General features: G+C 39.4%; 3 protein-coding genes and 2 long non-coding RNA genes across 11 annotated transcripts in view; 4 read left to right on the plus strand and 1 right to left on the minus strand.

Annotated features, from left to right (window-relative positions):
* Positions 1 to 3,325, plus strand: part of LOC113744179 (uncharacterized) — a 4,037-nt gene extending 712 nt beyond the window's left edge. Inside the window, exons 2-3 of the long non-coding RNA XR_003461324.1 lie at positions 2,713 to 2,921; positions 3,233 to 3,325. This is a non-coding gene — a long non-coding RNA (uncharacterized LOC113744179). The remainder of the gene's footprint in view (positions 1 to 2,712; positions 2,922 to 3,232) is intronic.
* Positions 3,326 to 22,871: 19,546 nt separating this feature from the next.
* On the plus strand, positions 22,872 to 24,927 carry LOC109140556 (uncharacterized). Its single transcript, XR_002042490.2, has 3 exons — positions 22,872 to 23,660; positions 23,757 to 23,922; positions 24,261 to 24,927. It is a non-coding gene; the product is annotated as an uncharacterized LOC109140556 (long non-coding RNA).
* Positions 24,928 to 31,787: 6,860 nt separating this feature from the next.
* zgc:172145 (Ferritin light chain, oocyte isoform-like) lies at positions 31,788 to 36,708 on the plus strand. Its single transcript, XM_010745477.3, has 3 exons — positions 31,788 to 32,142; positions 33,873 to 34,019; positions 36,108 to 36,708. The coding sequence occupies exons 1-3, from the start codon at positions 31,975 to 31,977 to the stop codon at positions 36,396 to 36,398; spliced, it is 606 nt and encodes a 201-aa protein (XP_010743779.2). The 5' UTR covers positions 31,788 to 31,974; the 3' UTR covers positions 36,399 to 36,708.
* A 4,365-nt stretch (positions 36,709 to 41,073) lies between these two features.
* Positions 41,074 to 44,406, plus strand: myod1 (myogenic differentiation 1). Its single transcript, XM_010745476.3, has 3 exons — positions 41,074 to 41,833; positions 42,803 to 42,884; positions 43,408 to 44,406. The coding sequence occupies exons 1-3, from the start codon at positions 41,240 to 41,242 to the stop codon at positions 43,626 to 43,628; spliced, it is 897 nt and encodes a 298-aa protein (XP_010743778.1). The 5' UTR covers positions 41,074 to 41,239; the 3' UTR covers positions 43,629 to 44,406.
* Positions 44,407 to 46,901: 2,495 nt separating this feature from the next.
* Positions 46,902 to 58,621, minus strand: tnnt3a (troponin T type 3a (skeletal, fast)). 7 transcript variants are annotated; one of them, XM_027272915.1, is made up of 15 exons: positions 58,520 to 58,621; positions 56,514 to 56,556; positions 56,266 to 56,279; positions 55,664 to 55,672; positions 54,990 to 55,160; positions 53,365 to 53,382; positions 52,488 to 52,506; positions 52,305 to 52,350; positions 52,094 to 52,210; positions 51,881 to 51,958; positions 51,330 to 51,443; positions 51,045 to 51,157; positions 50,748 to 50,838; positions 48,933 to 48,973; positions 46,902 to 47,284 (listed from the first exon to the last, which is right to left on the minus strand). In XM_027272915.1, the coding sequence occupies exons 2-15, from the start codon at positions 56,531 to 56,533 to the stop codon at positions 47,248 to 47,250; spliced, it is 888 nt and encodes a 295-aa protein (XP_027128716.1). In that variant the 5' UTR covers positions 56,534 to 56,556; positions 58,520 to 58,621; the 3' UTR covers positions 46,902 to 47,247. The 7 variants fall into 7 exon arrangements, with proteins under 7 accessions (XP_027128716.1, XP_027128715.1, XP_027128717.1 ...); XM_027272914.1 differs by lacking the exon at positions 48,933 to 48,973 and adding an exon at positions 50,079 to 50,119; XM_027272916.1 differs by lacking the exons at positions 48,933 to 48,973; positions 55,664 to 55,672 and adding an exon at positions 50,079 to 50,119.
* Between the last annotated feature and the right edge of the window lie 2,938 nt (positions 58,622 to 61,559).

Here is a 61,559-nt window from a genome sequence, read left to right on the forward strand (position 1 = left end):
CCCAGAGAGGCGCTGTTTCACTCGCTGCTTTTTTTTTACAGTGTACTGTACAGTATGAACGCGCACTGTGCTCGGCGTCCTGATTGGCTAAGGGAGTACTGTACAAAGACTAGACAAAGAGGCACCGTCAGAGGAACTGTGAAATACGGTTTTAATTTACTAATACAGTATTATTGTACTTATTATTGTTAAATCTGCGAAAGTTTGAACTTTAAAAGTGTTTTAAATGAGGGAAATGTGAGAAAATGTTAATGCGAGAAAAGTGTATTAAAGTGTGTGGTTAGGGGTTTTACGGCCTTAAAACATGTATAATAATTGTAAAAAATAAAGCTAACTACTTATTACTTATTTTTAGAACGTATCCCCCGCGATAAATGAGGGACCACTGTGCAGGTATCAATATTTCATGATGCAAGAATCAATTTAGTGTGGGGATTATTCAACAATTTATTATACTGATGGGCAGTTATCTATAAAAATGCATCTTATTTTATAAACAAATATTATGTTTTATATGTAATAATAATAATAATAATGAAATATAACCAGTAACTTTAGCTGTGAAATAAATGTATTGGAATTAAAAGTGCATTCCCCACTTAAATGTACTGGAGTAGTGCAAAGTAGCATAAAATGTGAAGTAAAGTAATTATCTCAAATCTGTATCTACACTACCTAAGTAAATGTACTCAGTTACAATACACTACTGGTTCCCAATAACAAACATAATATCAATTTAAATAATCAATGAAACTACTGTGACAAATAGGCACTGCAGATTAAAAGAGTCATCTTGTTTATGATTATTCTTAATAAGTGGATTTTTCTGTCTTCCCATATCCTCTGCTATAAAATCAACATTATCAGTGATGAACTGATATATCCTCACAAAGTGATTCTTTATTGTCTTTGTGACATAAAGTACACATAATTATACATGGTGTTGCCTTTTTATAGCATAACGTTTAGTAAGGAAACACTGTTGCTTACTTACTACTTCATCCTGTTCCTCTAGTTAATTTGGTGATATAAATGCCTTGTTGTATGAATTATTATAAATGGTATAACTGAATGAAATAAGCAGTAAATTAATCTATCAGAATGAGTATTTCCTGAGTTTAGAGTGAATCAGCGCTGTTATGTGTTTCACAGATGGACAGACACCTGTTGTTGTACTGAGGCAATGTCCCCCAGTAAGCAGGTCAGAGGTCACACAGAAGCACAAACGCAGGCCTATACTTGTGCAAAGTATAGATAGATAGATGATATACATCCTTTTCATACACTCAGAACACAAATATACTGAATTAACAGTTCATTATTATTCAATTACACTTTAATTTCAGTATTTTTCTTCACCAACATAATGCAAGAGGACACAAATGAGAATATGAACTATACACACATAGAGTTAATACATTTGTCATCAATTATCAATTCAGGGGGAAAACTGAGTAGTCTGAAAAGTAATTAGCAACAATTAAACTTTTTTTCATACAATGAAAAAAATGTTAAATGAGAAGCACGAAGAGAAGAAAGACTCACACATACTGACATACATAAACATACAGTGTTAGGTCAGATTACTTTGAAATATAGTCAGTTATTGAATACAAATTACATGTCAATTTTTGTACAAATAAAAACTTTTTGATTACTTTAAACATCTCAAAACATTTTCAAAGTTTCAGCATTTTCAAATCAAATGACCCTTACCCCCAGTACCCCGTACCATCTGTATTCTACAACGATGTTGTTTTGTGTAAAGTTTTGTGGCTGCTGTTTTTTAATCCAGTCCACATGGAGGACTTCACTCTTGTAATAAAGGAGGAGCATGACTGAACGTTAAGGGATATAGGATAATAATTTAAAAAGTTTCAAATCAACCCTTCAAATATTCACTGGTTCCAGCTTCTGAAACATGAGGATTTCTCTCCTTAATATCAGTGTTAACAGAATATCTCTGTGTTTCACAGACTGACTTTGTGATGACATCATTTTGGGCTCTGGGAAGTTGTGATGGCTATTCTCTAACTCTTGTTTGCTATTTTATAGACTTTTAGGAATTGATGGATTTTTGTGGGGCATTTATACCTTTATTAGATAGTGATAGTAGACATGGTTCCCGCAAAGGTTTTGAACATAGACATTAATAGATAATAAAAAGATAAAAGTTGTTCTTATTTTTTTTCTACTAAACGTTAGTCATCTGCATGTGCGTCTCCTGTGTCATTGTGTTTCACGCAAGTTCTCACTAAAAAAACTCTCTGTGTTGTAACAGTAATTAAACCTGATCCATGTCTCAAACAATGCCATGTTGGGTCCTTATATTGTGTCTTGAAAGTGCTTCAAAGGAAGGAATTTGATGTTTAAGGAAGTGTGGAAACTCTGAGTAGAGAGAGCAACCCTACAGGGAACCCAATAAAAAAATTCATCAATAAACAAAGTAATCATAAGGTGCGGTCCAGGTACATTATGTGAATATTGAGGGTTTTACATGTAGCCAAATCAAATGATACCAGAGAATCTAAAGTCCAGATGAGAGCAGGTGACGTCCTGAAGTCAAACCAACACAATAAACCATAAATTGTGGACTTGAGTGCACAAATACAGACTGGAGCTGCAGTGTCAGCAGTCCAAACACTGGTGGGGCATCTGGAAACTTCATCCACTTCCACCTCTGACACTGCTTCTACCCTCCACCCCCCACAGGCTGCAGGCTGGGACACTGCAGGACAGGGACAGCAGCCAGCCTGAGGACCTGAGGGAAGTGTCCGTGGGGGTTACTCCCATGGGGACAAACGATCCTGCCATGTTACTGAATGGGACGTCGCGACCTGGAAGTCTTGTTTTCTACATCAGACTCAATGTGGTAGACCAATCTCTCCACAGTAGCCCTGGGAACCCAAAACACTGGCAAAGTACGAGGGAAAGTCTGGCATAAATACTACAGAAAAACACTAATTTTAGACTTTAATGGTGTCTACATTAAATTAAGACAAAACTGAAGCAGATTCAGAAAATTTACACTCAGAAACAACTTATCTTAAGAGACTGAATGGAAAATGAATTGTCAAAGAAATACAATAATCCTGATAACAGAATGCGGCGCAAAGATCAAACTATCATGTACATGCTGATCTGAATAGCAAACATATGTACAAAGAAAGCCATTTATAAATCACTTATATGAAACTATTATATGAAACTTTTGCCTCTTTTTTGTCTGCAGGTAAAGTTTTACTGCTCCCCACCCTGCTAACACATCATTTCCATTCTCCCATGCTGCTACTTTTATTAATTGTTCTGTCATTTCTACGTTTTTGGTGTTTGTGCCTATCGAATAAAATGTATAAATCCATTCATCCATTTTCCATAACCGCTTATCCTTATCAGGGTCGCAGGGGAGTGGAGCCAATAACAGCTGGCACTGGGCGAGACCCAGTACCCTGGAAGTCCAATACTGTTAATAAAGTTAACTTACCCAGTACCAACGCTGCTTTGATGCAGTATTGGTGTAATTCTTACTGTTGGATATAACTAAAGCAAAACCATCCTCCTGTTTGATGGTTTTCTAGCCATTGGTATAATTAACCAACATTAACCCAATATTGTTCTGAAATTAAGTGGAGTGGCCATGCGAAGTCCTAAAAACTGCAACTTTTTGAACTTCCACTTAAGGCTGGCTTCAGAACAAAATCTCCATAAGCCCCAACTTCCAACTTCAGCAGAAAAAACATGTTTACAGTCTGATACAAAATGGTTTTGGTCTTTATAGCTAATTTCCCTGTTCATGACAAATATACTGGGGGTGATTTATAACACCTGTTCTTATTATATTAAGGCTTAAAGGAACAGCATGGTCATTTTGATTGAATGGTAGATACAGGCGGATTGTTTGAACACCCAGACTTCATTCAGGCCTCCTCAGGTCCACTATTGATCCACATCTTTGCTAATTTTTAGATTAGCCGGGAGGTGGCAAAGGCAGGGCTGCCAAGATAGTAACGGCCAGAGCCCCCAATCTCTGAGCTTCACAATGGCTCTTCAGAAACCTGTAGATGACATCATTGATATGACGTCCATATCTTATACTGTCTATGGTCCGGATTATATTGACTCATGCAGGATCAAGTGCATAGTGGACTAAAATCTGAAATTTGACAATTAGAAAAGACAACTTACACACTAATGAGTGAGGTTGTTTTCATTATCTGCTACCATAAACTGCTCTTTAGCGCATCGATGAGCATCACCAGCTGCCCACATTAAGGAGGAAAATTTCAAAAGGAAATATGGAGAACCTGGAATCATCACAGCTTTTCTCTCAGTCAAAACACACCTGAGCATGCAGCCTGATTCTCCACACCCACTCAGGTTACCCACCCCCCATACCATACCATACCAGGCCTGTGGCTCCCTGAGGTGCAGCGAACGTGAGCTGCAGCAGGTTTGATATTAAACCTGATACCAGCTGGTGGTCGTAACATCCAGTGTTTATATAAAACGACCAGCAGAAACCAAGACTGTGAAATACATCAAGCTCGCAGCTCAGGCTGCTGCAACCTGAACTCCACCTGTTAAGAGAGGACAGAGGATTTCCTCCTCACAGTCTGTAGTGTATGTACATGTGGGCAGGTTTGAGCCAGAGAAAGTGTTTAAAGTTGTATACAGATGTTTTATTCTGTCTTTATTTAATCAGGCTGGTGTCTCGAGATTTCTGATGTCTTTTGTTAGATTTCTGGTTTCCTTCTTTCTTTTTTCAAAGTGGCCACAAAATGATGTTAGATGAACCAAATTAGAACAAACCTTTATGAAGGGAACATTTATGCACATGTACATTTATGGTATAAATTAGACTTATGTAGCTTCTTTAAATTTTTAATAGATATCATAGGTAGTAAAATCATTATCGTGAATTCTTTTGGCCACATTAATTATGTAGTGAAAATCTCATTTCGTGACAGCCCTAATTTGTTTGGCTTTGGGTCTCTTAGTTCCAATGAATGATCAAAAAACTTGTGGTGCAGAATGCAAGAAAAATTCTTGCTCACTCCTAACAGTTTGCAACGACCATGTGCTCAAAGCAGCTCCATAAAGAAATGCTTTTCTCAGTTTGATGCAGAAGAACTTGCACAATGTCTTGACTTCAACCGAACACATCATCCAACACCTTTGGGATGAACTGGAACGCAGACTGTGAGCCAAACCTGATCCGAGAATATCAGTGTTGGACATCATTAATGCTTTTGTGTCTGAATGGGAGCAAATCTACGCCGCCAGATTCAACATCTGGAGTAAAGAGGGAAGAAGAGTGGAGGCTGTTAGAGCAGCACATGTGGTCTTGACATGTTCAAGTGTCACATATGGGCGTAATGTTCAGCTGTCCACATATTTTTGGCTATGAAATGTATATGATGAAACTTTACCATGGAGCTACAGTCCACATGACATTTGTCCAATTCTAGATTCTTTAGGAAAAAAGTCCAAATATTCTAAAAACTTTCTGTATTCCAGCAGTCAGACCAGTTCTCACAGCTTCTTCTTCTCTTTCATCATTTGGACCCCACACTGCTCCCTCTCTCTCTTTTTCTCTCTACCACACTCTTAAACTCGCTCTCAAATAGCCTGATGGGTCTGTTCCTGCTGTTCCTGGTTGGTTCGAGCCCGGGGACCCCCCACCCGGCTCTGGCTGAGTGCCGGGCTGCAGAGGGCAGGACGGCGCCTCCACTACTTAGAGGGCAAAATTTGCTGGGTTCACAGCTTCGTCTGTGAGTGGAAAATGGGATTATATCCTGCGGTTTGTCTAAATCCACTGACCCGGGGAAAAGAAAAGCTCTCACTGCTGTTTTCTGAGGCTGATGTCTGATTAAGAGCCTGAAACACCATTACAGAACATCTAAGGTATTCAGCTGCCAGAGAGCAGAGCAACGGGCACTGACTGCAGCAGGTGGAGCTTTATGAAACTCAAACATTTTAATGATATAAACAGTTCAATGTATCAATGAACTGAAATATGACCATGTTTTGATGAAGACTCATTGAGAAAATCAAAGAAAATATTTGATTTAATTAACAAAAAGCGTGTTTAGCATGTGGACAGTTAGGACTGTGAGAGCATGTTCTTGTAGCATCTTAGCTTCCTGCTGTACAGTGGTGGAAGAAGAACACAGCTTTTACTTTACTTTAAAGTAGTAATACCACAGGGTAGAAACAATTTATACAAGTAAAAGTCATGCAACTAAAAACGTAGTTCACACAAGACATAGCAGCCAGCTAATATTACTTTTTACTTTGTTTGCCTCAAGTGGCCGTTTGAGGAACTGCAGTTTTTGTCACTTCCACATAGGCTTCCTTTCACAGCCACAGAGGTTGCTGCTTGATTACACCCCCACTGCAGTGCAAGTAGTGCTATGAGTTAATGTCAGCATCTGTCTTCTAGGACCAAACCATCAGTAGTCAGTTTGACAGGGAATACAGTAGCTTGCTGAGGTGGTATTCTTGCTGTTTTTTGTTTTCAGCCGCTGTATTCGATTCTGGCCCAGCCTGGCTCCTGAGCTCGGTTCTTAGAGATACTTTATTAATCCCTGAAGGGAAATTCTACTGCATGTGTACATCTACAGTAGTAGCAACTCAAAGGTTCCCCTTCAAGCTGAAAGCCAGCTGAATGGCAGCCGTCTTCCAGCCAAGTTCCAGCAGCCAACAGATTTATAAGGTTATGTTATTATTCAATAGTCATAAAGGAAGGTGAATATTTATGGTGTTCATATCTAACATGTCACTGTTTACTAAATCAACAATATCTAGGCTATTCTGTCCTTACATAATTACTGATGCGTCTCTTCTCTCGCGCTCGCGCACTCTCTCTCTTCTTGCTCGCTCCTGATCTGCATGTAGTAAAAGCCACAGCTGGACATACTGGTCTATAACAGCTGTTCATATGTAGCCATCAATATGACCGCTATGGCGGTCCGAGGAAAAAATACTCAGAAAATGAGTGTGTTTCATAGGCTTCAGAAAGCATCAAACAGATATAGCCCTTAAAAAAAAAACTTACAAAAAAGAAACGGTCCATCAAACGGGGCTGCCATGTCAGAGCTGCTGATACAAGCAGAGTTCTTGTTTGTTATTTTTAATTACCAGAATATTACTATGTCATCGCGGGGGATCACATTTCCATCACAGACCTGCCAAGGACCAGTCAAGGACCAGTCAAGGACCAGTCACGGACCAGCCGCGGACCCATCATGGAAACACAGGAATTTTTGAGTTGCTACATCTGTAGCAGGCCCAGCCATACATGCCTGTAGAAGCCCTTAGAAACAGTCCCGTTTCAATGGGCATAGAAGATAGAATAGAATTTATTTGTTATCTTATTTGTTATCTGAAGCTAGAAAGTAAGTAAATATATTCAATAAATGTAGCAGATAAAGTAATAAAGTAGCAGAAAGTATTTCAATAAGGACACTTTAGTAAATGTGCTTATTTTATTTTCTACTGCTACTGTATGCAAGTATGTTTACCCTTTTGTCACCTGTATTTGGCCTCATAGTTTTTATTGTTCAGTGCATTTTGGTTATATTCGTCTATTCCTGGATGATATTTATCTTCTTACCTGTACCTGAAACAACACACCTTCATCAATGTGTTTTAAAAAAAAGTGTTGCCATGTTTTAAAAACAGTTTAAGACATCCTTACTTTGTGTTAGTCCTGCTGTTATTAAGCAGAATGGAAGAACATTGTATGTTGCAGGCAAGGTGTACCATAAAATAGTTCCTGTTCTAAATTAAGATAGAATATAAATTGTTATCATTAATTAAATTATGCCAATTCTCTCACTAAACCTGAGGAAAATAAGGTAATATAAAAAAATAAATCTCATCTTACAAAATCATTGAGCAACATCAGACCAATAATGTTTCCAATTAAATATATATATATATATATATATATAGAGATATATATATGTGTGTGTGTGTGTGTGTGTGTGTGTGTGTGTGTGTGTGTGAGTGTGTGTGTGTGTATGTGTGTTTTTCTTCTTTAGGTAATGGTTAGCCTGGCCTCACCGGACCAATTCACAAACACAAATGAGTTTGGAACCCCTCCGTTTGTTTTTTTTTATCAATTTTATCAACAGTTGGCAAAATGTCTCTGGATACAGCTAGATAGCCCTACAAACAAAAAAAGCAATGAAATGAGTGATGTCACACAGTTGGTGTGTTAAACTAACCAAATCCCGCTCTCGCTGCTCAAAAAAGATTGCCCTTGAGCAAGGCACCGTTGACTGTAAACTCTTCAAAATAAAGGCAGGCTGTTGTATCTTAGACATGAATATATATATTACAACCTTTTTATTGTCTTGTTGCTTAGAATGAGATGGAACATTCTCCCTGTAACACAAGAGGTGCTGCTACAGTACGTATCATTTGACATTTCCTGCGTGAAGCACCTTGCAGCACTTTAAGTGCAGATATTTGCAGCCCCTGTGGGAATCAAACCCTCCACCTCAGCAATCAGAGTGCCTTGCTCTCCCTGTCGGGCTGCACAGGACACTTGATCCCAGTCATATCAGAGGGTTTAAATGGATTTAAATGAGGGCTCAGGGGAGTGGTGAGAGGGTGAGGAGGGGTGCGGTGGAGTTGAGAGGGGAGATGAATGGCTGCCATTGGAAACTGCAGAGGGGCATTCTGGGAACTGGTCATGCTGAGGCCTTCCTTATGTCTCTCTATGAGAAATGGAGAGAGGGTGACAGGAGCCAAATGGAGCTGACAGCCAACTGGTTTGACTTCCTTTGCACATACACATGCACACACGTGCACACACACACACACACACACACACACACACACACACACACACACACCGCATCAAATCTCTCCCACTTCCATTCTGTCTTCCATAATTTTGTTTTGGAAAAACACGAGCTCGTGTTTCGTCTCTCTGAGAGCCACCGGCGCTCTTCAACTTTCATGTGTTCGTCCTGCCTCGACCCTCCGCTACTTAAAGACCTTTGTTTGGCCGCTGTAGGGGCCAAGGGCAGATTTTGGCAGGCAAGCAGGTGCTGATAGGGACAAACTCCATAACGCAGAGTGAACCGTATGCCAAGAGGCTAATGGCACTCTGAAAAAAAAAGGCGGAGGAACAGAGTGTGTTTGAGCGTCAGTTCTGGTCGGCCTGCCAGTGGAAAATATCCTCTGGATGCCGCTGTTCTTCAGAAGAGTGATGAGCTCATCTGGGATAGAAGTTTCCTCTCTGGACCGCAGTCACAGGTTAAAACCCAGAATAATGAAGCATTGCAGGGCTGTTATTACTGTGTGCTAACTCTGTGCCATATCAGCTTTCACTGTACTGAACATCACCATACAGCTGTGGTTATTAGTTTTCAAAGCAAAAGATATATCTGGTCATATCTAGTCATATAGACTAAAATATGCAAAGTAGTCAATTAAATGACTTACGTACTCCCCAAAAAAGTGAGATACTTTCTTTTTTTAAATTTTAAAGTCTCTCAAAAGCAGCAATTGACCTGTAACAACTTTTGTGACTTCTGCTGAACAGTGGCCACTGTGGCCAGAAGTGGTAATAACAGCACAAAGTTTCCTTAAAGTCAGGTTTAAATGAACCCTTTAAGTTCATATATCCAGTCATACTGTGCACCACCTATAACTTTGAATCCTGCTTCAGCTACAGTAGCTTCCTCAGCCTCCATTTTCACAATGTACATATGGAATTATGTGAATTGAGTCTTAACAAAAACATAATTTAGACACTGTAGAAAATACTTTCATCTGTTGCCCTAAACTCTGCCAACTGCTGCTGTAGTTGCCGTTAGTGGGCAACAGAACTGGGCTCAGCAGCCTCCCAGTGAGCATGGCTAGACTGGGACTCGGGCCTCTAAGGTGGACAGATGGAGGCCAGTACAGAGAAGTGATTTTAAGTTTACTGATAGACTTGATGCTAAAGTAGCAAACTGCCACTAGGTATAATGTGAGCTACAATTAGCTCAGCTAGCCATGCAGCTAACCTTACTTACTGACTCAGCCCTGGGGTGCCAGGCAACACAACAAATAAAATAGCACTCTGCTTTCCATTTAATGGGGACAAATGTGCAACGTCCAGTCAGAATTTCAAAATAAAGCTTAGTGAGAAACATTTCGTATTTTATGACTCTAAACAGTTTGGGTTAAAATAGCATAAAGTGTGTACAGTAACAAAATAAGCTAATGTTGACTTTTCACAGTAATCTCCTGGGTGACTTCAACGGCACGTCAAATCATCCTGTTGGCATAATAGTTTGAGGTTTGGAGCGAGTACGGGCTTAAGCAATAAGCAGTTTCGAAAATTTAAAGATAAAACATATAATAAGCTTATCATATCTCCCAGGGTGCACTGCAGCTCAGAAACATTTTTCTAGTATGAATAAAAAAATTTAGAAATTTTGAGCAGCTCCTATAAATTCTGCCTATTCTTTCTGCTGCTGGTTTATTTGCTGTTAACAGCAGTCTGTGTCTACATTTGTAAACGTCGGGATGTAGAATTCTTCATGGTGCACATGCTGAAACCTGATCGCTGTTCGTGTTTGGGGGCCTACCTTGGCCTTACCACTCAGCGTTTATAGCCAGCGTGCTACAGTTACAGCGCAGAGGCTGAGACTCCTCTTTACTGCAGTCAATCCCAGCATTCCTCTGCTTTTGTCACAGCCATGCTCCATGCTGCTGCACCACACTGAAGGAGGAAACAGAAGAAGAAGAAGAAGGCAGGAAGCTGGAGGATGTCAGGACCTGGATCTGACTCGGGTTCAGTTTCCATGACTGAGGACATTCTTCAGTTGTGTAAAAGATTATTAACAGCTCTGCTGACCTGCACATCCAGCTCAGTGAGTGATGAGAGGAACATGGTGGTTTGCAGATGATCAGGTTTTACATTTAAGACCATTAAGTTCCACCCAGTTGATGTGTCAGTCTGGCCATTGTTATCATCAACATGTTGTGCAGCCAAACTTATATTCCAGCACAGATCAATAAGTTTCCAAACACACCAAATATGTCAGAACATCAAATCTAAAAACCTCTCGTTTGTAAACGTGTATGTGTGTATGTGTTTGAATCATGGTGGGCACTTTGACACTTGCCTTGAATGGAAATGCCCAATGAGATGTCAAAGTGTCAAACAGGAAAGCAGTCTGGGAGGTTTGGAGGTGTGATGAGTCCTAATTGCAGCAATTCAGAGGCAGTTAGACAGTTTGACTCCTGTCAGACGCTCAGCAGAGGAAATACTGTTCTTCACTTCTGCTACTTCTGAGTTTCTACTAGAACTAAAGGACAACATGGAGAAGCATGATGAATACAGATTCCATATAGGACACAAGGCTTGTACTTTGGTGTTTCTCAATGTGGTACCTCCAGATATTATATTGTTTAAGTACTGAAAAGCACTCATTGCAAATGGTTTGTATTTTCCAGTTCAGGAACGCTTGAACTAAGATTTTTCATCGTCAGTTTTCTGTGTTTAAATCCTCCTTCATGTTTTATAGTGTGTTTGTAGTCAATTTAACCATGATTGTTGATATGGTTATCGGCAGTTTAATATACCTCAAGCTCTGATGTTAACACCTGCTATCCAATCACAAACACACAAAATAATATAGAAAAGTAATAATGCATAACAACCTGTTCTGTTATAATTTAATAACTGCACATCTCTTTGTGGATTTACCCTAATAATGCACACGACTAACACAAACTTTGGCTACGAGAGTCAAGACCAAAAAAACTCCAACAGAAACAAGTAATGTAATGTAGTAACCTGTAACAGTATAAACTGGACTGTCCAGTCTAAGGCTAATATCATTATCGGTACACTAAAGCACAGTCACATGATAAACATGGTAAATTTACATACTTTATCAGTGTATTTTTTATCACGTTTGATAAAGCAATATTTGTCAAACAATTTGTCAGTTTAGTGGATCAACAAACCTGATTAACTCCAGATCAATAATGCATGCATTGCTCTAGTAAACTGTGACGGCCAATTTGTGATTATTTCTGATATTTAATAAGCAATTGAGCAAATGGAACATGCAATTTATAATCTTTAACTGATATATCATTATCAGTTTTTGCAGGGCTATATTTACAGCAAAACATATACATCTCCAACAATGCAGCCAGTTGGGTGAAAACAATCCCACTAGTTTTCAATAAAATGTTTTGTTTTTTTCTCGAATTTTCTTGAAATGAATTTCAGCATATGGAGACAGAATAATGGTGAACCAAAGTATGAATAAAATACTACTTGATTCTATAAAAGTTTTTATACGAACATATTTATGACTAATCTTTTTTGAGGTGAGGTTTCAGTTTTCCAGCCACCACCCTCAGTACCACATCTCCATTGAAGTTTGGTGGACAGAAAGTTTTTCTAACCACTTCAGGAATGTTTCGTCCAACTGTCAACGCTCAGCTCATCAAATGGTCCTGCAGAGGCGTTGATGTTCGACAGATACTTCACCATTTGTACAGAACAAGAATGTAACAAAGTGTGTGGACCACCAGGACGGGGAGGACAGGACACCTCTGAGCCATAGTTAGGATCTGATGTCCAGAAGCTGGTTCAGCTTCTGCCTGATCTGTTTTCAGCTGCTGGTCCTGTCAGAGCTGCCGGGCTGCCTCTTGCTGTGGACCCCGGTCCCCCTCCTGAGACCTCAGCTGGAAGTCTGAGAGGACACCGGGAATCAAACGGTGGAGATTAAGGAAAACACTGAGCTGCTGTGATCTTAGCTGAGGTCTACTGATGTCCTGCAGGGCTGTGCAGGAGGGGGGGCAATCAGTCTGCAAGGACTAGACCAGACTGGACATCACACCAGTCTCCTCAACCCTTAGAAATAACTAAAGTGCACTGTGGTGGCAAACAGTAAAAATGTCACAGTGAGGTGGTCAGGGTGGACCAGGGTTCACATGCAGAGTGGTCATGTGTGGTCAGATTTAAAGTTTTTTCTGTACATTTATAAATCTTTAACACAAAACGTTTGAAATCACTAATTGTCAATTGACGAGTCAGTAGCTTTTATTAGTGGAGCTCACTAGTGATTAAGTGCAGCTCAATATGTTACTTCCTTGTTCTTATCAAACAGTCGTAAAAGCTACACAGACAGTTATGCTGCGATGACTCTGATGCCTGCTGAGATTTATCCTGATGTGCAGAGCTTATACGAATCTTGAAGTCGCAACACAATTAGATTCAGCACTGAACGTCTCGGCTGTGATGAAAATGATTCAAATCAGCAAAATGATTATTTATTTCTACATGTATACAAACGACAACAAAAGCACTTAAGGTTTAAGGTTAGAAAAAGATTAACTGTTAATAAACACATCATACTTGAAGAACTGTTTTTCGAGTTGAGTTTTTCTGTATTAATCCAATGCAATGATCTTTCCCCTTTGAGTCCTGAAACAACCATAACAATAAGTTTAATCATGCTGGAGTAATTACAAGCAGATGTTATATTGCAAAGTCAGATATTTTGGTGGAAAGTAAATAAAATTTCTTGTCAATGAACATTTAATAAATACATTTAGTGTCAACACTGATCAATGCTTATCCAATTATATTGATAAAATGTTATGTTTCAGCCAAACTTATTTGTTGGTGCACATTAGTTGTATGTAACTGTAAATGTAACTTCTAGAAGACAGGTTTTCTGTAGGAGTATAAACTTGTTCAGTCAGTCATCATGCTAATATCACATATTTTACTTGTAACTCTTTTACTTTATTTAACTACAAGATCTGAGTACTTCTTCCACCTTATCTCAACTCAACTCAACTCAAACTTTATTTATAAAGCACATTTAAAAACACCCGAGGTTGACCAAAGTGCTGTACAGGATGATACAAATAATATACAAATAATATACATATAATACATAAAGTCCCATAATTACAACAGGTTAGGACAAATGATGAGATACTTAAGTTTGGTTAAAAGCCAGGGAGAAAAAATTTAAAAACCTCAAATGATCCAGCAGATCAGATGTGCCAGGGCAGATTATTCCATAGCCTAGGGGCCGCTGCCACAAGGGCTCGGTCACCTTTGGTTTTTAATTTTAATTTAGGGGCAACCAGTAGCAGCGGACTAGAGGATCTCAGTGTTCTGGCGGGGGAGCTGATAGGCTAATAAACTGTCTAAGAAATGTCACGCTGACACTTTCTGTAGTGACGGTGAGCGGAAAGGTGAATGTGGAAGTTTGAAGTGTGAAGAGCAGCAGCAGCAGCAGCAGCAGCAACATGTTGACTCAGACTGTGGAGGCTCCTTAGGGCTGCAGGTTAAAGGGTGACAGACCACACAGAGAGGCTGACCACTTCATGACCACACACACACACACACATACACACGCTCTCTGACATGACTAAAACTCACAAACATTCAGTGTAATCTGAGTCTCATTAGTCTGTGAGGGATTACTCTGATCTGCTCTCTGCTCATCACAACATTAACTGCTGTGTAACACAACCAGCAAAGTGTGTTTACAGCTACCTGTGTGTTAAACACATCTACGTGTGCGCAGACACACACACTATGAGGGTCATTTCATGCCAGCACACTATACTAAAATCCCTTAACCACGTCGCCTACGCCTGCATAAAGACTGAAAAATATGCGTGTGTACAGGCACACGTATTGCGAGTACACCAAATAATGAAGGGTGAGTGTGCAAATAATTATTTACTTTATGATGACGAATTTTGAGTTCAAAAGCTGCTTCGCTTCACAATTCAAGCAGTCCATGTATTACCAAGAGAGGCCGATGTGACAGTTTAGGCTATTCCAGTCACATATGCACACGTTAAGGCGTCTGAAGCGTTGGCTTAGTACAATAGTGACACACGCGTTAACGCCTATAGCGTGTGAACACCTACAGTATAACTCATAACTAGAAAAATTCATTTTTCCCGCTGTGCCACCACAGCCTGCTGCGGCTCTTTGGTTACACCCTGTTACATCCCTTTTTGTGCTTGTCTATTTTTTTCCCCTATTGCTTGATGTCTTTTGTTCAGGTGCTGTAAAGAAATCCTGTCCATTCAAATTCCACTTTATGGAATGTTGGTTGGCTCAAGGCCCACTCACACCGGAGGCGTACGCGCCACGTAACGGCTGTGCTGCGGTCACCGGAGCAGATAGCTGCCAGTCTAGTCAATGAGAGCACTCACACAGGGCGCGCCACGGCGTGAGCATTCCATAGCATTTTTACTTTTGACACGAGCCGCTGCTAAACCTCGTAAATTTCAACAGAGCAGATCGCACCAGACAGGAAATCCGACACAGAATCAACGTAATAAACTTCTGCCCCCTTTCAAAATAAAACACAATATGCAGTTCATGTAGCTTATCACAACTTCACATCAACGTTACGTCATGACCGGTGGCCCCAGGTGAGCAGTCAATCGATCAAAGAGTCTCGACATGAACGATGAGAGACTAATTGTTGAAGTGGAACAACACACAATAATTTATGACACAACAGATGCTTTTTATAATCTCTTCCACGTCGGAGAAGCAAAGTTAGCTATTTGTTGTTGTTGTTTTCTTTATACACAGTTTATCGCGGGGTCTCGCGTACGTCCAGGATTCTCGCGTGAATATGGACAGCTCGCTACACTGCCGTTACGTGGCTGACACGCGTCCAGTGTGAGTTGACGCTAGGCAAAGGACGCACCAAATACGCGGCGCAGCCGTTACGCGGCGCTTACGTCTCCTGTGTGAGTCCCGTGTAAGGTTCACTTTATTCTCTATTAAAGATGAATAGAGGCATTTACAGAAACCAAAATCGGACTGTTATTTGAATTTGGTTTTCTGAGTTTTTCAATTTTGAAACAACAAAAAAATGGAAAAACCGATCTGTTGATTGTTTTTAGTTCGAAACGTAAAAAAAGGCTATTGTACTAAAGCCAGCGCTTCAGACACCTTAACGTGTGCACGTGTGACTGAAATAGCCTAAACTGTCACATCAGCCTCTCTTGGTAATAAATGGACTGCCTAAATTGTGAAGCGAGGTAGCTGTTAAACTCAAAATTTGTCATCATGAAGTAAATAATTATTTGTACATTGCGATGATTTCCACAAACACTACACAGTGTGTGCCTGTACACTCATGTAGAATTGTACTTAACAGTTACGCGTGGTCTTCATGTCACGTATTTGAGGCGTAGTCACACACCTATCACGTAGGCGTATGCACAACAACCCGTGTGCAGCGTCTGCATGACACCTACGTGACGCCCGTCTGTCCATTGAAAATGAATGGAATTTACATGCACAAGTTAGGGGTTTGATGTCATCGCGTAGGCGCTGTACACATGTTTTTAGTATAGTGTGCTGGCATAAAATGCCCCTCATTGTTTTTTATTTTTATTATTATTTTTGTATATTTGTATGTTGTTACATTCTCAGTGAAGTTGTATCCATTAAACTATTCTGATTATTTAATTTTGTAAAATAGTAAATATAGTTTAAAGGTCTTTTACCATCATATTACTTCAAATGTGATTTTTATTTTTTCATTTTTTTAAGAAATTGCCTTTAGCGATGTCTGCTGAAACTCAATCTGAGGGACTTGAGTTGTGGCCTGGGTGGAGGCCTCTACCACAATGCAAGTCTTGCCATTTTTTTCCCCTTAACATATTCAATACACCGAAATAAGTCTTGTCATCTCCCTTAGGCTCAGTGGTCGGTTTTGTCTTTCTCCTCACACACTGCTGAGGAACTTGAATCGCAGTCCGAGGGCGAGCCTTCACCTGATTGCAGGTGCTGACCCTGTCAACCCGCTGTGCTTTGGCAGCAGCATGCTGATGGTTGTTTTGGCTTGGTGGTGTTCAAAGCTTTTTATGTTGAACAGGGCCCCGTTTAAAATCAGTATCCTCAACGCCAAGTGGTGACTTGTGTTTCTGGTCATTTTAAAATACAAAACTAAAATAGTAAATATAGTTTTAAGGTATTTTACCATCATATTACTTCAAATGTGATTTTTATTTTTTCATTTTTTTTAAGCCAAGTGTGGCCTTTTAAAGAGGGGACCTCCATAGACTACAGTGTAACTGTTTGTATCCATTCTCTCACTTCATGAGTGTTTGTTTACTGCTTACTGCTGTGGACATCAGATTACGTTGACCATCACAGCTTCTCATCATAATCACATGTTCTTATCTGATTTGCCAAATTCCCGAGAGAAACCAACATTGAACTGTCACTGAGAACATACTTGGTCATGACCTTTGACCTTAGCGTCAAACTGAATCGCACCTCTTTCAAATATTTTAAGACATAGATCAACATCAGAAATCTTCAAGATCAAACTAAACTTTGTTGGACTAAATGTATCACTTTAAAAAAAACAAAGTTTCATTTTGGGGTGTTTGTGACACTAAGAAAATATGTGTTTAGCATTTTTCAGCATTTCCCTTTATAATGATGATTGATTAACGAGTATTTTGTCAAATAGGGAAACCAAAATCCATAACAATATTGGTGTCACAAACAGGAAAGAGCTGTTTTACTCACTCGTGCACAGGCCCATAAAAATGAAAATGATGTCTTGTTGTGTGATAGTGTGCTCATATTTCAAAGAAAGCTGACACAGAAAATGAGATGGCTGATTGCTGCCTGTGCCTGTCTGAGTGCTGGCAATGGAATTCAATATTTGATCATCATGGGCGTGTTTGTGATAAAAATGTTGAATCTGTTTAAGTCCAGAGAGGCGTCATGTAGCGATGACTCTTCCCAAACCACTATCACCTACTGAGGCATTTAGGTGGGCCAGGTAGGGGCAAAAGTTTATGTGAAACACTTTGAACATCAACATTTTAATATATATGTTAGCTACGATATATGGGAGTTTTAATCAGTGCAATAGTATAACTTAGAAATCTGCAAAGTAAAGGAAAATAACTACTGACATAATATGTTCTGTGGCTCAATAAAAATATTTAAAAATATTTGAATCACAAAATATCGGACAGTATACACACAGCTGTGGTCTTGAATTGACTTGAAATAAATTGAAGAATAGCAAACAATTCAACTTTTTTATTTATTTTTTATTTGATTTCTGTTTTTAATTTGAAATAAACAGATAAGAAACCAGGGTTGGACATATTTGGGTATGATGTTAAGCGATTGCCCATTACATAGACATAGATCAACATCAGTCTGTCTCGATTGTAATGTGAATTGATTTAGTGGATCAATTCCTGAAAATTTGTTTAACCAAAAAACTGTACTTCTTTTTTCCTCACAAGATGGAATGTAACAGTCTCATACAATTTAGACTTCATAGACATCATCATGCCAAAGTAAAAATACACAACATATATCCTAACATGTAACTGCTGTGTGACAAACACTATTATTGAGATGCATCTACCTTAGTTATGCTCATATCCTTTGTTTTCAGATTTAACCTACCGCTTCTTTCCTTCTTTTTATTTAAGTATCTATAATTTTCTTGCATTATTTATTTTTCTCTTATGTCTATTTCATTATCTCATGTGTTCAATACTGTTCAATCCTTATAAACATTCTGTATCTTTTATCTGTTTAATATCTATGAAAGAAAAAGGAATATTTTTCTATGATTATTTCTATTATAATTCTTTTATAGAGATGAAAATAACTACTGACATAATATGTATTTTGTTCTGTGGCTCAATAAAAATATTTAAAAATATTTGAATCACAAAATATCACCACACAGCTGTGCTCTTGATTTGACTTGAAATAAATTAAAGAATAGCAAAGAATTCAACAGTTTTTTTTTTTGTTTTTTATTTGATTTCTGTTTTTAATTTGGAGTAAACAGATAAGAAACCAGGGTTGGGCATATTTGGGTACGATGTTAAGCTATTGCCCATTATCTCTGTTTTTAATTTGGAGTAAACAGATGAAAACCAGGGTTGGGCATACATGGGTACGATGTTAAGTGATTGCCCATTATCTCTGTTTTTAATTTGGAGTAAACAGATGAAAACCAGGGTTGGGCATACTTGGGTACGATGTTAAGTGATTGCCCATTATCTCTGTTTTTAATTTGGAGTAAACAGATGAAAACCAGGGTTGGGCATATTTTAGGACGAGGTGATGATTGGGTGGGCGGTAGGCATGGAGGATGAGTAGTTGAGTGGGGGGTTGGCTTGGGGGGATATGGAGGCCTCCAGTTTACTTAAAGAACTGTGAGAATCTTTTTTCAGAGACAACGATTTCTCGACTCTTTTCATCTGCTGTTCTCTTTCCTGCATAGCTTTTTCCTCCTGTAGGGCGTGCTGGATGTCTCTAAGGTTTTCATTGAGGAGTGACCTCTCCTCCTGCCTATGCAGATGATGACTCTTTAGTTCTTCCTGTGTCTGGATCAGTGCAGTCTTCAGTTTGGTGATGTCCTCTTCCTGTTGAGTCAGAAGCAAATGTTGTTCTGCCCGGCTGTCCTTTTGCCTCTGGAGTGTTTTCTCCAGTTCCTGGACCTTACAGAGAGCCTCAGCTTCAGAGGCTTTCTTCTCTGAAAGCTGAAGCTCCAAGTCCATCACCTTGTCCATCCTCTTCTTCTCGGTCTCATCATGGAGAGTCTTGTTCATCTGGAGCATTTTCTTTAACTGCTCCATCTCAGCTGCTAAAGCCTCATTTCCATTCTTCAGTTTAGTGATGCGGTCCGTTTGTCTCTGGAACTGCTGATATTTTAGCTCAGAGACATAAATCATGGCCTGCTGGGGTGAAGCCTCTATCTCGTTGCAGGGTTTAGCCTGCATTTTCTTCAGCTGCTCTACCAGAGCTGCTGAAGCCTTCACCTGATTGCAGGTGCTGACCCTGTCAGCCTGCTGTGCTTTGGCAGCAGCATGCTGATGGTTGTTTCTGCTTGGTGGTGTCCAAAGCTTTTTATGTTTAACAGGGCCTCGTTTAAAAGCAGCATCCTCAATGTCAATGGAGATTTCTCTCACAGGGGTGCGATGCTTTGGTGGTACCCAAGCAGTTCTCCTCTGGCCAGGCCCTCTTATGAACTCAGCAGGTTGTCTAACACCCTGAGGTTGTCTTTGATACCTGGACACTCTCCCGGCCTCTGCCTGGCCCTTTACGCTGTGATGTTTTTTTTCCATATCTGTCTGACAGGATGAAGTCTTGATAGACTGTTGATATTTTCCAGTCGCTGGAGGTTTTAACTGGGCAGTCATAGACTTGTTCTGCCTACAGAGAGTTAAAATCCTTTTATCACAGGAATCAGAAGTGATTGATAATCCTGTACTTAGTGGATAACGTCCCTCTATTCCTTAGTCTAGTCTTTGTCACTTTGTAGTGGCTCTGTGGATCGTTGTGTGTCTGTATTTGTGACTGCTCTAAGCTGGCTTGTACCTATAAACATTCTAAAGTGACATCATAGAATACACTTCAAAGAAAATGACATGTGACCTCTGTTTTTTGAACAACATGTTTTTCTTGTTACCATGGTTACTGTTAGTAATCACAATTCAAAGAATAACATAGCTTTTTAGCTTTTTTTTATTTCAAATATGAAAATGTCTGTAGTTCACAATTAAGCAATATTACACAAGAGTGTGTGCTTTAACGTCATTATTGGTACGACAACGATGCCGCACTAAAGTGCCAATAATATGTAATGGAACCCAGTTCACTACTCCAGCAAGTAGCCCGAGCCTTAGTTACGACCTAGCAACAGGTAAACTTTCTAGTGCCGTCAAAGCGTATGGAGATCGTGGAGTTTCCCAAACTGAATGAATACCGCACATATAAACACTAAACTGCTTTGCTACTTCAGTCTTGTAGTGACTAAGATATCTGCTGAAAAAGATATTTTTCAATGGACAGATTGGCCTCCTAACTTCACATTTATTTTGAAGCTAGCACCATATCAGTGACTCACATTGCATTGCTGATGGGGGATGATCTTCAGTCCATATTTGTCCACCTTTGGTCTTTAATACTTTCTCTGCGCTCACTGAACTGTTTGATCTCTGATGTGCTGCACACAAACGAGGTACACACCTGTAGCCTATTAACGAGGCGGTCTAACAGCTCAGAATGCGATACAGACTTTTTTACCCATCCTAGTGTATAAGTTGATATAGACTTTTTGTACCCCAAACCACAACAAAGTCACAAAGAAGTGTAAGTGGCAACATCAGATGTCTCACAATATGTCAGCAGAGATGTGATTGGATCATTTATATCAGAGTCAATTTTCAGGCCGGGGGCAGCTCAATTGGCTACAAAAAGAAGTCTGTTTGTATTGAGTCTTATAGAGAAATGAGTCTACTACTCAATTTATTTATGACCTCAGTAAACCGTTTATTCATGAGTATATAGTCTGAATCTCTAGTTTCAGCTCTTCTTTCATACAGCATGATGTTCATTTTATAAATGATGGTCCCATTCATCCCAGTAAGGTCGTCTAGTTCATGAAACTCAGACCAAACTGTCAAACTAGGCAATGCTGATCAAGTATAAATCAATAATATGTAACTGCATTCTCTGAGAATATGTTTTTAGAAACATATTTAAGTCACTGTTTAGCTGTAATATGAGATCTTGCAGCACGTCACCCACACTCTCAGGATGAAATTAAGATGCCAAACGAGGCTTCAAATTGGTTGTCCACAAACATACAGGTGTGTGTTCACACTTGGTAATGAATAATCAAACTGGTTTCATAACATTTCACCTGTGTGGAAAATAACTGAATCTTTGACATTTCTAAATGTACATTCTCCTGAATTTGGAAACCAGTTTTCTCACTGTGTGACTGACAAATAACACAAACAGATTTTCCTGATGTGTTAGATATCAGAGACATGTTGATATATTATCTGTTCTGGGCAGAAAGAAGTGTGAGTGTAACAGCAGCAGGTTTAAATGATGGCGTTCCATCTTCACATGATATCTGAGTCATCGTCACTATTCCTACAACGTGAAGAAACAGGAGACGTTAATCTGTGCAGGGCTGAACATCAACACAACTATCAAAAACAACCTGTTCTCTGCTTAAAAATTACACTTATTAAGTAACCTCATCACTGTTTAAACTCACTTTCATTAAACTATTAACTTGTACCAATTTAGTTTGACTTGTTTCAATCTGAAACTGTGCCGAAATGCATTAAAAACAAACGTTTATTAATAGCATGACAATATAACTATTTATAGATGGGTTTCTGAGCAGTGTCCTCTGTGAGACACAGCATGAGTTATAAACAGACAAACTGACTGAGAGCTTAGAGTTCATCAACATGAAATGTGTTTTTGTGCTAAACTGCAAGCGTCATACAGGTTTAAAATGTTTATTATGTCAAGAGGGAAAGTTTCAGGTTAGCTCAGCATGTAGAATTGGCTGTCAGCTTTAGCGACCTAATCAGGTCTCTGGATTTAAATGGTTAAAGGTGTTGGATACTGGAGCTTTGCACAGCACCTGGTGATGGGAACGGTCAGTTTTAAGGTCAGACAGCTCACTGTGTCTTTATAATTATCTAATGATCGAGCCAAAGTTTGTCAGGTTCTGTGATCAGCTGGTGATCAGTTTGATGTATGTTCATACTCATGGAGGTTGCCTTTTAGCCAAATCACATTTTAAGCTAATAGTTGATGGACACAAATTAAACTCACTATGGGCGCCAAAATGTGCTGGGAGTCAATTAAGAAAACCTCAGCACAAATTATTACACAGTAACATAATATTTTCATTCAATTTGGATGAGTACGTTTTTTTAGTTTATATCTAAAGGTTTGGTGTATTAGATTTGGGGGGCTGTATTTAGTGAATATGGAACTCTGAAAAGAACAATAATTATGTTTTATTAGCATGAAGAGAGTCTGCCATGTTGGACCACTAAGTTCCTACAGGAAAAACTACACCGTTAGATGACACTAAACCCTACAAACTGGTCTTTTGAGTACATTTTAAGTATATTGTAATACTAGTACTTTGACTTTCTGCTGCAGTAACAGTAGTTGCTGTAACCACTAGTTAGTACTACTGAAGGTGATCCTTGTGGTATCAGAGTTTGATACATATTATCTCCCTCAGGCTGGAGTTTCTAAATATTAAAGTCTGAATAGGCCCAAAGCTGGATGTGGCACACCTCTTCCCTGCAGCTGATGCACCACTCCCCTTCCACACTAGATTTTCCTCCATCACGGTGGTCTGATTACCCACAGACACCAAACACCTCACATGTGTAAAGAATGTGTTTCTGCCATCGCTGAAAATAGTCCTGTTTTTCACCTCCCCCTCCTCCAAGCATCATCATTCATCATTGTTTAATTTCTGCCACATAACACTGTGGCATCCATTTACCCTCCATCCCTCTCTGGACCACACTGTGCTATATTTGTCTCTTTAATGAGGAAGGGGCATTCCAGAGACTTTCTGGGTAATCACAGTGTCTGGCACAAAAGGCATCCAGAGGGGTCTCACCGGGCCTCAGTGTCAAATTCGGATTTACTTTCCTCTCATTTCAGAAGGCAACAACAAGCTTCAAACGGCCCGAGTTTGTTCGTCCGAAGTTGAAGTTTACAACAAAAAAAGCAACCCAGTGCTCATGAAAGCAGGAGCAGTGCTGTGACGGGGTTATGGTCCCCGTAACGAGGCAGACTCTGGTGTCAGGTACCGGCAGTGAAACGGGGCACCTCTGCTGGCTCGGGTGTCCCGTGCTCTGATCAGTAATTGTATTTACCTTGTCTCTGTCCTCCCTCCATTAAGGGCAGTAATGAGGCGAGTTGTGAGCTGAGGAGTTCGCCGCTGATGACGATCCAGAGGATTCTTAATAGACAGCTGTTGGTGTGGCGTAAAGAGAAGCCCTGCTGATCTGTTTGACAGCTGTGACCCGCCATAGGCTGGGCCAGCGCCAGCCCTGCTCATGGATCAGGTCAGACCTCAGAAATGAGACATAAAACAGACTTTAATCCAGTAGCGTTTCTTGTATTGATTTTAGACAATGTTAGATGATAAGGGCAGCATCATGAAATATAGCTAGTTAATTTTAAAAAAGTGTAAAATACAATGGCAGTAACTAGGAAGTAAGAAACTCTGACTTGACCTGACGCAGTTTTGAGAGTTGGTTCCATGGGGTCCAGTTAATACCTTTGATTCGATAGGCACTGAACAAACAATTTCTCCTGAGTTTTTTTGCTTTTGCAAGTTTAGTAAGTAATGCAGAGAACCTTTAAGTAGTATGTCTCATTTCAAGCTTCAGTTTTTCTTTAGGCGCCTTCAAAGCCAAAGGGAAGATGCAAGTGGACATGAACAGATGGAAGTTCTCTCTGTGAAATTTGGGAAAAGACTGAATGAGGTGAAGATGATTTGACTTGAGTGAAAAATTCACACTTATGCTGAAGCTGTTTGACTCCACATAATGAACGTACACAGATGAGAGTGAGAAGAGGAGAAGCTAGAGGGCAAACACTATTTAAGCAGACTAACAATCATAACCAATTCTGTTGACACAGTTTTATGAACCTGATGGAACTGATTCTATTTAGGTCAATAAAGCTGTAAACGAAGACTGTTTAACACTGCACAATTTATTAAATGTCTGATTGATGTGTATTAATCTCTGAACACTGCCAGAAACTGACTGACCTATGCTGCAGTGCTGCACCTAAATGCATCCTGTGAAGCTCCTGTTGTGCTGCATTAATCACCCTGTAGTGAATGTAGAAACGTAACTCTTATATAAACCTTGTCTATATCAGCCGCTGATATAGACAAGGTTTATATAAGAGTTTGCAGTGGTTAACACTGTTGCCTCACGACATGAAGATTTCTGTTTTGAAACAAGTTTGAGTTAGAAGTACGTTTACCAGATGTCTGAGCCTCGTCCCGTCCTCTTCAAATACGATTTCAGCTCTTCCCTTCAAATTAAACTTGTTGTTGAAATCACAAAACTTGTTCAGTTAGTTTCCATGCAGAAGTGCAGAACTACAGTTCCCTGAATACTTGAGGCTGGCTAGTTAATCTCCATAAACCCCGAAAATAAAATGTGCTACTTCACAACAGACATATACAGAAACATCTTTACAGCCTGGTACAAAAAAACGGTTAAGATGGCAGTGGCCAGAGCCGCCACACTGAGCTTTAAAATGGCTTATCGGAAACCTGTGGGTGACATCACAGATACTACTGTACATCAGTGTTTATACTGTTTAAGTTTAATAAGATGCTACATAGCACATGTACACTGTACATGTAGTATTTAACTGAAAATAAGATGAAATTGTAACTTGTAACTTTTCAAGGTCAAACTTGTTCAGGAGGGTGTGAATATAAATGATTGATCTCTTTCATGAATTTAAGGTTGGATGAACTCATTCATAAAACAGAGTAAATATCAGATGCTGAGCAGTGTCTTTGTTTCCCTGCAGGCGACAGTCGATCTGTTTTTGTTCTGTTTAGTGCACCAGCTGTTCTGTCTGCAGCATGAAGAAACAAGGCCCCACATGAGCCCTGAGCCGGGACACATTTATAAGTCGGGTCATGTGATGAGTGACAGGAATTCAAAATGAGAGGCGGCGTTCCTGAGCAATGTACAGAGCAGAGAGTCTGGTTTTGTTTTCTCTTTTCTGTCTGTAAGAAGAAGCTGCTGCAGCTCCGAGAGCCAAACATGTACAAGGTCGAACCACTCTAAATGTGTTGAACACTGTTTGGGAGGGTCATTTTGCTGTAATCAATCAGCAACGACTTAACAGGGAAGAAATATGTTGATTATGTCAATCTCAGCCATTTTTGTATTTAATGGATTCTGTCTTTATTTTTAATCCTACTTGGATTTGTTTTTTTCCCAATAAGACTAGTGTTCAGTGAGCATCAGATCTATTTAGAGTGATTAAAATCTGGAAACATCTGACAGTGAAACATTAACTTGTTGGCTCTGGGGACAGCATCTGTCATCTGTCAGTCCACCACTTTGGTCCAGACTGGAATATCATAACAACTATTGGATGGATTGTCATGGAATTTGGTTCACACATTTATGTTCCCCCCATGATCAAATGTAATATAAATGTAATCAGGTCTTTGTATTTGTACAATACTTTGACCAAATAACAGAGTAATAGCGCTAATTAGCATGCTAACATGCGAAAGTCATGGATGTATAAAGAGAATTGGTTACAACATTGGATGTGGGCCTCTGTTCGTTCAGTGGATCATAAAATTACCTAGATTTTCTGCATATGCTTCCATATTTTGTGTACCATAGAGTAAACACATTAGAGACTTGTGCTGTCTGCTAACTTCTGGTTTATTTTTTAATTGCTGTTATGACAAAGTTTGGACACTACGTCCAATTGGCCTCAAAGCTCATCGCTCGTTCTGGGGTCTTGGGATGAACTAAGATGCTGAACATGATAAACATCATTCCTGCTAAACATCAGCATGTTAGCATTGTCATTGTGAGCATAGCTCAACATGCTGTTGTTAGCGTTAGCTGTTGTTTCAAAAAACAGCTTCACAGCACAACTAGCAGGACTGCAGTCTTAGTCCCTATTGAGACCAACATGGTGATGTAGGTCAAACTCTCATCAGATGTCTATCTAAAGGACTTCATGTGCGTCAGCTAACCCTCCACCAGACCAGAGCTGGACATGGGTAACATTCAGATGTACTCTTAATTTATGGCCCCAATTATTTTAAAGTTTATAACACTCTGTGTTATAAACAGAGACATGTGAGACTGCTCTTACGTTTTTAGCTCTGCAAAAATGGGTCAGTAGTATTTGCACATTGTCACTTCAGCTCTGCTGCTAGACTTATTATGAAATTGAGATGCAAATTTTGCGATAAATACTAACCCAAATAAATTTTGATAACTATGTCATGCTTTTGTTATCCAAGGGGAAAAAAATCAGTTTGCATAACTAATGAATGATGTCCATCAGAGGGGATTAAGGAGTGAGTATACACAATTCTGACTGAAAAATACTCTATACTCCGAATACTCTATACACCGTTGGTAAAAAAAAAAAAACAGAGATTAAAACAGGGTTATTATTTGGTAATTATTCAGTGTAATTTAATGTAATTCTCTGGCTTATTGGTGAAGTGTGTGAACTACAGTGCAGACTGGAGTCTCCACCGACAGTGACTCATATAAATGTGTTCAACGTGGGTCACATGCTAAGTCGACCTCTTGTCGTACGATGGCTCCTGTGTAAAAGGCTGTGAGTGTGAAGCATCTGTTCCTGAAAATGAGAGTGAACTCTTCCTCCAAGAAAATAATCAGTGAATCTCAACATCTGCTTCATCAACATTTATGGTTCATTGAGAATGAATTCTTCTGACTATGATGACTCTTTGACTTTTCCTAAAACACCACCAGTAAATCTAAACTGTTTTCTGGATTTTCTAGTATAGAAAGACAGAGCGAGGTGGAGATATTTCGCTGGATTCAAACCCACGACATGAGTGTTTCACTGTCAATTCACTCAAACATCAGTGTGAAGCTCCTGTAGAGCAGAGGTTTGTTCAATCTGAGCTCTGTCTTCAGTCCACAAACACAACAAACCACACAACTGTCTGCAGAGCAATAAATCTGCTGCTGCAAGTTAATCCAGCTCACTGTGTGTGTAGGTGTGTGTGTGTGTGTGTGTGTGTGTGTGTGTGTGTGTGTGTGTGTGTGTGTGTGTGTGTGTGTGTGTGTGTGTAAAGTAATCTGCCACCAGTGCAGGACAATGCAGTCGTTGTGGTGTTGGTGGTTTACAGCAGGCAGCAGGTGTGAAGCCCGACACCTCTCCTGTCAGTCTGCACATTTTAGGTTTATTAAGTGCTTTGTGGGTGTGTGTGGGTGTGTGTGGGTGTGTGTCCAGCCTCACATACAGTAAAGAGTCCTGTCTCATTTATCTGTATTGCCTCTTTGCTTTTCTGTTGTTGTTTTTTTAATATCAAAAAAAGTATATTAGTATATTTTTTCAAAGATGACATGCTGGTTTTGGATTACTCAACACCTTCTTCTTTAGTTCATGTGGTTGTGGACTGTTATATATGCACAAAAAACAGTAAACCAAATCTTTATATAAAATTATTTAGTAACAAACTTTATTCAGCTAGTGTACATATCACATAACTGTGCTGTGTCATGGTAAATCAGTAAAAAAAAAAGTGGTACTTTACTGTGTGTGGGCTGTATTTAGGTTTTTTTTTTATATGTATGTTCTGTTTAGTACAATTGTGTTAATCAGATGTGTTAAAGTAAAAATGTGATATTTTGGGATAAAAAAAAAGTATGATATCAATCTTCTCCTCTAACTCCCAATAAATTAACACATTACTTAAAATGTTGAATTATTCCTTAAATGATACAGATTATGGAGACGTTTAAAATACTGTAACTTTGGTTCAATTTGAATATGTTTGATGTACATCTTTCCTCATCTCTCTCCATCCATTTCTTGTCAGCTCTGTCGCCTGACTAATAAAGACAGAACAACCAAAAATTATAGTAAGAAACATTATGGAATTAATTTATATTAATCTATATTAATCACCTGATATAGCAAACTTTAGAGAAGTTCCTAAAATCCACTTTAAAGAGCTTAAAGTCTCTCAGTTTAAAATATTAACAGTCTGAATGTCACTGTGGCCCATGTTTCAAAGTTGTCTCTCTGAAATAAAAATTTAATAAGTTTATGACAGCTGTAATTTTTTGGTTGTGCTGTAATGGTGTAGATTATGTCTCCAGTGTCCTGTAGGTGTTAAGTATAACTATTTGAAAATAAGTGTACCTCGTGCCAACTGTATCCAATACACTGTGACTCTACAAAGCTGTGGACAACAACAACAACAACAGCAACAACACAGTGTCTGAGTGGAGCTCCAGGTGCCTGTTGACAGCTGCAGCGTCCAACACACAGACAGCCATGGGGGGTCATAACAATGGCAGACCTCCGCAGGACCAATTAAGTGGCACGTGAAGCTCAGCTGTAGGACCAGATACAAACCATGAAGAAGAAGAAAAAGATGAGCGATAAGATGATTAGAAATTTAAAATAATCCTTAAATCCATTGTTCAGTACACTGTAGAGAGGTTTTACATCAGAGTACATTACATTACATTGCATTTAGCAGACGCTTTTATCCAAAGCGACTTACAGAGGAGGACATAAGCTGAGAAAGGTGTAAAGGAGCACAGAATAGTTGTTAGTTTGTAGTTTGTTAGGCAGGGGAAGCCTTCTCTGAAACAGGAAAAGGTTTTTGAAGTTTTTTATTTTTTAAAGGTCGAAAGGGATGTTGCTGTAAAAGGTGATTGCAAAATAAGCCGACACTTGATTTCACATTAGCTTGAAATGACAGCGAGTTGTTGTTTACATCAATACTCTTCCATGATCAAGCAGCATTTCACTCAGGTGTAGCCACTTTTAACAACTTTATATCCAGAAACCAGTGGTGCCCAACCTAAGGTTTGGTTCCCCAAATCTGTGGGGTCATGAGATGCACAATGGATAAAAAAAAGTAGATGCACAAATCCTTGTTAAATGTTTGGATTTAATCTGTGTTGTTTCAGTGAAATATTGAATGATTTTACACCTTTGATGCTCAAACAGTTAATTTAATGAAACCAAGTGAAATGACACAGACATCAAAAACACGATCTCTGTAATCAGATTCTGCATATGAATGAAGAATCTGTAGATGAGGATGCATTTAGCACTAGTTCTTCTTTGGCAAATGTTCTAGTTTCCGTTTATAGTTGGAGTAGAATCAACCAGTCATTTTTGAGCAGGCTTTTGTTGCAACAGTCTGTGTAGAAAGACAAAGAGATGGAACACATAGGCTAAAATATAATCTTGGAAACCATCAGCTATTGGTTAGCAAAAATGTTGCTTTTTATTACCTGTTTGTTAAAGTTATCTGCGTTCATATATAGATCTGTTACAGACATTAGCAGAAATTTCTCCTCTATCAAGTTGCTGATTGGACTGCAAAGGACGTGTTGGCCAGGATATCCGTTACCCAACCTCTACATATCAACTGGCTACACCAGAAGCCCTGAGACGTTGGCTGTTGCCACCAGAGTTTTAATTCTCGTTGGACGAATGCCAATTGGTTCCAAGATGATCTGACACAAGACACACACAGTTTCTGATAGTAGGTGTCACTTTTTTTAGATGGTCTACATGAAATCCTACAGGTACTGCAGTAAAGGTTCAGAAAAGAATCACCAATGGATGTTTTGCATTGTCCAGGGCTCTGCTGGGCTTTTATTAGTTCTCCTGTTGTGCAGCATCACCCGGTGAAGGCTGACATCAGCATGTCTTTAATCTGTTACAATGAAGTCCAGTCCAGCTGATAACTGAGGTGTCTGGGTCTCGGGGGTGTTGTGTCAAGGGTGCAAGTCCTGTTGACCCTTACGGTGCTCTGGGCTGAGAGCTGGCCTTTCTTCCCTCCTGGACCAGCCCCCCCTCCGAGGGAGCAGCCAGCCCCTCTCGTCATTCATCCTGCCCTGACGAGCCGAGCTGAAAACAGGAGAGGAGGTAGAACCAGGGGGTCTACTCTGAACCAGGATATACTGAAAAGGGACAACTAATGATGGTAAACTGATCAGTGGATTACATGACCTATGATCTACATCACAATATGGCACAGTATGATCTGGACTGGACTGTAACCTGAACATCAGGTGTCACTTGATCTAGTGATACTCCATTTAATTATATGAGATTCAGACAATGTATTAAAACTTGTAATATGAGTAAATTTGTTGATATTGTTATTTGAGACATTTAATTTAATATCCAAAAGATATTAAATGTCATGCTTCTCTTAACATGTATGAGCTTTTGTTTAGTTACGTTTCGTTTATAGATAGAAGCTGCTAAAATAAATGAATGGTTGTTTACCTGAACCTGACTGATCTATGCAGCAGGTAAAAGATTATTGACCTTTGACAGTGATCATGACCAGCTGATCATCTGTAACAGAGATTACTGTAATAAAACATGAAAGCTTCCAAACTCACACAGGAGGACCGGTGCTTTGCCAACAGACCAACCATCAAGACAATTATGGCTTTAATTTTAGTTTTTCCACCAAAGAAGTTAGGTACTTTTGACTTCTCTATTTTTTTGACAGCTATAATTACTTGCAGATTAACATTTCACATTGAACACTTTTTAACTTGCGACCTCTTACAAATAAAAATAATCAGTGTATGATTGGCCTCATATCATATTTCAGATGTCTGAGTTGCTCTGTTTCACCAAGGAGCTAACTACATATTTGAAAGTAGCTCCACCTGGAGCAGTGGTATAGTAAAATGATGCTCTGACATTGACACATCTAATAATGTCACATATATGGAAACTAGGACCTTTACTGATCATTTAAATATATTTAGCTGTTAATTCTTCTGTACTTTTAGGATTTGAGATTCAGAACTTTGACTTGTACCAGAGTACATTGTTGCGCTGATACTTTAAGTCTGCTTTACTGACACAGTGAACCTGTCATGAACTAAACATGAGTGTCATTAAGATGTAAGAGCTTTACACATCTGAGCTCTTCAGATCTTTTGTTGACTCAGGGGTCAATGTGATAAAAACAAAGTACAAGAAAAGACCAGCAGTTATGCCTCTGTTAAAAACTAGAAATGGAAAAAAAACAGTGAATGTCTTTATGTGACTGCATCACTGGACCTCAGTCAGTCTGCTCTCATGATGACATGATTATATTCTGTCATACAACTTTTGTTGTTTCCATGGCTGCAGCACTGAAGTCTAACACACCGGATGAACTTGAGCAGCTGACCGGGAAACAGTTGATCCGTGCGTGCTAAATTTATCCTCTGTTGACGTCCACGTCGGCTGGAAGAAGACGCAAAACAGACAGTCCAGTTTATTAATCTGCTTCTGCAGTCGCCTGTTGCGTAAAAGTGAAGTGTGCGGACTGTGCTTCTCCCGAATCAGCGAGTTTACCGGGCTGTGACATGGCTGAGCCCGCGGGAAAGAGGTTGAAGAGCAGCCTGCCGCTGTGCACAGCGCACCGGAGCTCCGCGACCAGCCGGGCCAGACACAACCTGCAGGCCGCTGTGGAGGAGGCGCTGTGCGGGGTGAGCAGCCTGCTGTGGGACGGCGCGTACAGGCTGCAGGCTCTGGTAAGAGACACAAGCATCCAGCACAGAGGTCTGCTCAACTAATGACAGAGAGGACTTTAACATCGCCAATGATGGAAAGTAACGAAGTAGTTATGTTTACTCAAGTACAAATAAATATCTTCAGCAATAAACACAGATAATTAAAAAGTAAAAAACTGGCAGGGACATTTTACTGAACTATTTTTACTCATGTTATTACTTCAGTACTTTTACTCAAGTTCTGAATGCAGGCCTTTTACTGGTAGTGGAATATTTTCACAATGTGGTAGTAGTACTTTTACTAAGTAAAATGTATGCATGCTTTTTCTACAACAAAACCAAAAGTCTTTATACTTTTCAGACTGTTTCAGGAATATTTACAACTTTTCAGTGTCTTTAGGACCGGAGCTTCCATCGAGAACACTGAGATCATGTCCTGAAGATGACCTAAAGATGAAAAATATAGACACAATCAAGGAGCTTTAAAAAAACATTATTTGTCAATATGAACTACTGTACATGTCACATGTACTGGTAGATTGTAGGTATTTGCACAACAACATGAGAATTTAACAGTGATAGAAGATAAAATGAGGTCATGAGAAACCAAAAATATCCTGCAGGAAAGTCTTGGAAAGGAGATTGTAACCTACAGAAGTTACATCAAACTCTAATATCCTCCATGTTACAGAAGATTTTCTTCTGTGTTATAGAATTATGTGGATTTGTAGAATTTTTTAAAAGGGGGAGATGTCAAACAAAAAGGCATTTTATTCAGAAAGTGCTAAAAAATGATATTTTGACCAAAGTCTGACTGTGATGTTTGACTTGAGCACATGATGCACAGCTGTGAGTCAGTGCAGCAGGTGCAAAGCAAAATGTCTCTCTCTGCTAGTATGTACCATTGTGTGTAAATGAGAGTGACGTACTGATGAGCATGTCCCACTGACATGTGCACAGTGGATTGTGGGATATTGAGGACCAAACAGTTCAGGCTGCATTTATTGAGCGATTTGAATGTGACAGCAGTTCTTTTGCCTTTTATAATACTCTACCTTCTGAAGGACGCAAAGCTTTGGATGAAAGATCCAAATACTGCACCTTGGTGTGTGTCCCTATCTGGTGTAATGTTTTGATGTACTTTTGAGGTCCGGTAGTGCACAAGTGGAGAAGGTTGTGTTGATGGATAATCAAACACAGGATGAGAACTTTTCATGTTTCCTGTGTGAAACTAAAAGTCAATACAGACTTCTTTTGAACTTTTGTAACCTTATGTTACATTGCATACGTATTTTAACCTAAACCAGAGATGTAGAGATGAGATGGAGTAGAAGTATGAACTCAAATAAAGTACCTCAAAAGAGAACATAGTGAGCCCCACAAAGTATTCGTACCATTGACCACCATTATAAGAGATGTTTGTGTAACTGACACCTAAATCAGAAAACTGTCATTCAGTGATTATTCTTTGTATTACACATTTTTAACCCAAGAAGTTTTTTCTGTTTGAAATTCTTTCCCAGATCCCAGGAAAGCATGTGCAATAAACCACAAAACCTTTTTGACATTTTGGAATCCAGTTCCACATCACTGGTTTGTACTTCCACATAAATGCAAAGAAGCAGATGCAAAATCCTGAAGTTTTTAGCTGAGGTGGGGAACTATAAGATTACAATGATGTGAGGTGTTTTTTGAGGTGTTTTTATGTATCATCACTCTGAATGTATCTCAATTTGTTTTATCTCCTGCAGGCCAGTGTGTTTGAGCGGGACGATGTCGCTCTCCCTCGTGTAGCTTCCTTCTTCCACCAAGAGGCGCTTAAGCAGGAGGAGGAGGCCGAGGCCATGCTGGGCTACCTGGCTGAGAGAGGTGGCAACTACTGTGGCAAGGACATCCAGGTGAAAACTGTTGCTTCTTTTGTAACCAACATTTTTATACTTTATTATCTTTTAAAGGTTTCGACTGTGGATTATGTTAGTTTGTTAGAATGGAGCTAAATGTAACTATTTTATATACTGTTGTAATCAACAACATCATGTATTTTATAAATGTAGTGGACAAGTACAACTATGTCTACATTGTACTTTTGTGCAGTACTTGAGTAAATGTACTATGTTACTTTCCCCCACTCCTACAGAAGTCAGTCAGAGGTCAGAGGTCAGGTTCAAGAGCATTTGTTGCCCGGAGACACTTCAGCAGGGTGGGGGAGGGTTGTTGCTCCTCATGGGTCCTGAGGAGCGTTTCGATAATCCGGTATGAAGACTTGATTTGTGGATCCATTTTGAAACTAAATTTATGATCTGAACATTATCTGTGAGACAGAGAAGCTTCAGTCTGTAACAGCATTCTCGTTTTACTCTGCCAGCGACCTCGCGTTCCTCCCAAAAAGGATTTATTTTTCCTCCTGTGCTATCCTTCATTTTGTCAGAGCAGGTGTCTCTCTATCTGTTCCTTTTTTTTTTCTTCAAATGGCAGAGAGATCTCATTTTGGAATGAAGCTCTTCATTTGGGCCAGGCGTTAGTGATAGGACGTGGGGGGCTGGAGAAGGAGGGAGGGATGGAGGTTAAACCCTCAGAGACCTGCCCTCAGCTCTGGCTTAAAGCCGGTCAGGGTGTACATTTCCCCCCCCTGAGTTCCGGAAAATTGGCGAGATTAATGCTGCGGCAGAGGGACGGTGGTGCTGATGGCGTTTCCAGATGGCCAACGGCATCAGCGGCAGTGGCGTTGGCGCGTCGCAGCATGGCCTCTGACCATCGGCCCGGGTTTATGAGTCGTGTAAAATCGTTTCAGGACTGAGGCCCAGGGTCCAGTCAGCAGTAGTTTGGGACACCTTGTTATCCATCTCTCAAGTGCCGTGTACCTCAATGAAACAACACCTTGGACTCCTTCCATGTGCTCCAGATACAACATGAAAGCAAAATATCAAGCACAAGGGCTTTTATTCTGAAGAAACTTTATCTTAGTTAGAACCACTGCTACAGAAGTCATGTTTAAAGAGTCTGGCACTCAGCACTTTGATATGAGACAACTAACTATTGCTTCAATCCATGTCTGTGACATTGCATCCAGACTGTTGTTTTGGAGTGTTTTGCCCAGCCAGATTTACTTACCTTGCTCAGATTTGGTCAGTTTCTCTTCATTTATGTGCTTCTATCAGGGTAAGTAGACTACATAGTAGGTAGAAGGCTGCCACCTTAATGTGCTCGGTGTTGTGTATTCTCCCGTGAAATCGGGAATTGAGGTGACTGTCTCCTATCATGTATAAAGGTTGCCACAATATGAAAATGTGAAAGTCGCCCCAGAATCATCAGGGTCATCAGAATCATTCACCAAGTGTTATGGAGAAATTGCGGAAGGTCAGTGGTGAGGTCAGGAGGGAAGAAAGTGTTCAGGAACCTCTGATGTCTTATGCTGTAGTATTTATTGACACTTGGCCAAGGAGAAATAGAGACACTCTCAAAGTTCATCAGAAGTTCCTGAGTTTCTGAGTTCCTGGGTCTCACATTCTGCCCCAACTCATGCTGGTGGATAGACTTTAAACCTCTACAGATAACACCACAAATACTATATGCCCAGAATTAGTCAAAGAGAATGTTTTTACCCATGCAGGTGTTATTGTCACCTATATTCTAGTCTGAAGACACTGTTTACGCCAATTGGAACGTCAACGGCAAGCTTTCTATTATGTGTAGGAAGGCAACAATAGGTCTCTTTGACGATGGAGATAGACTGGCATCTGCTGTTCCCAATCAGAGCCAAACAATTAATACTGCAGAGGACCTCAAGACCCACACATGACCTTGTGTAACCTAAGGACAGAAAAATTCCATAATGCGGTTCACATCGATCTTTGAGGACACATCAAAATTTATTCAGATTCTTGCAAAATAATTAGCTTGGTGACAGGTCAAGTTTTAGTAGTGTACTTATTACTGTACTCAGTACTCTGCCTCTTATGCTGTTTATATGTATCTTTGATTAACAGAAGCCAGGCTGTGAGGGAGTTTGTGCAGTGTTACCGGCTCTGGAGCTGCTGCTGCTCCAGCTGAAGGAAGAAGTCGGCGTCCTGATCGAGCTGAGCCAGCTGGCTCGGAACCAAGGAGACCCGCATACTGCCAGTGTCATGAAGAGCCACTTCCTCAGACCGCGGGTGGACCGTCTGAAACTGCTGGGAGATCTGCTCACCAGTGCCCGCCGGGTGGGCTGCACCAACGACCAGACAGGGGGGTTTGGGGAGTACATCCTCAATGAGCTGCAGGAGGAGCTGACTAGATGATTGATGTGCTTCAGTCAAAAGGTCCTTTCAGACACAATGCGATTTGCGGTGTGTTATGTGCTGGATTTGGTACACTCCAGTAGCGTACTGTGCTGTACACTGTTAATAGCTTGACGAAACGAAAAAATAATTGTAGCAAGGTGCAAGCCATTGAAAATAATAGGTTTCAGGGCACATTGCTGTTATCGCAATGTGTCTTAAAGATGTGTGTGCGGTGGCCGGGAACCCTCAATGCTGCAAATAAAAGAAACGCTGCAAACAAAAAGAAACAGCGCTACAAATAAAAGACACGCTACAAACAAAAAGAAACAGCGCTGCAAATAAAAGAAAGAAACGCCGCTGCAAATAAAAAGAAACGCTGCAAACAAAAAAAACTCCACAACGGAAGTGTATTACCGGGGACTATTTTTGCCGGTGCACCTGTAGTTTTTTATGTGAGTGAAGAAGAAGAAGAAGAAGAAGAAGAAGAAGAAGAAGAAGAAGAAGAAGTACAGAAGCGTATTGCATTCACTTGAAAAAAATAAATTAGACACCTGATCTCGTAATTACGATATAAGGAAAGGTGCCTTATTGGCCACTGCACTTCGGTAAAGTTAGAAAGATATTGGCACTTCCGGGATCAATAACTCTTAATTGAAACATTGTTAAAACACAAAACATATTTTCAACCGTAGTAAGACAGACAACAAGCTACAACCTAATGTTCATCACAACAAGCTACAACCTAATGTTCATCACAACAAGCTACAACCTAATGTTCATCACAACAAGCCATCCTCGGAGCCACATCAACAACATTAGTGTTTACTAGGACTTTTCATAATTTCTGGGAATTTTTATTAGGAATATTAATCAATAACTTTAATATGATACAGCACTGCGGTAACGCTATCTACACTTTAAAAGCTAGTGCCCGACTACATCAGTTTGTACGGTAAAGCGTCTTCATGGTGCCTTCATGTACACCTCGGAAACTCAGAAATCAAATAATAATCTCTTTTCTAAGATGAATTATGCAGATTTAGAAAAGTTATTGTATTATTACTTGTTGTGATGAACATTAGGTTGTAGCTCGTTTTGATGAACATTAGGTTGTAGCTCGTTGTGATGAACATTAGGTTGTAGCTCGTTGTCTGTCTTACTACGGTTGAAAATATGCGTTTTGTGTTTTAACAACGTTTCAATTAAGAGTTATTGATCTCGGAAGTGCCAATATCTTTCTAACTTTACCGAAGTGCAGTGGCCAATGAGGCACCTTTCCTTATCTCGTAATTACGAGAGTTCCCGGCCACTGTACGTGTGTGATAAGATTAGTCTTTTATATATTTTTCTACAGAGAACAAAAGTAAAATTTTCTCTTAAAATTAAAAGGACACAAAGGTGACATTTTGGACATTTTATTGTTAATCATTTTCCACAAGTTAAAGTTAAATAGATGTTAATGTCATCACTCTGCCTTCAGTACAGAGATATGTCCTATATGACATACGTAGCCTAGTTAAGGATAAAGACTTGAAGAGGTAAATTGCTTGCTTAGGTCCATCAAAACAGAAAAAAAACACATTCCAGCAACTCAAACTGTGCAGGCTGTGTTTAGCCTAGCTTAGCACAAAGAGTAAAAGCAAGGGGAACCCACTAGCCTACGTCTATTAAAAAAGAGGGGGGGGGGGCAGCTCTTAAACTGCCTAATTCAAACTGTTGCAAGATTCCCTTAAATATTTTACCTTTAATATCCTTCATGCTGCTAACTATGCAAACTATTTACAGACACTGCTAACTAGCCAGTTAGCTTCAGGCTTGATAAAAAGTGAAAATCTCACTTTTAAATAAAAGTTGTCTGATTTACATTTTATTTAAAGTTCTTTCAATATTCTCCATAAATTACATAAAAATAATAATAATATAAAAAAAACACCTAAAACCTTAAACGTGCTCATGTTCATGTTGTGCCTGTTTATTTTATTTACTTTGTTTTACTTTTAGAAGTGAATAATGGTAGATTTCGTGTGGCTGGAGAAACACTTTAATTGTACAATAAATTAAACCAATTGAGGATACAAACTTTGTTCAGGCCATTTTTAGTTTAGCTTAGCATTAAGATTGAAAGCAGGGGAAAACTTCCAACCCCCAGAGAAAACAAAATGCACCTTCCAACACCACCAAAGCTGTCTGAATTACATTTTATGTCTTAATAGCTAACAAGCTAGTTTGTCCAGTTTGTTTTACCTGTTAGCACAGAGCTCAAATCTGGCAACCTTACAGGATTTAACGCTAGCACTAACAGTGATAACCAATGTTCATGTCTGTTTCATTTCTACACCTTTCAATAAACAAGGTGCAGCATAAATAAGAAAACTTTAACTTTACCCTGTCTTATGTATTAAAATGATATTTTAAAGAAACATTTAAACATGTTTTTCTACACAATGTATACATTTGAGGTATTCACTGTCTGTGTTCAGGACAACCAGACCTTTTTTGATTCTTGTGCCTAAAGACACATTTCAGGTGGTTAAAAAAGTGCTAATGGTCATAAATCAGTCCTGTACTGAAGTAGAGAAATGTTTCATTAATGTACATCTGCATCTTCTGCTCGTGAACGTCTGTTTTCCAAAATATAAATGTAATTATATTTTTATTATTTATTCACCATGTATTCAGGATTTCATCATATATTCTTGTTGTGTGACTTGGATTGGTTAGACAGAGCTCCGCTGTGAAGGAGAAGCTATGAGGTGTTTGTTTGATACTTACTGCTGAACAAAAGTTTGGGTTTTTTTTGTGCACTGTGTCATTAAGGTAGAAAAGGTCAGGTGATGATTTATAATATTTGTAAGCTGCAGATGGGATCTTTATCATTCAGAAAAGTCTGAAAGTTGTACAAAAACTCTGTTTCATCTTTTCAAAATAAAGTTTAAAATAAAAATAAAGTACTCTGTTTCATATCTGTTAAAAACATACAAAATACTGACTTTACTGACTCCATATGTGTAATTCATTAAAATTTTGACCTCTAGATAATGTTTTAAGTGTGTTCAACTCCTGTTCAGACATAAACTTTAATAGCAGCAAAAAACATTAACAGCTTGTATTTAGTTGTCAAGGGTTAGTTCCTGTATTAAAACACCTGCCAATCATTTTTGGAGTTATAGTGATAATCCTCTGAGTGGAGGGTTTGAATATTTTAAAAGCACCCACAGAGTACAGCTTCGAACCATCTGTCACATTTGACTGGCAGAGGTCGATGGGTAGTTAGCTCACATCCTGCGAGACTAAACTCAGGGCACCTAAACGGTGGTGTGCGGCGGACCTGTGTGCTGCAGTATCTGCTCTGCAGCGCCCTCCAGCTGCAGCCCATGGGTATTGCATCGCTTCTAAAAGCGCTGCATGTTTATTGGAAAATGAATAATCTGCATTTTAATGTTTCTGGATGGAGTGTGTGCAAAGATGACAGCTGGGAGGAGAGCTGCAGGCAGACAGGAGGTGGTGTAGGAGGGAGGAGGAGGTGGTGCTGAGTGAATCTTCGTCTATAAATAAACTCAGTGACATTTAATTTGATTACTGAGTTCACACTTTCATGCACTGTTTACACTCTTTAAAAATGCTGTTCAGCTCACATAAAACATGAGCGTATGTCTGGAGTCTTTTCTGCTAATTTTGGACGTGACACATCTCTTGATGAGTTTCACTTTCACAGAAACGGAACAAACTTTTAATTCATTAAAATGTTTCACTCATCAGATGTCATCTCCTCCTCATTTCCAACCTGAAGCAGCTTCAGCTCAAAACATTAATATTAAAAACCAGAGAGAGAGAGAGAGAGAGAGAGAGAGAGAGATGAGGTCAGAGGTCACAGCTGATGAATTAATATGACCAACTGAATGTGATATATTAATGTTGACCTAAATTTGATTCTCTTTAATATTATAGCTGCTGAAATGAGAACGAACAGGACTCAAACATATTCCTGCTTTCATTTAGAAATGTCTTATTTTATTTCACTTTTACATTGTATAAAATTAATGAAAATTTTCGTTTTTTTAGCTTTTAATTGAACCTTATTTTGAATTTATTGTTTTCCTTCCTTCCGTCAGTTTCCCTTTATATTCCCTTCCATGTATCCTCTCATCTCTTCGCTCTCTTTTGTACGCTTATTATTCATTCATCAGCCTTTTATTACATTTTTATAGGCTGGTTCTACCACTTCAAGCTGCAGGAATATTTCATTTAAACGCCATATTTAATTTTAGATAAAGAGCTTTAGATATTATATTATAATATTTGTAAGCTGCAGATGGGATCTTTATCATTCAGAAAAGTCTGAAAGTTGTACAAAAACTCTGTTTCATCTTTTCAAAATAAAGTTTAAAATAAAAACAAAGTACTCAAAGTGTTTCATATCTAAAAAATTAAAAAAATAATCAGTCGACAAGTAGAATATGACAGAAAATGTGTAAAAAGTAAAACTTTTTATTTATTGTGTGCACATGTGTGTGTCTCCACTCTTTGCAGCAGTATATTATCCTGCTGTTACTGCTCTGTTAGGGGTAATTGTACACTAATTACCGTGAAGTTGTAAACCCCTCCTGCTGACCGCTGATTGGTCAGGCCTCAGTTGCCCTCACCAGTCTGACCCCGCCCCAGGCGGGTGTCCCAGGTATAAGAGGATCCAGGTCAACAGCTGAGAGGACAGAACCGTTTGTGACAGGACTCTACATTCCCCCAGAACACAGAAACTGACTCTGAGTTTCTTCTTTCCTGTAAAAAAAAGTTTTTTTGGCCTCAGCAGCTTCCGTCTCCTTCACTGGATTTTTCTTCTTTGGTGTGTTTGGGACTGAATCATGGAGCTGTCGGATATCTCTTTCCCCATCCCTGCCGCCGATGATTTCTATGACGACCCCTGCTTCAACACCAGTGACATGCACTTCTTCGAGGACCTGGACCCGCGGCTGGTCCATGTGGGCCTACTGAAGCCGGACGACTCCTCCTCTTCACCGTCACCCTCCCCTTCCTCCTCCTCCGCTTCCTCCTCCCCGTCATCCCTCCTGCACCTCCATCACCACGCCGAAGTGGAGGACGACGAGCATGTCCGTGCCCCCAGCGGGCACCATCAGGCGGGCCGCTGCCTCCTCTGGGCCTGCAAGGCCTGCAAGAGGAAGACCACCAACGCGGACCGGCGAAAGGCGGCCACGCTGCGGGAACGCCGGCGGCTTAGCAAAGTCAACGACGCCTTCGAGACCCTGAAGCGCTGCACGACGGCCAACCCCAACCAGAGGCTGCCCAAAGTGGAGATCCTGCGCAACGCCATCAGCTACATCGAGTCCCTGCAGGCGCTGCTGCGCGGCGGGCAGGACGACGGCTTCTACCCGGTCCTGGAGCACTACAGCGGGGATTCAGACGCCTCCAGCCCACGATCCAACTGCTCCGACGGCATGGTGAGTTCAAGGACTGACAGGTGTTAAACAGAGGGATGGGTGGAGGAGAGTCTGTCTGCGCGCTTTGATGTTCTCCAGTGCGTCTTTACGCACGGACACGTCTCAAGAGTTTTATTTAATTTGATCTATTCTCTAAAGTGTGTTGCTCTCAGTCTGTGATGACTGCGTTTTAAATTTGGGTTTAAACATTTTCGACGTGTCAGTTTAGTCTATTAAACCCGACTTTACCTTTTAAGATTCTTTCTTCTAGTCTTGGCTTAAACGGATTTTTTCCTCTTTATTTTTCCTCACCGGTTTTGTGTTTGAACCATTTGAAAAGTTACACACGAGCTGACGGCGCAGGCCTGCGCTGCACTTAAACCTGACTGTGTAATGATCTGTCACAGAAGAAAAAACAACAACTACTGAATAGATCAAATACAAAGTTTTTCCTCATTGAAGCGCCTCTTATCAGCGCTACATTCATTCAGTAGACTAAATCAGTTTATTTAGTAAAAATTAAAAAGTTCACATTCACTCAAATGGGGCCTGAACAAATAACGAGACAATTATTAAATTAAAATGTGTCGAGTTTTTTTCAACACGTTTTAACACGTTGTTGAGAAGCAGGGCGTGGATCGAAAACATATTTATTGTGCTGAAACAATTTCATTCTGTTCTGTAAGTATTGGATCTATTTTCTGTTGATTGGCAGTGATTCAAAAATATCAGAGAGAATGTCTTTAATTTTAAAAAACATATATCATCATTAATCATAATAATTCTACATTTTATAGAAAAGACCCCAGCAGTGTGTTTAAATTTATTTAAATATGACTCCGTTTTTTAGTTATTTATTTCTGCACTTGTCGGGTTTAAACTGAAATGTCATATGATCAAGGATCGTGTTGCCACATTCACCTTCAGGGTTTCTCACATTCATTATAAATGAAAGATGTTTGATCAAACTTGTTTGTTTTCTCTCTGCAGACGGATTTTAACGGGCCGACCTGTCAGTCAAACAGAAGAGGAAGTTACGACAGCAGCTCTTATTTCTCCGAGACTCCAAACGGTGAGACACCTGAAAGGACTTTTAATATTAACGATGTTGGCAGCTAACAGGCCAATTAGGCCACCAATTAAGATAAGAAATGACTTTATTCACGCCTCGCAGTGAAACAAAGACACTGCAGTGAAAGACAAATAAAGCAGGTAGTAAAAGCAGCAGGATGATGAGGCCAATAAAGCAATAAAATGTTTCTTCTGTCAGTTCTGAAGATGAATGGTGTTTTAAGTCACCTCACAGATGTGTGCTGTGGGACAAGTGAGAGATTTGACTGGAAATAATATTAGTAAAAATGCTCATCCAGTTTTTGGTACATTTTACTGAAATCTAATAATATAAACTTTAGATTTTTATTTACAGTTTAAAAAAAAAAAAGTTAATGTGAGAGTTAAGTCCTGTTTTATTCTTTATAAAGTTTCCATGATTATATTTGTCTCCATCTCAGCTGATACTTTTCAGGATAACTAAACATGAAAGTCAAATACTGATAATATTTCAGATAATAACTGCAATGTTTTGTCTCATGCAGGCGGTCTGAAGAATGACCGGAGCTCAGTGGTCTCCAGCCTGGACTGTCTGTCCAGTATCGTGGAGCGGATCTCCACCGACAACAGCAGCCTGCTGCCGGTCCCCGATGGTCCTGGGTCTCCCCCAACAGACCCAGCCAGTGAGGTAGCAGCACCAGGGCCCGTGCAGATTCCCTCCCCGACCGCCAGCCAGGACCCCAACCTGATCTATCAAGTCCTATAGACTTTCACACCTGGGACTTTACCATCCTGTCACACCGTCCAGTCATACAGCACAGATCCACACACTTAAGCTGAAAAGTATGGAAGCTCAGTTCTGCCAGAAAAATAATTCATCATGTTCAAGATGGCCCACTCATTCACATCTCAGAGTCTTCATCAATGGATGGAGTTTGATATTTTATATTAAATTTTATAGATTTTATAGTTACTGCACAGACGTCATGCACTGATGAAGACTGTGAGATGCAATTAAAAGCTCTGGAAATGTGCCAGAATGTGAGCCTTTTCTTTACAAGATACAGTGTCTCAATTACACAATGTTTCTTTGAGAATTTGACCTTTTGTTGCTCTCAAAGGAAAACTGAAATACAGTTCATTTATTTTTATGGCGTAAATGACCTTCCATACTTAACCCCCATTCTCGTTCCTGCTGTAAAAATCAGTGGAGTAAATTTTAGGTGTAGGTATACAACCACTTGAATGCTGGTAAATGTAGTTTTGCAACATTTTAAAAACAGGTTTACCGATGAATAGAGATCAGTTCTTGCTCTATTTTTATTTTGCTTTATGAAAAAATATTTTCAGGCTCAGCTGAGTCAGTCAGATGGAGTTTTCTTCCTCTCTGTGTATCGGTCTATTTGATGAAGGACGGAGGCCAAAAAAGAAAAAAAACAAAACAAAAATCCATTTACATTCCTCCACTTTTGTCCATCTGAAGTCCTAAAAGCCCCAGCTGTTTGATTCCCTCAGGAAAAAAAGAAGAAGAAGATTTTATAAAGATGCCATACAAATACTAAGGTTAGAAAAACTGCAGTAATAAATAACAGAACCACAGACACAAACACAACTGTGGGAGTATTATTGTGACCGTCATGTCCAAGTCAAACTAAAAAAAACAATGATTTCATTTGTCGTTTTCATTCACTGCAGCGGAGGACCATTTTTCTGTTTCTGTACATATTATGTAAATAAGAGCCGATTTGTTCCAACTGAAAGTATTAATTATGTATTTAATGTTTCTGTCTGTATGTGCTTTTGTTTGTTGTGAAAATGTTAAACTTTATATTTATACAAACTGAGTGACAGTCTAATGACAAATAAATGAACTTGCTTATTTATACAAAAACAATGTGACTCTGCTTTTTAATTCTTTATTTTTTATATATAATATATATATTATCATATTGCTATTTAGGCCTCAGGATAATTGAACATATTATTATTAAGGGTAATGAAAATGCATTTTGTGGGAAAAGCTACAAGAAAACATTTAATATTTTACACAAGAAAACACAACAGAACATCGCTATCATCATCATTATTATTTTTATTATTATTTTTATTATTAAACTGCAGCTACAAATTTGTTAAAACTCAAATGCTGATCATGAATTTCTTTTATGCAACCAATTTTTTGAATATTGTTCATTGACAATTTTGTTTATATGTTTAATTTTGTTTACATTTTTTAATTTAATGTATTTTTTGATAGTATATGTTGCTTTTAAAGACCTTACCTTTAAATAACTTCACAAATTAGTTTATCTGAGTTTTGTGTCACCAAGAAAATAACTCTAAAATTAATTATTATGTTATTAATTTAAACTGAGGTAAAGTAACTGAAGAGGTAAACATTATTATGAACACAGAGCTTGTATAAAATAAAGTTATCTTTTAGATATTTTGTTTGTAAAACTTCATTAAAAAAGAAGCTGCTGAATAAAAAAATCACAAAGTCACACCTGTTGGTGTACATTTGACTCAAAGAGCAGCAGCGCCATCAGGGGACTGCACTGCAGAACTGCACTTCATTCTTCTAAAATTTAACTTTGAACTCTGTTTGTGGTAGATCCAAAACAATACATTTATTTTTTTATTAATTATCTATTAAAGTGACCCAATGACTATAACAGTAAGTGTGAAAACAGAACAGAAATATATTTCCAACCTTTTTTTTCCTTTAAATTAATTTGAGCTTTACAACATTTCATTGGATCCTTTTCTTCTGAATGGTTTCATTCAATGGATTCCAATATATAGATCCAGTATATTTCATATTTGTTTTCCCTGTGGCCTTATCCGGTCACATTTATTTAACTTCATATCTTAATTATTTAAACTTAAATACTAAAAATAACAATTTCATTAAGTTTTACTCACATAAATGATTTAATGCTTTTTCTTACAACCCTCAAAATCAAGAAGGCCTTACAACCTGCCACACGCTTTGGCGACCTCTAGTGGAGGTAATGACCCCCAGGTTGGGAACCAATGGTTAAAAAAGACCAACTGTAGCCTCCAACCTTTTCTGAACGTATTCACCTCCCGATCTTCTCTAGATGTTGTTCATTTGGATTTTCTTTAAGTTTAGAGTTTGTGCTACATTTGTATGTAAACTTGTGACAGGAAGCTCATATGCACAATACCAGGGCCCTGAAACCAGCCGGAGTTCAGCCATCATTCATTTTGTTATTCAAGCCTGTGCTTTTCCTCTTATGATGGGGAAAAGTGGTGAAACACTTACTAAGAAGTCAAGCATGTAGACCTGTACCTACATAATCAAAGAGAGAATAAAGCCTCTGAAAATACATTGAACAAATACTAATGATGACGTCTGACACATTAATCAGGAGCTGATAGTTTAATTGAGTTACATGCTTCCAGAAATGTATTTTTCCTAAACACTTAGCAGCAATCAAGATCACACCTTGAACTTATCCCACAGCATTTACTTAAGCACACCGTATCATTTACTTCCTCTCTGATTTGATTTTCACATTCCATCCAGACAAACCCCATTTTCTAATTTTTCCTAAAGAAGAGATGGTTCCTGCACTTGGAGTCTTGGAGACTACGTCCTGGTTCCTTCCGATCTTCCCACCACCAGGACACACCAGTCCATTTCCAACCATCTCGATCCTTTGGTCCACAGCCCTGATTTTTCCACTCATCTATTCATCCTTTATCCATCGTCTTGGTTCACCTTCACCCATAATGTGCACCACACCTTAATCTGTGTCCAAAATGGCATTGTACAAAACTGTACATACTTTCTGTGTGCATATAATGGTCTTTAAATGTAGCTAGATATATTATACTCCTTTGATGCCTTGAATAATCTAAAACTAGACCTTGCTGTTTGCATTTGGATAACAATAAATCCATGTAGACCTTGGTCACTGGTGAAAATGCAGAGTCTCCTGCTGACTACGTCATTAAAAGGTCAATTCAACTCTGCAGTTAGAAAACAGTGTTGAAGAAATGACTTTAAAAATTGCACAACTAAAAATACTGAACTTTATTGACTTCTGAATAACAGCAGATCTACAGACATGGCTTGAGAGAGTCATACTTTATTTACAAAAATACTGAGAACCAAACAGTGGAGGGCGAGGAAGCGTGACGGCGAACAAGTTTTTAGAAGTTTTTTATTCCTAATGAACAGCAGCTAAAGGCTCCTGGTTGCATGTATCAGGACACAAGTTGATAACCGCAAAGTAAACCTCAGCATTACTGGCTTCTTCTGAGCTATGACCTTCGCCACAATGTGCGTTGCTTCATGAGGCGCGTGTCCGAGACGATCGCAGTTTGGTTTCTGAGCAATGGCGTGGTTAACCCATCTACTTTCTGCGGCGAGCGGCGGCTCCCTTCTTGCTGCTGTAATACGAAAAACAAAAAAGATGGAAACATGTTAGAACTCTTTGAAAAATATTTTTTGTTGGCTGCGCACTTTCAAATTTACACTTCAGTGTTCTTATGAACACACTATCTGGCTATCTGGGTTTGGTGGTATGGTGGCATGTCTGCTAGCACTGCATGTAAAATTCCTTTAGAAAATATAAGAAACACTAAATATATCCATGAGAGATGTGCACTTTTAGCAAAGACCTTTGCAGACAAATTGCTATTTAACACAGAACGTATTAACTATTGTAGTAGTAACTATGGACTGATTGTTAGTATTAAAAATGTGTTTCATTTACTGGAACAGAATGTAGCTGCTGTAACTAAAGCTGCTCATCATCAACAACCTCAACTCTGTCCTAATATAAGTTCTGGTTTACAGTCATTACATTGGTCTACATGCATAACGGCAAAGATGCAAAGTTTCCAGCCAACATTACATAAGATGTCTGTTGATATGTTGAAGTTCCTGTTCAGACAGAAATCACTCACAAACTCATGCAGAACTTACCTGCACACAGTGAATCATTACCGAGCCCAGCCAGTAAACTAACGTGAATACCTTCACAGTTTCTGGTGAATTGCATCTCACACACAATGTAACAAGTAAACAGGTCAGTATGAAGAGAAGGACCCCGACCTTCAGACTGAAAAAGGATGTGCTATTTTACATCATAACTGTAGTTTTAAACATTGTATAATCACTGTATATTTGCTGAAGACAGCTCTGTTTGGCTGCTGTCATCCATCCGTCTTCAGAGAACACCAGGGAACCTTCTTTACATACTGACAACCAGTATGTTTACATTAATAACGAATGTAATATCTGGTGTTATAACAGGAACATGAGATAAATAACACACAAAATGTTTGAGACATGAGAGAAACAACACAAAAAACGGTTAAATACAGAGAAGACCAGAGGTCATGTAGTAGGATAAAAAACAATATCACCGATTGCTAAACCAAGCTAACAAATTCATTCATTTCTTTCCCCTTACAGCTAAAAACTTGATTTAGCAACTCATTTGTGTGGAAGTCTGCATTTTTCCTTTCGTATAAACATGGCAGTGTCTCCGTAAAGTAACGAAAACAGCAGTTTGCTTTTTTTGAGCAAATATAGTACAAAACTGCTGCTGTCGTATATTTTTGGACAAACACCTGACATGTTCACAACACGTACGAGCTGTGAGGTGGAAAAAGGGACTTTTTAACTTGTTGACTTCCAGTTTCAGTTTTCCAGTCCTGGATTTGGGTCTGAACGCGCACTAGTGATGTTAGTGAGGATTCACTGTGTTTATGGCTTTTTTGTCTCAACAAATTGACACAAAAAATGGACAAAAGTATATAAGAAAGTCCTCAAACCGAAATTTAGAATTTATACATTTAAAAGTTGAGATTTGGACTGCTAATTTTGAACGTACACTGCCTTGCCAATATTCAACTTATATTTAAGGACTAACGTTGAACTTGTTTGTCGTCTTTCGAGATAAATCAAATGTTTTCTGCCATAAACTGACATAAACTGTTCTGAATGGTCCGACAGTTATGTCTGGCTAAGGGAAGGGTTCACACAGACAACATTTGGAGTGTCAGTGAACGCAGCATTGACAGTACTTACTGCTTCTGCAACTCATCAATGCGGTTCCTGTACGTGAGCACCTGAAAAACGACACAGCAGCAGCTTTAACACACACAGAACACGTTTACCTCCAGGGAGAAGGACATCCCTCTGCAATCCTGAACAGGCTCCATGGGCCATGGGCTGTGGGATGAGGTACCATGGGAAACCAAGACTGGGTCATGTATATGTTTAGTGTTTCTTCTATATTAACTTTTATTTAATTTGTGTGTCCGGAAAGAGATTATCTATGTGACATTCTGCCTTAAATTCTATGATTTTCTCTGTTAATCCACAGAAGAAGAAACCCTTCTTGATGATTGTTGTGTTAAAATACCCGTTATGGTTTCCCAAAAAGAATCATGAACAGTTTTGAGAGATTTGGCTCTGAAAGCTCAACAGACTCCAACTTACCTGTTCGAGCACTCGCTCACAAACCTGACCAAAGCCCTGTGATGCTACAACTGACATCCAGACCAGGACAGGACGCCAGCACCACCTTTACATTCACTTTAAATAATTTGTCTGCTGTAACTGAAGTTTGATTCCAAAAATGACATTAGCATAAAACCAGGAGAGGATGGATGGTAACTTAACTGTCTAATTTTAAATGTAATTTAAATGTAATTGTGAGTGCCTCTTCTTTGTTGTGTCATCATTACAAAACATATTTCATAGTAGTAATTATGGCAAATCTCATTATAGCAGGAACCTTTTGTTTACAGGGAGTAAAAGAATTTTCTGCAAAAGAAAATGTATCTCTAACTTGTCTGTAACTGTGTGTTTTGTCTCTTTTTTGGCAAACAGGATGGAAATGATTCAATAGATGCTGGATAATTTACATGATGTTATTATATATTATTAACATAATATCAGTATTTCGTTTTTTAAATATCACAGATATTATTAATACTGTCAATATAGCACGACATCGCTATCAGTGCAGAACAGATGCTGCTGTAGCAGATGATGTTACTTTTGGAAACAAAGGCTTCAGTTCTGTTCTTCAGCTATTGTTTGTTTTTTGGTTTTATCCTCTGTCTCGGTCAGCGGGGGGCGCTCCAGTTCTCTGGACCTTCCTTCATGCTAACATGCAGCTAGCCTCAGGCCAGCAGGCAAAGCTACACCCTGCTCAGCTCTACTTACAATTTACTGAGCTCCTCAACTCTCTTACGCAGGGTTGTAACCTGGAGGGGGAATCAAAGATCAAGGGTTCAAATCTGGAGAAACACTCGGATGGACGGTCACCCTGGGATACCAGCATCATCATTATCATCATCAACAACAACAATTGGAGTGAGAAAAGTGTGAATTTATAGTTTTTAGTTCGGGTTTTACTATAATGTTAAGGGAAGTTACAAATTATAACCAGAAATTTAAAGTCAACTCTTTAAGGGAAGTTACAAATTATAACCAGAAATTTAAAGTCAACTCTGTGTAAATGACAGTTTTTAATACCTGGTGGCCGAAATGGATCTGATTTATGTGATGACCTTTTGCTTAAATAAAAAAACAACAAGTATATGGAAGAATTTGAAAATCACAACATCCACTCAACTCAAAACTTGCAGGATAAACTCCTTGATAATCTACTGTTTTTGTGTCATAACAAGACATCTCTCCAAATATCTCATGATTCAACCTCAAATCTTTTTTTTCTTAAACAATAAAACAATCTATCTGACATCAGAGATCCTTCTCCTTATCAAATGCTCCATTGTGGGATTTTTATGTAAGATTGAGAAGCTCTGGCAAGAATAACAAACAGTAAACACAGTGAATATTAATATTGCCAATCATCATAGCAGCTCTCACCTCATACTTCTGCCTCTTCAGTCTCTCCATGTGGTCGAACTTCTCAGATTCCAGTTGACGCATCCAGTCATGCAGCTCATTGATCTTATCCCTGCAGGAAACACGCAAACATAAGTTAAAAAACAAGAATCCATTCAGACACAACGACTGACGTTTTTTAGAGCAGTTATAATATTTTATCAGGTTGATGTGAGTTTTGTTTTTGTGTTTTTGGTGACCTTCTTTCACCCGGACAAGAGAAAGCATGTAAATACTGAGAAATGTTTCTGTGTGTGAGAGCCAAGTGTTGAGTCGTACTTCAGCTTGTCCTCGTTCAGATGGTCGATGTTCAGCTGCTTGCGTCTGGCGGCAAGGATCTTCTTCTTCTTCTCTCTCTCAGTCTCCTTCTTTCCTCCTCTCTTCTGGTCAGCCTGTTCAGTTTGTAAAGACGCAGGTTAACAGCCATCCAGCAGCATCTCATCTTTCACTTTTTACTGTACCAAAGTACAATTTTGATATACTTGTACTTGATTATTTCCTTTTAATACTATGTTCTATCTATCCAGATAACACTGTAGTCAGACAGTATCAGTGTGTACTGACTCTCTGCAGGTGGCTGCTGTAGTTGGAGCCCATGCTAGACAGAGCAGACTTCTTCTTGGCGTCTTCATCTGCCTTCTTCTTGGCGTCAGTTTCTTCCTTGAGCCGCCTCTCCTCCTGGTTTACGCAAACAAAAGAGACCTCTGAGTTAGATCCACCAATTCATTCACTAGTGCTCAATGTAACACAGAAAAAAAGAGTAGCATTATTAAGGACAGATCAGTTGTTTATAATGTCAGCTGAGGTTGAACTTTAGATGTGCTAATGCAGACGCAAACCTGTACGTTTTGTACATTGTACATTTATGATTACAGACTCTCTCTCGTCCCCCGTTCACTTGTATTTTTGGTGTAATTAATTGGCTAAAAAACAGATGAAATACACATAATATTTAAAGATGAATTTGATATATAGCGTTTAAAGGTTTTCTACACACTTGTCTGCACAAACACATCAAAACTTGGACATCAAGGCTCTTTTCCTTACCTCCAGAGGGAGTGAGAAATCAAAATATCAGGTTTAAGAGTCATATGAGTAAAGATAAAACTACGAACCTCACGTCTAGCCTGGCGCTCCTTATCTTTCTCAGCGCGGACCCTCTGCTGCTCGGCCCTCTCAGCACGACGCTTCTCCTGCAGGACAACAGCAAACGCAGACACATTTGAGCTCACCACAGACACCAGATGACACCACTCTCTTGTCAGATAACTCAGCTTAGCATAAGACCTGAAATGGAGGGAAAACTGCCTTAATGTGTGAAAACTTACAATTCTTTCCTTGAGCGCAATCAGCTCTTCCTCCTCCTTCTTTCTGTGCTCAAAGTGAGCATCGATCAGGGCCTGCAGCTCGACCAGATCCTTGTTCTGACGTTTCTTTTGGATGTCCTGCAGGGCAGAAGTGTGGACGACAATGGTCAGCCGAACAGAAACACTCAACATGAGTACAAAACCTTCAAACCATCACGTCAGGTCTGCTTACATCAAAGTCCACTTTCTCACCATCAGGGATCTTGGGGGCACTGGGCCTGAAGGAGAGAGTGTTTTGGTCTTGAGTGCACCGGTGCTGATTGTAATGTTATTTTTCTATGTTTTCTTTTTTTGGCTCAGACTAAAACGTCTACAGAAATAATTTCAAGTCTGTTTACATGAGAAGGAAACTTACTTGAACTTTGGCTTCTCCTCTGCAGGTTAGGAAATGAAGAGGGGACAAGTACATGTCATCGGGTTAGAAACGAAGCAGATTATTTCATCTCTCTCAGGCATTACAATGCTACGGTTTTGACTCTATATGACACATTAGATTAGGATTAAAAATGTGGCCTTGTTTAGAAGTAAAGGTTAGGACAACAGATAAATACTGGAAAAATAAAACTTCACATCGTAAAAAAACTGAACCAAACAGTTTTCAACAGAGATCATGAAGTTTTGAGAACCATCTTTCTGTGAGTGCAGTTACAATAAATCAAAATTATTGTATTGTTATTAAAACCTTGCTGTATTTCTGTTTTGTTTGTCATTTTGTATGTGCTGGACCTGAAATGTGTGCCATGGTTTTTTTGTTTTCTTTTTTGGCTTGACCCCAAAATTATTTTTACACAAGCAAGACAAAGTCATTTCCCCCATTTCTTTCTCTTTCTTCAAACCCAGATTCTGGCGGCTCCATGCCATGCAGGTGACGAGTGACATAGCAAGAGAGTAACAGTGGGGTCGCTGCGCAGTGAAGCACGTGTTAGCATCTCATATTCTTTCACCCTTCTTCTCCAGCAGTTTAAAAAAAAAAAGAAAAGAAAAATCGAAACTTATTCAATAAATAATTTAAATTGTGGGTTGTTTTTTTGTTTGTTTTTTCACAATTTGATTTTAAGTCTCTCAGTGTCAATTGAGCAGCTCCTGGATTTTGAAAGACAGACGAAATTTGGACAGACATCTTGTGAATAGCAGGCGTTCCCCCGAGTACAGACGTCAGACCTGGACACTGTGGTCCTTCCAAAACCAGAATGACAGATTTCAGATTTGCAGAAGTTTTTAAATCAACATACCTTCCTCTTCAATGGCCTCTGCATGCAGCAAGCATCCAAAACAAAAGCAGAACAGACAAGAGCATTAGCAAGCCCAACTGAGAGCAGCAAACCTTACAAACCAGTCAGCTAAACACAGTGAAACTATGTCAGGCAGTCTATCTGCTGCAGCTTCAGCATCTCTAGTAACTCATAGATGGAGGAATTTTTAAGACTCATAGAGGAATTTTTAATTACTGTAAATTCTCAAATAGTAGCGGAGTATCAAATAAAGGCTCTGATAAATTCAGAATAAATTCTAAATCTTTACAGTAAGTCATTGTAGACGTTTTAAAAGAAATGCCTGTCCATAATATAAGCCAGTTTCAAATAAAGGTAAATAAAGGCCAATATTTGAGAATTGACAAAATGTAACCCATGTAACATTTAACCCTGCATTCAAATGCCAGTGGGCAGAAACTTCCAACTGGAAGTTGGAAAGTTAGATAATTACAGTTTATTTAGTGAGAGATGTCAAGCTTTACCTAGCACCTGAATGCAACACCGACTTGGAGGACTTTCCCACCAGCATGTTAGCAAAGTACAAGATGGGACATTGATATCCATTAGGCATTCTTTTGATTAAATGGTCATCTTTATTTTCATGCTTAGTAGTAAATGTTATTTCTTTTGAAGAAGCAGCTCAATACATACTATCTATGTAATCTGATGTTTCATCAGATATCAAAATAATCAAAAAGCAACCATATACTGTAAGTAGTACTACTACAACTACTCAGAGTACATGTGGTTCAGTCGTAAAAAGGAGGGTTAGACTGATAAAAGAAGCCAATATTTATCTTTGTTTGCTGTAGATAAATGTGTCCAGGACAACATGCTAACATTTTAGCATACAGTATGAAAGACTAAGCTGCTAATTAAGTAGCACTTGTTTTATTTACTGTAGCTTTTAAATTTTATAATGTGCTGATTGTTTTCTTCTTGTTTTCTTGACACTATTTACAAAATAGGTAACTAAAGTTTTGGCAAGTTAGATTTTTTTTTGTTTAAGTGAATCTACAATTCCCAGAATTAATTTATATAAACTTTAGATTACTAAAAGGATCTATACTATAGTATACTAATAGTCTCTGACATACCTACTGTACTGCATGCTAACATGTTAGCGCAAACACTGGACAGATGTATCTACCTGTTCGAGATAAATCATTTGTTTATCTTACAATCTTGAAAGAACCTCCCTTGTTTAAGATGTTTTTCAGAAATAATTTGTCATAAATTAATAAAGGAATGAAGGACTTTCTATCAGAAAATGTGGGCAGGACTTTGGCTCTTTGTATCAGCCTAAAATGAGCTTCAGTGCAAAAATATCAGCCTTCAGTTATTAGTCATAGAGTGACTGTAAAATGCTTTGGTTAAGATCAACATATCAACATATGTTTATCTAAAAGATAGAGACATCCCAACTTGCGCCCATTGAGTGCTGCATATCTTTGACTTTGTCCAGAGGTGAAAGGAAGGTAGCGTTAGCATTACCAAACATATGTGCAGATCAGGATTAGTGGGGTCTGTCTGGCTGGCTATAGCCCACCTGTTGCCTGGGAAAGGATGATAGAATACCCCCTTCCCCCATCCATGCCACATACCTTCAGCCTCAGCCTCAGGCTCAGGCTCTGGTTCTGGTTCTGGCTCTGGTTCTACCACTGGTTCTGGTTCTGGCTCTGGCTCTGGTTCTGGTTCTGGTTCTGGCTCTGCCTCTGGCTCAGGGGCCGCCTCTGGGGCCACCTCTACTTCCTCTACTACCTCCTCTTCTACAGCTACACAACATGCAGCGAGTCACCAGGGGAGAGGAAGGGCGGTGAGAGGGTTAATGGAAGCAGGATAAATGGAAGAGGGGAAGAGGTCGGGGTGAGTACATGAAGGGGAAGATGTGAGATATGAGGAGGTTCATGACGTGGCAGTTTGGGGGAACTGCCACCGGATGGTGCTAAAGCAGGTGAGACAGCAAGCAGTTAAAAGAGGGAAAAGTTCAAGGTCATTGATGGTCAGTCATTGATGGATGAAATGTAAATGATTCGTGGAAATACCTGCGCTGCAACTCGAGTTGGAAGACAAAATGAGACATATTCTGTCCTGACACAATCTGCTTTTGTAACCTGTCTTTTCATAAAATATCTCATAATATAAGATAATGTTAGTGTTAACCAGCATGCCACGAAACATACATGTGGAAATAAGAACACACGTTTTCATAAGTGACTGACAAATTAGTATCAATGACACGAGATTTATGATCTAGAGCCTGCAGGCTGCATCTTACCATCGTATTCTTCATGTCCATCCGAGAAAGAAAGGAGCAGAAGAACAATATCAAAAGATCCCGTTTGTACCCATTTTTGACAGAATACAAAATGTGGGTACACTGGGGATCCAAGCTAGGCATACACAACAGTCCTCCTGGACTTCATGAGTGTCCATTTCATTTATCTGAAAGGGTGCTGAGTTTAGGAGGACTGTTCAGTTGCAGGTGATCATGCAGAGCTACAGGACGTGTTGCCAACAGGCCAGTGCAGGCTTGTGTAATTTGGATTTTAGGAAATTTAAATTGTGTATTTCACACAGCATAATTTACAATGTCCTGATAGCAACATCGATGCCTGCAGCCATGCTACAGCGAGAGGGTAATATATGTGCAGATATGCTTTGATAAAAGGGAGCATCATTGCACAACTTGAATCTGGAGGAGTCAAGCCAAACCTGCAAACGTACGAATTTGACCAGAGCAAATAACTCTCTAAAGAGGATGGAAAATCAGTTAGGCAAGATTCAGAAATAATACTGGGATGGATTTAGCATGGAACTCCCAACTATACCTAGACCTCATTTTTGGGGATTTTATTTTAGGAAAATGATGCTGCTTACCCTCGACCTGATCACTGCAAGACAGAAAGGAAAGAAATTAGGGTTAATCACTGAAATATATAGTAAAACATACAGTAGTCTGACAAAATAATCATAACTCATGGTCTGCTTAGTAGCTTCTTCTTTCAAGAGATCAACACAGAGATGCCATTGAAATCTCTCAGACCAACAAAATGCTAACTACTCACTCACTCAAACTACTCACTGCAAAGTTTTTGATTTGTGAGTGAAAGTGTGAATGGACTTACACTTCCTCTGTGTCAGACATGGTGAGTGTGGACTTGTGGCAACCTGGAGGCAAGAGAGAAGAGAAGAACTTACAGTCAGTCTGCGAGGAGCCACTGAGTGGCCTTCTGTATTTATAGCCCAGGATTAAGTTGCAGATGTCTTAAATATCTGCTGCTGACCCCCCCTCACCCCCTTAGCAAAACTCCACCTGCTTGCCTACACATATTTGACCATCACCCCCAAAGAACAAAATAATCTTTGATGTAGATTAATTTAAAAATGTTCACTTCCTTATTATTTGAAATGTTGTACAGGATCTGGATTTGAAACATTCCTCAAAATTTGCCAGATCACAGCATCCTTGGTTTATAATTAGCGCTCAGTTTTGGACTGAAATTTGAGCCTCAGTCCTGAATCTGCTTCTCTGATGTTAAGTGAGAAGGGAGCCAAACATAGATTTATGCTAGTGGTATGTGTTCAGCCGCAGAGAGAGGAGATTAATGTTGCAGTTGGAAGGAGACAAAAAAGAATCTACTGAGGGTAAAGGTCAGCCTTTTGCCCTCTCTCATCACTTTGTATCCATTTGGCATCCAAAGCGTTAAAGGCTTTTTATCTTTAGAAACACAGCTTCACCTCTTAACAGCTTCTAGCTAATTCTGTCACATCTTAAATCAAACGCAGGAAACAGTTCAGTTGTAATTCAGCTGTAAAATCCCAAACTGGATGCAGTATCTGATCAAATCCTCCATTGATAAACACACATGACCTGAAGTTATTCATAATTTAATCTATGAGTGATTAGACGTCAGATTAGTTGCCCATTAGCCTCATTAGCGTGAGGCCACCATGGAGGCATCCCGACATCACAACTATTTCCATCAGACAGCTGCACAGGTCCCAGATCCGGTTTCAGTGGGCCCAGTGTTGAAGATTGGGTTCCTTTCCCTGGACCGCCACCCCTAATTTCACCTTCAACTCCTTATCTGGCTGTCTCAGTCTCACATGGTTCCTTCAATCATCCTCTTGAGGCTCCCTGCTGACTGAAGCCAATTTGCCCAGGAATTAAAATAAACCCTGAAAGGGAGCCGTGAAGGTTAGAGGTCTAACGCCTGGCTTCCTTCTGTTTGTTCTTTGAGTCTCATAAATTCCCAACGAATTTGTTTTTAAAGTGTTTACACCAATATGTATTATTGGTAGTCAGGAAAAACACTCCACATTTAGATGATTGCTTTTCATCCAGTCTGGAGGTTCTTGGCTCCTGTTCAAGATGTTAAAGTGTTTATCCTCGAGATATGTGCACTTTAATGTGCAGACATGCCACGCCCATTTACAGCTTCGCTAATGGACAACAAAAATTCATAACAGATACGCCAAGAAAACCTGCAATCCAAAAAGAAAGGTTACAGCAATGTCCCTGACTTAAAATATCAATAATAACAACATGATTAATCTCGACTGATCTTGTGATATTACATAACTCTAGCATAATCTTCTATCTCCTGAAGATGAAAGCTGCTTCAAAGACTTTGAGCCATCTGTAAATCCCTCAGGTATGAACCTCAGCTGGGACACTGGACTCTGACCAAACCAGCTTAGAAACAACAACAAAGATAACACCAGCCGTCCTACAAGAACCTCAGACCTTCATATTTTAACCTCAGATGGAGGTACATAAAATGACCAAATTTCTCAGCTCACAGATACAACACAAGAAAACCACTATGCATCAGCTTCTCAGTCACACAGCTGCACTCAAACACCAACACTAACTAGATTTCATTGCCACTGAGCTCAAACACTAAAGCGTCACATTCTCTGGGCTTCAAGTGATGGCATGTTTCCTCTATTTTATTTGACCACAACTGTTCCTGCCTCACCCCTGACCTCAGAAGCTCCCTCTACTAGTCGTGGCAGTGATTTTAACACATGTGGACTCAGCTGTCCTCAGTTTGGGTGATGATTGGAGACATTGCACTTGAGCTTCCTCTCTAACACTCACACTCCCACTCTCTCCCCTCTTTCTTACCTCAGAAAAGCTGAAAGAAGCGAGATCCCTGCTGGCCGAGACAGGCTGTAAGGTTCTGCAAACTTACCGCGCTGATTATGTCCTTCTGTTATAGTGACACACGATCCGTTCGGCCTCCCTATTGGCCGAGGAGTCAGCCTGTAGGCGAGGTTGGATCTACGGTGGGGCAGGGTCCATGACTTCAGTCCCCCCCCTCCCAGTGCTGGCACTCAATAAGGAGATGCAAGGGTTGAGTGCTAAGGAGGGAGGCTCAAGTTTGGAGAAGGAGGCAGCAAAGACGCCCCTAGGTTGCTATTCTGGGGCAGCTGCATTAGGCAAGCAAATTTCATCTGAGAGTGAGCAGAGAGTTGGACGTCAGGAAAGTGAGCCAGGTGTTCCTGAGTCTTTTACAGAAGTCTGGGACGCATAATGTACAGTGTGGTCACAGGAGCACAGAAACCTCAATAATATGCCTGTCTAAGCTGTTAATCCTCCAAGTTGATCCATCCATCCATGAGTCAACCAGAAGGGCAATAGTAATATCCCTGAAAATCAGTAGACAGTTTTACTCCATGCAGGCCCTAAAAAAACAGAACACAGCAGTTGAGGTACGGCACAAACACCTCCTGCTATCAGACTATCAATATGAAATTCCTCATTTTAGACAAAATCAAAGAAAAAATATGTTCAAATAAGAAGAAATCAAACTGGTAGAAATGCAAACATTTGTTCTTTTTTTCTAGTAAATGATGAAGAATGAATGTGAGATGGGGTAAAAGATAAACCATAGCTGTCACATCCCAATTATTATTATTTTTAAATCAAATCACAACACTCACAACATTTTTATTACATTTACATATTACAACATGTTATTTCCACCCCTCATAGCCTGTGTGTCTTCTAGTCATGTAATATGTATTATATTATATTGTAATATGTATGTTTTCCCTTACTGCCCTTTTAATTCTGAATTGAATATTTTGTAATAGTCGTTTTATGAATCAAGTTGGGTTGAGTTACATTCAATGAAACAAATGAATGATTGTGAGTGTTGGCCTGTATTTTAATAATCTTTTTGAAATCATACTATATACCTCATAAAAATCCTCCTCAGGATCGGTTTGATCTGTTACTAATGTCTTTCAGTTTTGCTGTAAGTCTAAACAAGTTGCAGCATGAATCACTGAGCAAACTTCCTCAGCTTGATTCATAAGCCGGACCTGTCAGTCTCGATCATCTCACAGATCCTGAATGATCATCTAATTTCCTCCAGGGGGTGCTACGATGACAGAATAAAGAACACAGGCTCTTGGTCACCCACATGTGGGAGTGTCAGATGACTACATGTCACAGAAACACAAATAGACGAACCTCAGGCCATGGACCTCCTGTTTAAGTTTGTTGTTATTGATAGGCTATTATAGATCTGATCTGTCTATGCTTTAACTGTTAGGATGATCAGTGAAACAAACTACAAGTGTTGTACAGTTATACAGTGCACTGTCTAATTGGGACCATTTCATGTTAAATACAAGATGGAAGAATTATATGTACTCTGCCAAACTGCACCAGTAATTCCCAACAGAGGAAACTACACCCCGATGAAGGAATTATGACACTCCAAGAGACCTCAAATATTTCATCAAAGATCATCCTGTCCAAGACTCTTCACAATCCATTAGAACCTGCTGTGACACCACTATAGTCATGAATGACCCCTAAAATAATCTTCTGTACACCTGGAAGTCCTAAAAGCTTGCAAAACACCACAATGTAAAGAACTCCTGTACTTATACAGCGCCTTTCTAGTCTTTTGACCATTCAAAGCACTTCTACATTACATATCTCATTCACCCATTCACACACAATTATACACCGATGTTGTAGCTGCCATGCAAGTTGCATTCACACACTCATCGTTTACTTCGGGAGCAATTTGGGGTTCAGTATCTTGCCCAAGGACACAACGACATGCAGACTGGAGGAGAGTGGATCGAACCGCCAATCATCTGATTAGTGGACAACCTGCTCTACTTCCAAGCCATAGCTGCCCAATGTTGTCAATGGCCTCATTAAGGATGATTAAGAACCTCCAAAGACTCTCTGGTGGAACATCTCAAGGACCCCATAGCCCTCCTACAATGACCTGTAGAACAAAATAATTCTTGACCTGTACTTCTCAATAAATACATCAATATCCATCCATCCATTCATCCATAATCTGTAAGTGCTTATCTTCATCAGGGTCACGGTGGGGCGGTGTGGCTGGAGCCTATCTCAGCTGTCTTTGGGCAAGTAGCAGGGTACACCCTAGAAAAGTCACCAGCTCATTACAGGGCAGAATACAGCAATATGATCAATATAATACACATACAACTACCCTGTGGTACAACTACTATTACTAAAGGGTCACATACACCCCCTTAAGGATGCTCTGGAACTCTCAAGAACTCCTGGAAGCGAAGACATCCTAAACACCCCGTAAATACACTCCTGGAACCCTTTCCAAGACTCCTGGAATACCATACCCACCCATGAATCCCCTCTTAAGAACCTCTGTAATCCTCTAAGGCCTTACAATATCTTTTAAACATTTCTGGATCATAGATGACTGGGTGTTATAGACTTGTTCAAATAGTGATGTTGCTGGAGAGAAATCAGTTTTAGGAGCACCCCTATATTCTGTACAAACCCTAGAACCTTTGAAGAACCCATGTGGCCCCCTCCAAACCTCTAAGAATGCCCAAGTGAGCCTAATGCTGCATTCACATCAAGGATGGAATGGTAGCAATGGAAAAGATTCCCGTACTTGCCAATGTTCATATCATCAAGATTAGATATGATTACAGAGTTGGTCATGTGAGGATTAAAACACTGCACTAACAGTTTTACAACATTAAATTTGGGTTTAATTATATTGAATTGGAGACTTTGGCTTATGTGAAGCATCCGTGCATGTCAATAAGTGCAAGATTGAATAGAACAGAGCTTTTAGTTTCACGGTTGTGATTATGACTCAGATGTTGTCATGAATGTTATTTACTGTAAGACATCATTT

This window comes from Larimichthys crocea, chromosome XXI (assembly GCF_000972845.2).
Source record: "Larimichthys crocea isolate SSNF chromosome XXI, L_crocea_2.0, whole genome shotgun sequence".
Classification (NCBI taxonomy): Eukaryota; Metazoa; Chordata; class Actinopteri; family Sciaenidae; genus Larimichthys; species Larimichthys crocea.

Excerpts from the sequence above, each read along its gene's own strand:
- tnnt3a (XM_027272915.1), bottom strand. The coding sequence starts at position 56,533 with ATGTCTGACACAGAGGAAGT. Across the intron at positions 51,959-52,093 it reads TTGCGCTCAAGGAAAGAATT|GAGAAGCGTCGTGCTGAGAG; the intron begins GTAAGTTTTCAC and ends GTTGTCCTGCAG. Across the intron at positions 51,158-51,329 it reads ACAGCAGCCACCTGCAGAGA|GCTGACCAGAAGAGAGGAGG; the intron begins GTCAGTACACAC and ends CAAACTGAACAG.
- zgc:172145 (XM_010745477.3), top strand. The coding sequence starts at position 31,975 with ATGGCTGAGCCCGCGGGAAAGAGGTTGAAGAGCAGCCTGCCGCTGTGC. Across the intron at positions 32,143-33,872 it reads CGTACAGGCTGCAGGCTCTG|GCCAGTGTGTTTGAGCGGGA; the intron begins GTAAGAGACACA and ends TATCTCCTGCAG. Across the intron at positions 34,020-36,107 it reads ACTGTGGCAAGGACATCCAG|AAGCCAGGCTGTGAGGGAGT; the intron begins GTGAAAACTGTT and ends TTTGATTAACAG.
- myod1 (XM_010745476.3), top strand. The coding sequence starts at position 41,240 with ATGGAGCTGTCGGATATCTCTTTCCCCATCCCTGCCGCCGATGATTTC. Across the intron at positions 41,834-42,802 it reads CCAACTGCTCCGACGGCATG|ACGGATTTTAACGGGCCGAC; the intron begins GTGAGTTCAAGG and ends TTCTCTCTGCAG. Across the intron at positions 42,885-43,407 it reads TTTCTCCGAGACTCCAAACG|GCGGTCTGAAGAATGACCGG; the intron begins GTGAGACACCTG and ends TGTCTCATGCAG.